This window comes from Urocitellus parryii, chromosome 2, assembly GCF_045843805.1.
Source record: "Urocitellus parryii isolate mUroPar1 chromosome 2, mUroPar1.hap1, whole genome shotgun sequence".
Classification (NCBI taxonomy): domain Eukaryota; kingdom Metazoa; phylum Chordata; class Mammalia; order Rodentia; family Sciuridae; genus Urocitellus; species Urocitellus parryii.
Window position 1 is genome coordinate 154,906,505 of NC_135532.1, and position 72,089 is coordinate 154,978,593.

Consider the following 72,089-nt stretch of genomic DNA (forward strand, 5'->3'; position numbering starts at 1 on the left):
GCAAAAGGAAGTCCAATAAAGTAGAAGGAGAAGCAGAGGCATAGGAGGGAACAGGGGGAATCAGGAACTCAAATTGATTTTCATGCACATATAAGTTTATCAATACGGACTCCACTACTCTGCATAACTATAAAGTACTTTATAATAATTTTTAAAAATAAATAAGGAAATAAAATACAAAATAATTTAATCAATGAAATTTGCCATACTAAGAAAGTGGACGATACAGAAAGTATCTTGGTAGTTATAAGGATGAGATCATTGTAGGAAATAAGAGGAAGCCCTAAGCTGAATATCATAAGGAAGTGAAACATAAACCAAAGCATGACAACAGTTGGTGGGGTATTAAAAGGAGATTTGGAAATGTCTTTGGCATCCAAAGGTCTACACACTTTCTAACCCAGTGACAGCAACTTCTATGGCATATGGGAACTCTTGCTTTTCTCATCACAAAATAAACTCATTTGTATCTCTGTGCCTTTGTCAAAATTATTTCAGCTTTTGGTCCCACTGCCTTCCCCTCTAAATCCTACCCTAAAATGGAAAAATATAGACTTTATGACAAGAGGATGGTAAGTAGATGGACATGGAAACTCTCATGCTGAGTAAAATAAGTCAATCACTTGAACATCTGAGCTATATCCCCAGCCCTGATTTAATTTTTTAATTAAATATATTTAGTTTGGGAGTTAAAAAAAATTTAGTTCTGGACCCACCCCTTATTTACAGGTTTCACTGTTCCCTACCAACATTAGGACAAGAAAGAGAGAGAGAGAGAGAGAGAGAGAGAGAGAGAGAGAGGTGGGGGAGGGGAAGGAAGGAAGGGAGGAAGGAAGGAAGGAAGGAAGGAAGGAAGGAAGGAAGGAAGGAAGGAAGGAAGGAAGGAAGGAAGACATCCTGTATGACCAACTGATGGTGTGAGCCTACCAGGTAACTGTTTTCAAAATGGGACTGAAGAAAACATCCCTAGGGAAAGCAAGTCTAGTAGAATTTTACGGTAGCACAGTCTTAATGGTCAGAATAAAGGAGGCAAAGTTAAGAACTTGCTGTGTTCCTGCCTGAACTCCCTGTTGATCAGACCTTGGAACTTGATATCAAGCTATGATTAAAATCTGACTCCTAAAAAAGTGTGAGATGTTTAGATCTCTTAAAAAACATAATTCAGAGAGATAGAAAATAGCACTCTCTAAGATGTTCCAGAAATGTCTGCTCTCATCAGGCTCCCTGAAGCAGTTCTTTAGAGGCACAGTTCTCCAGTGAACTTGAAATAGCAGGTGAAGTGCTATCCAAGAGACAGCAGAACAGGAGCCTGGAAAACCAGCTAGCTGCAGGCTGGTGGATCAATACATGTAGCATTTTGTTGTTGTTGTTCTAGCATCCTGTGATGGGACATACATGGGGAAGGGGTGCTCTATTATTATGTAAGGCAAGAACTAGGGAAATAAGGTTTACTGATCTCATTTCCCTAGTTCTCGCCTTACATAATTATACAGGACCTCATGTATGTTTAACTTACAAGATTGTTATGAGGATAACATGAGAGATCATATATTTTACACTTAAAAATTCCATGAATGTAAACTCCTCTATAACACATAATAGCTGCGCAGCAAATTGAAGGGGGAAAAAAGGATGGAAATGGGGGAAGAAAGAAGTAAAAATGGAGATTATTTATCTGTATATTTGTTATTATTAAACTTTTTAAAAAAATTTTATTAGAGCTGAAATCTTCCTTCTGCTGTTAGTCTACATTGGATTCTATTCTAATATTTTCCTTATGTGATATTTTATCCTTCAATTAACATCTTAAATTTAACAGTCCTCAACTCTGTTCATCCAAGCAAGTGGTTTCCATTTCTTCCTGTCCTGCATGTCACCATTCTAAGCATTGACAATGCTTAGCAAAGAGGGATAATTAATTCTCAATCACCTGGAAAGAAGACTAGTGGTTAATCTCTGAGTCCATTTAGGCTGCTTAACAAAATGCCTTATCACTGGGTGATGCATAAGTAACAGATATTTATTTATATCAAAGTTCTAGAAGCTAAAAAGTCCAAGATCAAAGTGCTACATAGTTTAGCACTTTGGGATGCAAATCTGTCACTTCCATCAACAAATCAATTCATACAATTGAAAATCTTCTCTTCCAGCATGATGTTATTTATCAGATGGTATGTGAAAGCATTAGATATGAATCTTGCCCACAATAAGCTCATTCTTTCTTTGAGGACACAAAATTCATATACATAACATAAATTTACAAATAAGACATGCTTGTGTTCAATACATATAAAATGCAGGCAGGCCCTCTTTTCACTGTGTTTGCAGAGATCTAATAACCTGGGAAAGCCTATACCTCTTAATACCATTGCATTGGGGCTTACATTGTTTTTTAAATTTTACTGGTTCTTTTTATACATGACAGTAGAATTCATTTTGATATAATTATACAAGCATGGGATATATCTTATTCTAATCAAGACCCCATTCTTATGGATGTACACCATGGTGGATCACTATGGTTTATTCATATTTGTACATAGGAAAAGTATTTCAGATTCATTCTACTGTCTTTCTTTATCCTATGCTCCCTCCCTTCCCTTCATTCCCCCCTTTTTTAATCTACTAAATGTCTATTCTTCCCCTCTCTCCCCTAATTGTGGGTTAGCTTCCCCATATCATTGAAAACATTCACCTTTGGCTTTTGGGGACTGTCTTGTTTCACTTAGCATGATAGTCTCCTGATTCATCCACTTACTTGCAAATGTCAAAGTCATTCTACATTATGGTTGAGTAATACTCTTTTAATGTATGAATTTTGAGTGAATACAAACATTGAGAGACCAGTAGTTAGATAGTAAAAATACTACTAAAGTTGGAATGAGAAAAATTGATTTTTAAATCTCAGCATTGACAGTTAATAGTTGTATATCCTTGGTGACATTACCTAAATTCTCTAAGCCAACTCTTATCTGAAAATAAGGACAATATACTGTGCTGAAATTGTGTGAAGAATAAATGAGATAACATATAAAAACACATGACATATAAAGGGTTACACATGCTAGGTAAGTTTGAACTTAAAGGTTTTCTTTAACACATATTCTTTGACTAGTATGTAATGCAGATATGTCTCAGAAGGCAGAATAATTTGAGAATGAAATGATTCCCTCTTGAGAATTTACCTAAAGCTAATATATTTTAAAATGGGATCTCTGCAAACACAGTGAAAAGTGCTGTCTACAAATGATACATAAATATGTCTTATTTGTGAATTCTTTTATGTCTGTGTTTGTGTTCTCAAATAAATGATGAGCTTATTGTGGGCAAGTTTCATATCTAATACTTTCAAATATCATCCAATAAATGATATCTTGTTGGGAAGAGAAGATTTTCAATAGTATGAATTGATTTGTTGATGCATAGAAAGCAAATATCTTGGAAGTGATAAATTGACTTCCAAACGTGCTAAACTCTGCAACTGGAAGAATCAGCCTGTTTAGAATCAATTTTCTTGATTATGTTGTCATTGGTCTTTTTTCTACTTAAAGGAGAGGACTATGTAATAAAATAATGCTCAATGACCCTTTTTTTTTAATAGAGGAGAAATATAAGCTCACAACCATCTCAAAGTAAAAAGTGCAAAAGAGTCACAAGGTGTGTGTGTGTGTGTGTGTGTGTGTGTGTGTGCACGTGCGCACATGAGTAATTTTTTGCTTAAATTTAAGTGATATTGTCTCCCTAAAAGCTAAGACTTTTGGCAAGTTCAATATTCTAAAATATCCCCTTACCACAAAAGGTAATAGGGAAAAAGGTTGTTTTTAAAATTGATTTTCAGCACTTTAATTTGCATATGGGGCAGCTATATTTACTGAACTACTGTTTGAAAATGAAATGATTTGAGAATCATTCCATCGTATTTTGAGAGCAGCTTCTTCTAGTTTACCCCCTATCTAGCCAGATATACTTCTACAACACTGCTCTGCACATGCTTTCTCCCCAGGTAGCAGGTGCTATCTCTAAGCTGTAAAATCAATTGTTTTCATATGAGTCTTCTCTAAACATCCCTTCAATATTGATCATTTTCTTTTCAACTTTACAAAATATGATGTCAGCACATTATTTCATTTCAGGGGAAACATTATGGCCCATGGCTCTTGTTGAAAGGAGAGGCCTAGTGAGCAAGTCTAAGTGTGATGTGCAATGGCTTCCAACCCAAAGGCTCACAAAGGACCTGTGACATGACCTGGTATGCAAATAAGTAGGGATAAGCAGAACTTCCTTCATCAGAATTTGAATTAAGACATGTAAGAAGACTCTAAGAAACAGGAAATGAAAGAAAACAAATAGAATCAGGAGATTGAATCCCAGCTTTGACGCACACAACGCTATGGAGGAATTATAAGGAAGAAAAAACTTAGATGTAATGAACAACACACAAAACAAAAACAGAGAGAAACAGTAGGCTGATGGAGTACTTGTGTTGGGACGAGTGGACACTAACAGGGGCTGGGCTATGCTGATATGGGTCACCAGTGTTAACAGACAAGAGAACCTTCCATTTAACTCCTAACTCTGGGTGCTTAGGCTCAACCATGATGTGTGCCTCCTCTTTTTTTTTTTTTTTTTAAGAGAGACAGAGAGAGAGAGAGTTTTTTTAATATCTATTTTTTAGCTCTTGGAGGACAGAACATCTTTGTATGTGGTGCTGAGGATGGAACCCAGGCGGCATGCCAGGCGAGCGCGCTATTGCTTGAGCCACATCCCCAGCTCATGTGTGCCTCCCTTGATACTACACATGTGGTATTGCTCACCATCATATAATCCATGAGCTCTGTGGTCATGTCTTTTTACTCTTTTACTCAAATACCTAAACAAAACTTGATACTTCCTAAATGTTTCCTGATCAACTCAAAACAATCGAGAGAGGTCCTATAAATTCATTTTCATCCAGAAATACACAAATTCCAATTTATAAAATTGTTATTTTATAAATTTTAATTTTTAATTTATAAAATAACAAGAATTACAATCTAACTTGGAACATGTTTATTTCCCCCTTTTGTCATTATTATTAGGGCTTGGCAATAATAATTCAGCATAACTGGAGACAAGTATCAAAAGAGTTTAATCTGTACGTAGTTGAATTTACTAAATGTCAAGAACTTATCAAAGATTGTTTCTACTAAAAAACAAACAAAAAATTATTGAGATATAAGAATAAGCAAGAGTGTATAATATTTTTTTCATTTGATTATTGCTTCCCACCACCTGCTTTTCAAATGGAAAAAAGCCAAATACAAATTCACAATTTTTAAATGAAAAACACAAAAATTAGTATTAAAAGAGTCAAATATGCAAGTCACAGGAAAATGCCACAATAATTTCTTGGTAATTTCAAACTCTATACAAATGGATAAAACAGAAGTACTAGTCTTATTGAAATTAAAGACAGTTATTAAGTTATAATGCATTATCTTCTTTTGACTAAATAATTTTAGCTTCCTTAGCATTTTTAGACAAGTCCTTTTCCTCCCTTGAGTCATTTGGTCAGATTTTTCTGAACCAGCCAATCTCTCCACATCCTTCTCACGTAATTTCTATGACTTTACAATAACTCGTGTTTAATGGCAGAGGGGACCCAAAGGATCAAAGATTTATTTGGCTCTTGTTGGCTTGTATCACAATAGCGACAGAATGTTCTGGCTTATAGACAAGGAGGAAGCAATAAATATAGCATGTCTGACCTTCAGAAAAGTTTTGGATTCTATTATAAATGCTACTTTACTCAGAAAGCCAGAAACCTAATTGTCTTCATTACACAACAGACGGGGGTGGGGCAGGGCCAGGAGGCCTCAACTTTCCCTTCCAATTCTCATAACCCTGAACCAAATAGTTGAGCCCTTCTGAATATTTGGGGCAGGGACATTTCTTTCGGTGCTCTCTTTACACTGTGGCCTTTCTGGCTTATCTGTGAATGATCCAGGTGTACTTTTCAGCACCGCACCCCTGCTGTTTTTCCAGATACTAGCATTCATTTTTTATAAGTTTCATATAAGTTTTGCCCACAAAATATGGGTACAGGGCGGTGGCAGAGGATAAAATAAATAGGAAAATTTTAAGACTATTAAGAAATTAACTCAGTGATTTAAATTTACAACCTGATAATCAGAAAATTTGTCATTATCTTGATCTGCACCTAAAATGGTCCCCTTTGATATCATTGCTGGTTCAAGACAGACTACTGAGGAGAAATAGAGTTAAGGTATTGAATGGAGACTTAATACACCAAGGTTATAATACTTACTTTGAATTGGTAATTAGGCAACTTTTCAGTTTTCAAAGTTTCATTCATTTGAACAACATACATGGAATAATACATGCACCATATAACTTCCTAAGCAGTTGACCTCAACAAATAAAGAATTTGACTTTGAAGACTCCAAAGTTCTTTCTCTCTTGAAAAGTGCATGCTTTTTGGCCTTACTGATATCCAAGGCTAAAGAAATTGCTTGGTATCTGCCGCGCTAACCGAAACCGAGTCCGGCGAGAGACGTGGAGGTTAAAAAATAAAAAAAAAATCACAGGACACCAAGGTTCTTCATCCAGGAGGAGGCATGTGTGCCGTTTATTATCCAAGTTATTTCCCTTATGTACTTTCTATAACTGTAGTGGAAATTTAGCCAAAACAGGGGAGGAATAACACCTGCTACTCTTGGGTTACCGTGACCGTCCCTTATCAGAAAGCTCCGAGAAGGCCAAGATGTTCCCAAAAAGGCACATATGTCTGAGGCAGATAAACATGAAACCGCAAGCCTGCTTCACGACCCTGTGAGCTGGCCACTTTGACATGCAGAACAAGAAATTCGGGGCTGAGCCCCAGGGGCCAGGGAAGGCCTGCCACCAGCAGGTATCTTCATTTCTTTTTTGGATATTTATTTCACTTTGCTCCTATTCTGAGGTGTTTCATTCTACAATAATCACAGATTCTTAACTGAACACATACTTTTAAAAGCTTACTCAATTTACATAGGTTCTATTCAACTAAAAACAGATATGTGGCCTTTACCATATCCCAATACACCTTGCATTTTTATATTCGTTATATTTTATGATCATGGGTGTTATGGTTTGGATGTGAGGTGTCCCCAAATCTCACGTATAAGACAATGCAAGAAGGTTCAGAGAAGAAATGATTGGGTTAGTAGAGGAGAGCCTTAACCAATCAGTGATTCAACCCCCTGATAGGGATTAAGTGAGTGGTAAATAAAGTGGTAGGTGTAGCTGGAGGAAGGGGAAATTGAGACAGGGCATTGGGGTATATATTTGTATCTGGTGATTGGACTGTCTCTGCTTCCTCATTATGTGAGCCATGTCCTTCTGCCACACTCTTCTGCCATGATGTCCTGCCTCACCTTGAACCCAAGAAGTGAAGGTGACCTTCTATGTACTAAGACCCATGAAACCATGAACCCCTAATAAACTTTTCCTGTTCTACAGTGGTTCTGGTTGGGATTTTAAGTCACAGCAACAAAAAAAGGCTGACTAAAACAAGTGTAACCCAAAAGCTCATGAGAAAAATTATTATATCTTACGTTATTTGACAGTTTGCCTATATACAGTCTATTTTGTATTGGTCCTATTCAATAATCTAGGGTACAAACCAAGGCTGCCAGGATAAGATTTCACAGCTTCTAGGGTGAGGGGTTAACCTGGGTTTTCACAAGTTAGTCTAGGCAATGAATGTTCCCCATCTATAGGTACAGTAAAATTTTTTTGCCCTATTATGTGCTGATGAATGAATTGAAACTTTTTCAAAATTAGTTTAGATGCTTTGTGCCACTTATATTACATGTAATTTGCAAGAAAAAGAACTTTTGGAGCCACGAAAGTACAAATGTGATGGCAGAGATTGTTTGGTAAGTTTAGATTAGAGGCTGTTTGCTATACCACTTGTCATTTTACTTAAGGATATATTTAATATCATGCAAAAAATGCGCATCTCACCTTTTTGATGTAATAATATTTCACAAAAATTTGATTTGCATGTAAATAAAACATGGATATTCTGCTTCATTTTTTAAAAAAGAGTAATGAATAGCTTTTCTTGAGCTTACTTAAGTTTCTTGAATTTAAAACTTATATAGCAGGATGAACTAGCATGATGGCAGATGCCAGAGAAAATTAAGATTTTATGGGCATAAAAGAGAACTCTACATATAGCATGGAAATAAGACAAACCACAGATTTTCAAATAAGTTGCTAATCTTATTCTCTGTTCATATCCACTCTCTCTGTTTATCCTGATCTGAAGTGTTTATGAGGTTCCAGTTTTATGCTTCACTAAAACAAAGACTGGCAGTAATGCTGAATCTTATCATATTGTATTATATTTCATTCAGGTAGAAAAATGGTCATAAGGGACTAAAATAAGAAAAATTCATATCTTAGAAAGCTACTATGAATAGGATTTCTAACCTAAAGGCCCAGAATGGAAAAGCCAAACATAAATAAGTTTGTGTGTGTATGTATGTGAAAGAGAGAGAGAGAGAGAGAGAGAGAGAGAGAGAGAGAGAGAGAGAAAAGAGGAAGAGAGGGTGGGGGAAGACTGAGAGACAAAATAGGGCAGGGTGAATGTAGAGAAGGATGCTTCAAATATACTTGATCTAGAGGTTCATAATGAGAGCACAATTAGTGATAGACAATAACTGCAGTCATGAACCTCATTTCCTTACTAGTTAAGCAAATTGTTTAAAAACACATGTGCTAGAAAAAAATTACAAAAGCTAATAAGTTTACAATTTGTGCCTATTAAGAAATATAGACATATACAAACACTTTGTTTCAAAAAAATTAGAGAAAAATAAGTTATGAAGTATATAAAGATAATAAAAATGTAAAACCAGTGATTAAATAAGATGACTTTGTGAATCAAACAAAAAGAACTTTTATGTCTCTCTGTCTCTCTCATATATTCATAACCAATCCTCTCTGACAAAGACACAAGCTAGTATAATTGTCAAAATGTCAATGATTACTTTAAACCAAGAAACAATATGTTTCATTCATTCTAGCTAAGAAAATAAATTATTATACTTAAAAATATAGCAACACCATGTGCAGTGGTGCACTTCTGTAATCCCAGCAAATTGGGATGCTGAGACAGGAGGATCACAAGTTTAAGGTCAGCCTCAGCAACTTAGTGAGGTCCTCAGCCACTTAATGACACCCTATCTCAAAATAGAACATAAAAAGAACAAATAACAAAAATAAAAACTAAGGGGATATAGCTCAGTGTTAAAGAACTCCTGGGTTCAATCCCCAGTAACCCTCCAAAAAAGTATAATGACAGAATGGATTAAATTCCCTTCAATACTTCATTTAATTGCTGAGGTAATTAAAGCTGGAATCTTGAGTAACTTATCAACTCACATAGTTAGTAAGTGACTGGTGTAAGATACCAATTAGTGTTCTGTTGTTCTGGAATTAGAGTGGCAAAGTGGTCAATCTGAGCAATTTGGTGAGAAAAAAAGCTCAAGTTGCCATTCAAATGTTTTAAAAGAATGAAGGCAGGTCAGTAAATACACTTTGCTGAATCCCTTCCAATTATTGATCACTACATTAAAAATTACTTCAAAATGAAATGTCTTGAAATCATTGAACATTTTCTTTTGCTCACTCTTTTACAGATCAGAAGATCAGGAAGTGCTCATGTGGGTGGTCACCTCTTTTCCATTTGGCATCAACTGGGGTCACCTGATGATGGAAGATCAACTTCTGAGAAGGCATTTTCATTCTTATGCACCTTAGTTTTTCTTGGCTTTTATATCCCTAATGTGGCCTCCTATCCTCCAGGTCCCTCCACTTAAGCTTGGGTATGGGTAGCTGCACTTAATATATGGTGACTACTTTATGACAGCCACTTAAGGGTTGTGTTCACCACTGTCAGTCCTGCATATTCTACCGGTTCAATAGACACTAGGCCATCAGAATCAAATAAGTATAAAAATAACTTCTGCCTCTTGATGGGAGAATTGTAAGGACTAATTTGCAGATGGAGATATTTTGTGGTGACTTTGGAAGACAAGCTGTCACAGGCCTCAAGCCCTGACATTCCAGATTGTTTTAATTCTAGCTTCTTGAGACATTTAATACACTTGCTATCCACAAAAGGACTTAAGCTTCTGGTTATCCACAAAAGCTTATTTTAACATTTACTACTAATACATCTACTTCTAATTTTAAATGCTAACTATGTTTGGATAAGTCAACCTTGAAAATATAAATGATAAAATATGCACAAAATTACAAAACATGAAAATTGCATTAAAAGATTACAACATGAAATATTAACAAATCATTAGAAGTAAAAATAATTAAAGTTTTGGATACAGGCATAACAACAGATTAAGAATTGTAATCAGAAAAACCAAGAATTTTGATTTCTAAATGGTACTACTAGAAGTTTGAACTTGAATAGTGTCAGACTTTACTATGATGAGGACCCATGAAGGAGATAGTACATACAAAGTTCTCATAGAGTGTCTAGCACAAAGTTAAGTTAGGGCCCAACAAATTTTAATTATATTTACTTTTTAACTTGGAGAATGGTCTGATACTTTCCAGTTTTTTATGCAATATTTTATATTTGTATATATAAACTTGTTATCACCTAATTTTTAAAAATTTGTTCTAATTAGTTATATGTGACAGTGAAATGTATTTTGACATATAAACTTAAATGGAGTATAATTTCTCATTCTTCTGGTTGTACATGATGCAGAATCACATAGGTTGTATAGTCATATATGTATAGTGGGTAATAATATCAGATTAATTCTACTATTTTTTCTACCTCCATACCCATCTCTCCCTTCACTCCTCTCTACCTAATCCAGAGTGATGCTATTCTTCCCCTGACTTGTGAATTAGCATCTTCATATCATACAGCCTTTGATTTTTTGGTCTTCAACAACCAGCAAGCCAGTTCTACAATTCTTTAAGTAGAAGTACTGGGTTTTAAATTTCATGTCTACCTTTGTACTTACTTTACCCCTTATATTTAATTGGGCTCAGTATTAGTACTGAGAGTCAGACTTACATCTTCTCTGTCCTATCAATGAAGGTCTAGCATCTCAAATTAACTCAGGTTGTTATATTGAAGGTTGTACTTGAGTAAGGCATCAACAGAAAATATTATGAAGTTTACAAGAAAAATATAAAATGATATTAGCAAGAGTAAAACCATATAGAGTTTGTATACTAGCTACAATGCAAGAAGCATGAACCAAATCTTTACTTCAAACTTCAGTTTGAAGAACAACAGCTTGGTGATATACTCTTCTAAACCTTATATTTAAAAGATTGTATACTTGAGAGAAATAAATACATCTAGTATACCAAGAAGCAAGTAATAGCACCATAATTACACTAATGTTCTTATATTAACCAAGTTTAGACTTAAAGAAAAATTCAGAAAATTTAATGTACTGTAATCCTCCAAACTAACAGTTGTTCTTTAACCACAGTTGTAGAAAATAAAATTCTTAAGACTACTTTTTTTAAGTAATAAAACTTAACACAATAAATTATCTTGATAGATAAGAGCAGATTAATGTTTTAAGAAATCCTTGTTACTTTGACAAATAGAAAATTAAACATTGGTTTATATCAGGTCATTAATATTGGACCTTAGTCATTAGCCTTAAAGAACGTAAACTGATTGTGTTAATTATATATAACCAACTTAGTTGCACACAGACTTTTTGAAATTTACCTTCACAAACTTTCTGCAACTCACTTAGACAGTATATAACATTTCACTTTACCAAAAAAAGATTTGCTGATCCAGAAACATTCTTTTCTTGTACTTTCCATACTAAAATATTTTCCATACATAGAATCTATCTATATCTCTTCCTTAGTTTTTGCTCTCTTAAAATTCATATTCTTAAATAATATTTGTGAAATTTATGAATTTAGACAAATTACTTGATGGGATTTAAGAAGTCAAGAGAACTTGATTTTATATTTAGCAGTTGCTGTTTTAGCACTATAACTATACAAGTTAATTAGATGTCTCAGCTAACCAGTACATTTATGACTAATCCCATTGATGTTAAATCTAATTTACTCATTTTTAACTGTAAAAACCAAGATATTAGACAAGTGTACTTAACAATATTAGCCTTCTCTTCCCGTGTTGAGAAAAAAAAAGCTAGAAGCAATGGATATTATATTCTAGACATTTTATTGAAAGCAACATTCTGTTAATTGTCTGACCACCTAGGAACTTGTGAGTTAGTAATTTTTTTTTCTTTTTCTTTTTTTAGTCATAGATGGGCACAATAAATTTATTTTATTTGAAAATTGACAGTGATAGTGAAGAGGCAGGGAAGTGGAGAAAGAGGGTCAGGAGTGGGAAGAAGGATATATAGTTAGAAGCACAGAGATCTAGAGAGCCTGATGCATTTAGGAAACTATGGGTAATGCTAGTGACATTTGGTGGAATGTCTGTGATGTGTCTCTAGCCTAGATATTTAAATCTGTCCTTAAGGTGTGTGAGTCCTATCTCAGGCAGGCCAGGCCTCATGGGGCACTCTGGGTTGCCCCAGACTAGAACTGAGTCTGGCTCTGTTTTCAGCTGCTGAACCCTGGCCCAGAATGGAGAGTGGACCTTTCCAGTGGCCACTGGGCTCCTCTGTCTCCTCTCTTTCTACAACCTCATTTCCATGAATATATTGGATCCAGGCATTTTGCACAGAGGTAAGGCCTCAGAAACTGGGAGGAGGAGGTGGCACCCCAAGAGCTGAGGCCTATAGGGGTGATTTCTAAAGTGTTAATTCCACCTATGGCCTCAAATTCCCTTCTCTCCATGTCATCATTAATTAGGCCCTAGAACTTCATTTCCCAAGCCACTGAGGTATGATAAAATACAATACTGAAAGTTTTCCAGTTGCTTTAGAAGCAAGGACTGGGAAGGCTGGCAAGAGAGGCCAGCAGGCTCTTCCAAACCACACAGTTGACTCTTCCTCCTTCCCATTTCACATGTGACTACAACCACTGATCACTATTCCAAAGGGTTGAGCTCCATACAGAACTCTTCTGGCTGGAAACCCCCTTCTCTTTTACTGTCAGTCCATGTGAATGGTCAGCTTGCTCAACAGGGAGCAGGATTCCTGTCCACCTCCTCCCCACCCTCTAATTGCCCAGTGATGCTATGGGACTTCCTCAAGCAGCAGAGTTCTGGAAGGGCCTCCTGCCACTGCCCAAATGTTTTACCATGTCAGGCTCTGTCCAGCAGGACCCAGAGGCACCCTATATGGCACAAGTGAACAACAAATCTTTCCCAATGCCATAGTGTACCAAATGTAATTTCTACTGCCTTCCATGAATCTACCACTGTAAAACTTCTGACATCTGTGTGGAAGTGAGTACTCTTCCTCACTGTCCACTCACCAACCCATCTATAGGTATCTGGCCAGGACTAGGAATCCTCCCATAATAAGGGGGCCATCTTCCCACACTGATAAAAGTAGCACTTAGACATTGTTGGTCACTTATATATGTCATCAGCTCTGTGTCTACACCTGTCCTGAGAGGCTGGCCATGCTTGTATAGGTGCTGACATACAAAGGGCATCCCATCCGTGCTGACCTGGTGGAGTCAGGGGGAGGAAAGGCAGTGACTGTCCCATCCCCTGGTTTGCTGATACTATAGACCCAGACCTTTAGGCCAGATGATGGGTGCGTGCACCTCTGGGTTTCTTTGTGTGTCCACCTCTGTGTGTCCAAGCTGAAGGATTTCCTGGATTCTAAGTGCTTTTCTCTCGTGTACACACCCTGCACAGGTTTACAAGTGCCCAAGGCTGGCCAGACAAGAGTTTTCTTTCATCCTTATCCAGTATCTGCGAAAATAGAGGCCCAGATTTATTCTACATCCTGTTCCAAGTGACACGGGCAGGTCTTGTCTCTAAAGACCTCAGTCATGACAGGTGACCTGATGAGCCATGGAGTCCTAACTGTTCTCTAGCAATGGAAATGCCGCTTTCTCCCTGGAGATGGGAGCTCAAGTGTAGGCCCAAGAGCAGGTGGCCTAGAGGGCTGGGTTGTGGGAGGCCTCAGGATTTGGGGGTTGTGGAGCTCAGGCCAGATAGACCCTCAGTGCTGCCTCCTCTCCCCTAGGAATTCTACCACCACTGCAGGTGGGTAAACAACTGTGTGGGGCACCGCAGCATCAGGCTCTACATGCTGCTCCTCCTCTCATTGTGCCTCTACTCGGGTGCTGTGCTGGCTAGCTGTGTGGTATTCCTGGTACACAGAAGGAACATACCCTTCATGGACCGAGCCCTAACTTATCCACACAGTCCCAAGGGCCCACACTAGGACCAGCTCTGGTGGAGGGGAGAGAGAGGCTGACAGCCAAAGGGCTGGGTAACCGAAGGTGGGGATGACTAGGCTGGGCTAGAGGGAGAAGACAGTTGAGAGGACCCTTGAAGGATACGTTGAAGTCCAGTGAGATTGGAGCAGGATGGCCTGTGGAGTTGAGAATCCAGGGGGGCACTGAGTTGGGTAATGAAGGTTGAAAAGGGACAGGAGGGACCACAGTGTGGTGCCGTGAGGTTCAGCTTGCGTGTACTGGACTAAATGTCCAGTCCAGGGAGGAAGAGCAGGTGGGCTTGGCTAGGTGGGGTGCGACAGGGAGGGATGAGTTGGTGGCAAGGCGGGGCCAGGGAGGAAGTGTCCCCTGGCTTGTCTTCTTAGCCTGTGCACAGCTTCATTGTGGCTGTATTTTCCACTGGCTTCCTGCTGCCATTCATCCTGCAGCTGCTCATCAAGACCAGGGCACTGAGCACTGCAAGGTGCCCCTATGAGGACCAGGTAAGTTGGATCAGTGTGTGTGCGCTGATATCTGGCTAGGAAGTGACATCTTGCACCTCTGCCACTAGGCACTATCTGTACTTTCTCCACTGCCCTTGGCCCTGATGGTTCCCCTGAGTCCTTCCAGACCCACCTTGTAAGATGCAGCTCAGATCTCTCCTCCCCATGGAGCTGGGTGGCCATGCTCCCTCTTAGGTGCATTGCATTGAAAACCTACTGTGAGCTAGGCTGTGTGTTATTTGAGAGATGGGTATAGAGGTGAGTAAGTACATCCTGCCCTTGTGTGGATAAGCAGCTTGCAATCAGAATGACACCAGCTGACACTCAGGAACACTCGAAGAGATGGTGTTGGTCCTGAGTGTTGTAGCAGACAGGAAGAAACTGGGAGTTTGGCGAGGCATGTGCTGAGAATGTGCTAGAACATGCCACTCTGTGTGACCTAGGTGTGATTTTGGATTGGCAGAAGGCCAGATGGCATTGCCTGTGAGAGGCACACCTATGCAAAAAAGTTATGGAAACAGGGAAGTAGGATGTTAATAGAATGATGAAGAAATGGATCTAATTGAAGCATAAGGTGGCATGGGCAATGAGGTTAACCCATAGGGTCAAAATTAGAAAGGCCCAGAAAATAAATCTTGGAATTTAGTTTTGATGAAGTACAAACCTGGAAGCCATGGTAAAATTTTGTAAAGATGTCATTTATTGAGGAATAATTTGCAAACAAATTTCCTTTTTAGACTATAGTTTGGGAATTTGACAAATGCATACCATTGAGTACTCCTCACCATGATCAAGGTTAAACCAGTTTCATTATCCAGAAAACCCTTTCATCTCTTGTCAATTTCTCTCCCTACATCCTTGTGGGTTTTCGCTTTCCAGAATCATGTATAAGTGGAGTTGTGGCTTTTTAAATCTGGTTTCATTCATTTAACACAACACATTTGAAATTCATCTATGTTGTTGGTCATTTTCTTCATAGCATCTCCAAAGAGCAGGAGTTCTTAGTGGTGTTGTTTTTCCAGTAATGGGGATTGATTCAGGGGTGCCCGACCACGGAGTTTCTTCCCCAGCAGTTGTTATTGTTGTTTTTCACTCTACATGGAACATCATGTCACCTGTGAGGAGCAGTTTCATTAAGTTCTTTCCAATCTCTGAGTCTTTATTGCTTTATCTTTTGAGTGTGGAACAGGAATGAGAAGGGTGGTCATGACGGCCTCGGGACAACTTTAGTATGACAACAACTCCTCTAAAGGCTCCTTAAGGAAGACAGGTGGGCAGTACCAATAGGGAAAGGGGAAAGCTGCAGACCCAGTGACAGCTGAGAAGACAGAGGAGCCTGTGGGCTCAGCACTTCCCATCCTTAGTCACCCTTTCACCACAGCCATATCTGGTCCCCTCCCCCCTGTGACTCCTCTGCTTAGCCCTTACTCCTCAGCCCTGTGGCCTGCCCTCCTCCTCCTCTCTCCAGCTTCAGTTCATCATTTAGTTTCCCTGGCGGCATTTTCCCTTCCCCCATCCTGTGGTTCTTCTAGCTCTAGGTCAGGCCTTAGGCCATTGCCCTTCCTCCTCTGCTCTGCTCATAATGAGGCCCTCCATGTCCAGATTGCCTAGTCTCAAGGGACCTAAATGTGGCCTGCACTCTGGGATTCACCAGACAGGGCTCCTTTCCATTACCTGCAGCACCTGAAATAGGCACTAATTCCATGCTCCAACTTCCAGTCCCTTCCCTACTCCATTCCCTGACCAGAGCTCCTCCTAGAGCTGTGAGCTGGGTTGCCTACATGGGTCCCATGATACCCTCTTGCTGCATTACCTTGGCCACTCCCCAAGGTGCCCAGGGCCTCATGTTGAAGCTGCTGTTAGCACCCTGAGAGTAGGGTGGCCATGCTGTTTAGTGTGTTTTCAACACCTGCTGTAGTAACTGGAGTTTATTTTTTTGCACCCAGGGGCACTATACCTCTGAGCTACATCCTCAGTCGCTTCCATTTTTTATTTTGAAAAGGGGTCTCACTAAATTACTGAGGCTGGTCTCGAACTTGTGATCCTTCTGCCTCAGCGTCCTGAGTCACTGGGATTGCAGGCATATACTAAGATGTCTGGTTTGACTGAGGCATTTTTGATGCCCTGAAATATTTCTGGCTGGAGTTTATCTGAGTGTAGAGCATGTACTTTGGATGCACAAGGCCCTGGACTCTTCAATTCCCAGCATACAAAGAAAATATTTAAATAAATGAGTGAACCAACAAACAAAAGAATCAACATTTGAGATGGAAGAAAAGAGATAAAGGAAGAGAGAATCCTGATGCCCTGAGCCCCCAACTTCAGGGGAAGAAGCAGAAGGAGCACAAAGTTGGGCAGAAGATAAACAACTAGAAGATACCACTTGATTTTGGTCCTGTTGATTGTGAGGTCTTTTGAGACACAGAATGTGATCAGGAGCTCAGGAGTGGAACCAGCATGAGAGACTGCTCTGCCTGCCTCAGAATTGTTTGATTCTCTTCATGTCTGATAGTATTCCCTGGGGTGGTGGTGGGGGGCAGTAATTGAAATTTAGTGCTCAGTTCTTAAAAATGTATTATCATTCCTTTCAACATTTTTCTATACATTTTGTGCAATCCACTTTTTCTATATTTTATCCATATTTAATTAAACTTTTTTCTCTAAATTTAAAAACTTGGTATTTTTTAATACTCTGCCTTTTTTTCCAGCAAGAAATATTACTTTAATGCAAAGGATTTATTCTTTCCTACATGGTGGGTATTATAACATTCCCTGGGAATACAGATATGAATAAAGTATGTTCACTCCTCTCAAAAAATGAATAGACTGGTGGTGGGAAGTAGATGTTTAATTACAATAATAACTACAAAGAGAAAGCCTTTTTTATAAGGCTTGTCTTAATTGATTCTTATAGTCCCTCACCCTCTTATCTGCTATATGTCTTTTTTCTCTTCTTTTAAATTTTATTACATGAGTATTATTATTATTATTATTATTATTATTATTGCCTTACATTTCTTAATACACCTTTATACCACAATTTACCATATATCTGTATACAGATTATGTTGACACCAAATTCACGTCTTCATACATGTATTTTGTATAACAATGAGGGTCTCATTCCACCATCCATGCAATTCCCCTTCTCCCTCCCTTTCCCTTCCACCCCTCTTCCCTATCTAGAGGTAATCTTCTTCCCATGCTCTTCCTCCCTACCCCATTTTCCCATTTTGAGTCACCCCCTTATATCAGAGAAGACATTCAGCATTTGTTTTTTTGGGGATTGGCTAACTTCACTTAGCATAATCTGCTGTAATGCCATCCATTAATTAATTTATTTTTTCTGGTAGTACAGTTTGAACTCAGGAGTGCTTTACAACTGAAGTTACATCCACAATTCTTGATATATCGTGTTTGAGATAGGGTCTCACTAAGTTACTGTGGGCCTTGCTAAGTTGTTGAGGCTGGCCTTGAACTTGTGATCCTCCTGCTTCAGCCTCCCAAGTAACTGGGATTACAGGGATGCACCACTAGGCCTGGCAGGATATTAATTTCTTTAGTGCTGTGACCACCTTAAAGGAGGCAGAACTTCATAAAGCATGATGGTTCGTGTTGCTGTTTGGACGCATTCCAGAGGTGTTCTGATGTGGAATCCTTTTTCCTTCTTGAGCAGAATAGTGTTGAAAACCACTGTTTTCATGTGTGAGCAATGGAAAGTTGGGGGTGGACAGAGGTGCTGCTGGGCCATTTCCCATTGTTCCAGAATATTTGCTAGCTAAAGCTCTTGAGGTAGGGGTGAGACTCAACCAGGTCTTGGAGCAGGAGGGGATGAGGCTGATAGATAAAGTCAAGGGAAAGAGAAAATAGAATAAGGGAGAGTAGAATCCAGTCCAGGGGAGGACTTGACTTTGAGCTTGCTGTTTTCTGCTTTGAGTATTGAAGGCCTTCAGCCCAGGTTTTCCTGGACCATCTAATTTGTGACTAGGAAAATATGATTGGGTTTTCCTGCTAATACTGCCTTTTCAAATAGTGAGATTCAATGAAGGTACATTTTTAGAAAAAATCAAGAGGTGAGAAAGCAAAGTGGGAGCAGGATGGAGACACCATCTTTGCATCAGTTGAGCAGAGCATCACTAGAAATGTCTTGAAAGGTATCTGGAAGGACATGGCGGGAGGACATGTATGGCCAATGGACATAAAGCAAGGATGTGGCAAAGGGAGGTAAAAGGTGATGAGGGAGCCCTGAGAAGGCAGGAGATGTGGGTGCAGTGTCAGCACTGGTCTGAAGAGAGCTGCTCACAAGTGGGTCAAGGGAAATCACTCTTCCTATGAGCCTGGGAAAGTGGGAGGCCCTGGGTCACTCTTGGGCTCCCCTGCTGTTGAAGTCTTGCCACAGGCCTGGGTTGAGTCCTGGATTAACTGACCACCTTAGGGAGGGTCACTGGGAGATGGCCTTGCCCAGTCTTGCTGATTCTGAGCTCCTCTTTCCATCCCCATCTCCCTCCAGCATGACAACCCCTTTGACAAGGGCTGTGCCACTATCTGTTACATTATGATGTGTATGCCACTGGGACCCAAGTAAGTTGCTAAACCAGGGGCTCAAATGGTCGATCCTGGGGTTGGTATGGTGGGTGAAGCTGGGTCATTTTCCTGTAGTCCTTTACCCCAGCTCCCAGGCCATGACACTCATGTTCCTTTCCTTTGGGGTTTCTACAGGGAACTCTGGGAGCTTCTGGGAGTTTTACTCTTCATTGCCTTTAGAGGTTCTTGCCCCCCCAAATGGAGGGGAACTGCAGCCTAGATGAGGCCAAGGTGGACAGTGACCCCTTACATTTGGCCTCTTGTTCCACAGGTACATGTCAGAAACTGTGAGTCTCCAGATAGAGCTGGGGACTGAATTGGAGCCAACAGAGGTGTCCTCCCCAGCACAACATTCCATAGAGATCCCTGGGCCCAGGTCTCCAACCCAGGGTCCCCCAAGGGGTGTTGAGGCTGCACCTTTACAGGAGGTAAGGAGTAGTGGGTGTGCATTGAAACAGAGGGTGCCTGTGGGCTGTGCATGTATTAGAAGAAGCCATTCAGATTGGGCTGTCCCTGAAGCTGATGCCCTTGGAGCATAAGGAGTGGGATTGTGGACCTGGTACCTGGTCAAGATCACAGGGCTTCAGAGCATAGGAACGTGTCCCTGGATAGACAAACAGAAAAAAATGGAAGCACTTTCTGATTGGCTTTGGGCCAGTCCCTTACCTTTCTAGACCCTATTTTTCTAAGCTATTACTGAGGACTGAGACTAGGGTAATAGTTGATGCTTTAAAGAAGATTCTAATTTTTTAATGGAAATATTTACTTGATGTACCATGTGAAACATTGGAGTGAAGCATTAGGAGTGCAGTGGGGTGGGTAATATATAGTGCCCTCCCCCCCATGGGCCCTGGTGTTGACTTGTGTTCCAGCCGTTTCTTTGTTTTGCGTCCAGACACCCAGGGACATGACTCTGAACCATGAGGTGGACATTATGGAGAACCCCTATGTTCTGACACTGTGTTTAACTTCCCATCAGTTCAGTGCTGTAGTGGGAGGCCCTAGGAGAGGCTTGGCCTCCCATTCATGCTTAACACCCCGCAATGCAAGGATGTGCACCAGAAGTTCATCTCCTGAGCCTCACATGGGGGCCTCTCGTGCCTGAGTCCTCATTCACTCTCCTGGTGAGAATGCCAAGACCCCATGACTGTTATATACTCAGGATTTTTCTTGTCCCTAGGGCTACTCTGCCTGTCTGTCCTAGATTCAGAGAAGCATGTTTCCTGGGAGTGGGGGAAATGTCTGGGGGGATGGAACAAATCCCTCCTGGAAGGGAAGGTCATTGCTTCCTGGAGACCCAAGCTCCTGAACCAATACTGCCTGACTCTTTGACCTTGGACCAGACATTTAGCATTTATCTGATCCTAAAAATGTGGCAACAGTAATAATTGCAGTGACTGACCATTTTGCCTTCCTGGCAAGGGCTGGAGAGGAGAGGAGCGAACACCCAACAGCCTGAATAATACCAAGTGCACCTGAAACTATTCATAAAATAGAAAGGGAACTTACTTATTAATTAGTTCTAATAGGCTAGTATATTAGTCATAAATTACAAAGTTTCAGTTAAACATGAGTAAGCTTTAGAGAGATGATGGTCAGTATGGTAGCTGCAATGAATGTAAGGCATATTTGAAAACTGACAATAGAGTTGGGTGCAGGGGTGCACATCTACAAGCCCAGCTACACAGGAGGCTGAAGCAGAAGGATCACAAGTTGAGGATCATTAACTTAAAAGAGAATTGTTTTGTTTCTCCAAATGAAAACTAAAGCAAACCTTAAAAGTCCTGGGGATGTAAGTCAATGGGAAAACACCCTTCGATTCAATCCTCTGCAGTGAAAAAGAAAAGATAAATTGACAATCAGTTTTGTAGGATTTTTGTTTGTTTGAGATGGGGATCCACTATGTTGACCAGGCTAGTCTTGAGCACTTATGATCACGCAATCCTCATATATAAATGTCCTACGTGCTGGAAGGCAGGTGTGTGCTACTGTACTAGCTAGAAAGTAGATTTTAAACTAGGTTTGGTTAATTCCAGCACCTCAGGAAACTGAGGCAGGAGGAGCACAAGTTTTAAACTAACCTCGGCAATTTAGCAAGACTCAGTCTCAAAATAAAAAAGGGCTGGGGTTATAGATCAGTGGTAGAATGTCCTTGGGTCAACCACTCAGTACTGTAAAATATACGTACACATATACGTATACATATTCCATATATATATATATATATATATATATATATATATATATACCATTGTGTAATGGATTTGGACAGTTGTTTAGATTTCTGCTTTGGGGCTACTAATATGAATAAGGATAAAAACTTGTAGCTTTGAGCATGCTAGGCAAGAGCTCAAACCATTGAGCCCCACGAACATCCCTATGTATAAATTTGGGAAATTTTCTCACTATTGGTTATCAGAGTACAGCACTTCCCACCCCCCCCCCCTTTTGTTTTGAGCCTTTGGTGGGGATTCCTGTGATGCTCAGACTGGTCCCATATTTTTTGGCTGAAGTGTTTCTCCTGCTTCTGCCTTGTGAGCAGGTGGGAGTACAGGTACATGCCACCACACTTGGCTGTAAAATCTCATATTGATAAGACACTTTACATATTACAGGACATCCAGAATAAAAAAACAGCAATTTAAGATGACTGAGCATAGTGACATGCCTATCATCCCAGCAGCTCAGGAAGCAGAGACAGAAGGATCATAAGTTTGAGACCAACCTAGGCAGTTCAGTAAAACAGTATCTCAAAATAAAAAGGGTTGAGAATGTATCTCCGTTTTATAATATTCCTGCCTTCAATTCCCACTAATGCAAAAAAATGATATTAATAAAATTAAAAATTGGAACATAAAAGCTTGATTTGGTGACACATGCCTGCAGTTTCAACTATTCTGCACACTGATGCACAAGGATCTCCTTGAGTTTGAGTTTGAGACAAGCCTGGATAAAATGGTGAGACATTATGTCTCAAAAAACAATAAAATAATAATAAAAATAGTAACAATTGGTGAAGCCAGGCACTGTGGCTCACACCTGTAATCCCAATGACTTAGGAGGTTGAGGTAGGATGATCACAGTTTTGAGGCAGGCATTGGGATCTTAACAAGGCTCCTGTCTCTAAATTTACAAAAGAATCAGGGGACAGGGATGAAGCTCGGTGATAAAGCACCTCTGGACCTCTGGATTCAATCCCTGTTACAGAGGATGGGGGATGAAACAAACTAATTTGACTCCATAACATTAAAATCTTGGGACTGGAGGTATAACTTATGGTAGTGCTTAGCATGTACCTAGAGTGCTTGTGGACCTAGGTTCAATCCCAAACAACAACAACAACAAAAATAAAAACCAAATAAATTAAAATAAAATCTTTATGTATATATCCCAAGTCACAAATGAATTTGCTAGTTGAACCTTTATGTCTTTTGACTCCAAAATGCAATTTTTAACAAGTGTGTAGAACAGCATAGATTAAGGATTTTGTCTCATTATTTAGATAGCAAAAAGTAGCAAAATATCAACTTAAATGTCATTAGCAGTAAATTGGTTAAAATATGGCATGACCATGTAATGGACTACTAGACCATTTTGAATGGATTTAGGGGGAAAATACTGTAATGTGTTGCTAGGCACAATGGAGCATGACTATAATCCCAGCAGTTTGGGAGGCTCAAATAGGAGGATATCATGTTCAAAGCCAGACTCAGCAACTGAGCTAGACCCTAAGCAATTTAGTGAGATCCTGTCTTAAAAATTAAAAAGGGCTGGGGATGTGTCTTAGTGGTTGAGTGCCCCTGAGTTCAATCCTTGGTTTCTCACTCCTCAAAAAGCTATGAAACAGAAAACACTGTATAAGTTAGGTTCCTAGTTTAGAAGCCCTACCTACATTTTTTTATTTCCTGAAATGATGAAGTTGGAATGGGACTGCCTTCCTGTGTTCTGTATTTGTCTAAAGCCTAGATCAGACCCAGACATAAGCAAGCATCCTTTTTCCTGGGTACTGTACCCTGACTTTTGCTCTTGGATTAAGCCATTTAAATTAGGAGCCACTGTGATGGGTGAATAACAGGAAGACATACAGGTTTTATATTTGTCCCTCTCTTCTGCAAAAACCTAGCGCTCCATTCCCAGTACTCTGTTTTGTTTTTTCCTGCTCATTTGCAAAATAGATACAGAAAAGTAGACCGTTTAAAATATAGTCAAATCTAAAATTACGTATATTGGTTTGTTTCTTGTATTTTGGTATTTATCTCTGAAAATTTATTTTAATAGAGCAATTCAAACCATAATACATTTATTAATTTCTCTTTATTTTAGGGTATGCCAGAGCAACGGGCTCAATTGGTACAGATCTCCAGTATCACCAAACTAGAGCAAAAGGAGAATCCTCAAGCTCTTCTGGATGTCTTAAAGTTCTATGACTCCAACACAATACAGCAGAATAATCTAAGTTTTACTTCTCCTGGTAAGACATCAGATAGTGGTAAAAGACTGAATCACATGGAAAATTGTGAAGGACTGCAAAAGAAAAAGATTATTTCTGAAAAAATAAAAGGCTAAGCTACATTTTTGATTCCTACTTTCTCCTACATAGATTCTGCTTTTTGTAAACTGGTTGATCTTGAACATCATTTGAAGTCTAAGAATTACATTGATCTCATAGTTTTGTTAGAAATGGAATTGGATGTTTTAAATTTTTTCCATAATTTTTATACATTATAATTAAAATGATAGTGGGATTTACACTTGTAATATGTTGTTACCTTTATTTGGAGTTTTTTTCTTCCTCATTTCTTTAAATGATTTCAGTTCAGTAGGAAAAAGTCTGGATTTATAGGCATGTTTATGCTAGAGATATGTTTATTGTCAGTGGTGTAAAATGAAGTTTTGCTATATAAATGCATTCACCTTGGAGTAAAAAAAAGTTTTTCTACTCAAAAATGAACTAAAAGGATCTATACCTCAGAATTGGAATATCTTTGGGTAAGAATTGGAAAATAATGGATTTTCTTTAAAAAAAAATAGCTTGTTTAAATCAGCATCAGAATCAAATTCATGTGTTTCAGTTACTTTAGCAATCTCTGGGATGTCTTTTGAGATATAGATTCCCCTTCTCCACACTGGTTCTCATGCTTTCTCTTCCTTGCATTGTGCTTTAAAGATGCAAGATCCTTTGTCCTGTTTATCTCAGTGTAGATTTTGCCAATTACATCTCCCAGTGTTTCTTTTATTTAATGTGTTTCTCTGTCTCTAAAGTCATATGTCTAGTTTCTAAAAATAATATAATGAAGGGATGGGGTTTTAGCTCAGTGGTAGAGCACTTACCTGGCATATGTGAGTTTGATTCTCAGAACCACATAAAAATAAAGTAAAATACAGCTCTTGTATCCACCTACAACTTAAAAATATGAATATGTGTCTTGAATTAATTGTATTTTATATGTTTCCATCATCACAGAATCAAAGGTTGTGTTCAAAGAAGAAGTAGACTTCTTTGCCAAGTAATACTGATCCTGACCTTTTTTACTTTAATCTGGTATCCTTAGGAAATCAATTCAGGTTTTATCCTTAGACTTTTACCTAAAACGTTTGGTGTCAACTAATAAGTAATTTACATTTTAGAAAAAAAACTTATGTTAAAAATAATGCTTTTTATATATGCCATGTTTGGTGACTTTATATCCCCTTGTTCCTTGGTAGGCAATTCACTGGAGAGAGTATCTTAAACAATGAATGTTTTATTTTAATACAGATTTATGGGTATAGTTTCCATTACATTTTGGGGGGTGGGGTGGGGTAGGCCCTGGAGATTAAACTCAGTGGCACTCAACCACTGAGCCACATCTCCAGCCCCATTTTGTATTTTATTTAGAGACAAGATCTCACTGAGTGGCTTAGTACCTCACTAAATTGCTGAGGCTGCCTTTGAACTCAAGATTCCCCTGCCTCAGCTTGCTGAGCCAATGAGATTACAGGGGTGTGCCACCACACCAGGCCTCCTTTACATTTTATTAACTTTATTGAGGTAAATTCTGCAGACCATAAAATTCAGCCATTTTAAGGATCAATTCAGGTTTTATAAAATGTATTTTTAAGGTTTCATTATGATTATAGCGTTAATAGCTGAGTTTCTTTTGAATGATATCAAGGCTTTCAGAGAAATGTAGAAATGAGAAATAAAATAAGTAATCTGAACAAGAGAAAAGATCCAAGTTTTGGGTGGGGTTTGTACTGGAGATTGAACTCAGTGGCACACAATCACTGAGCCACATCAGGCAGGGGATCTTGAGTTCAAAGCCAGCCTCAGCAATTTAGTGAGGTGCTAAGCCACTCAGTGAGATCTTGTCTCTAAATAAAATACAAAATGGGGCTAGAGATGTGGCTCAGTGGTTGAGTACAATCTCCATTGCTCACCCTACCCATTCAAAATAGATAGTCTTAAACTATCATTTATATTACTCTTACTGTCTTTTTGTAAAGAGGATTTAAAGTGAAATCAGTTTAAGAAATTTCATTGCTCCTCTTTTATGATATTTTTCTTTCTTTCATGAATTATTATCATTCTTTTTTTTCATATTCAGAGAAGGATGCCTTCCTTTCTGGAGCACCAGTAGTAAGTTAAAAATGGATTTCTTATACTTTTTGCTCTAATTTAGGTTCCTGAAAACAAATCTGTTTTTATCTTGCTTTCTAAAATAAATTCAGCCATCAGAGGTAAGTACTTATTTAATATATTTCTAAAGAGTATTTATCAAATACATTTGATAAATATCAAGAAGAGTTATCAAATACATTTATTTCATGTATTTACTTTTCCATATTTTATAAAATCACCTTTATTTTTAATTTTATATTGGATCCAGTGAGGTTTAATCATTTAAAAATTAGCTGTTAAAAAATAGCTTCTTAAAGTATGTTTATAAATAGAGAGCTGTTCACATTTTAACCTTTTAATTTTACTGGCTTCTCTTCTTTTGCTCCTGTGATGAATGCGGCTGAATACCAATGGCTCAGAAACATTAGCAGTAATAACAGAGGAAGTTTATAGTGATGAAGAGGCCACCCCTCCTGTCATTGGCCCAAAACCAGATCATACAAAATCAGTGAGTGATTGGTTAATGACCCATGTGCTTATCTGTGCATGTGTGTTTCTGAAAACAGCTGTTTGTTTTTGACTTTCAGTGGTAATTTCAAATAGCCTTCAAATTTAAAATATTTTAGTATGAGAAAATTAATTCAAGATGAAATTAAGATTTTTACCTAAAGATGGCTCATCAAAAACTTACTCTTTTCAAAAATAAAAATCTAATGGTCTCTTTAAAAGTTAGAATACTTAACTTACTAGGTTTTTGCTTTCTGTATTTTTCCCTCTTTTCCAGAAAAGTGATCTCTTTCTCTGGTTTTTCTGTTTCATAATGTGGATAACTATTATACCTACAACTTGGATCTTTCCTCTTGTCCAGATTACATATTTTATTTCTCATTTCTACATTTCTCTGAAAGCCTTGATGTCATTCAAAAGACAGATGAGCATGAAATTTCTCACCAGCTAAAGAGAATTTTGATAGTAATGACCTCAGATGGAGCCAGGAAGGAAGAACTACTAAAGAAACTTGCAGGGGACTGTGATGTGGTGGCACACAGTGCATTGCACAGGCAGAACTTTGAGGACTGCTATGGGATCCTCATCTCATGATGGATGGCTATGTTTTTTTTTCATTCCTTACAATTGGCTTGTTTAGGTGAAAGGGAGGGTAGGCATTATATTTGTGTAAAATGTTTTGTGAAAATTAGTAACAGTTATCTCAACATCAAGGTTTCTCATTTTTGCATTTTATCTTTTTGAATTAAAAAATTATTTTTGAAGTGTGCTACTGTTTTACTATGTTGTTATACTATTTTTTTAAATTTTCTTACATTTAAAAAATGTTTTTAGTTGTAGATGGACACAATTATTTTACCTATTTATTTGTTTTGTTCTGTGGTGTTGAGGATCAACCTAGTACCTCACATGTGCTAGGCAAGCACTCTACCCTGTTATACTATTTTGGACCTGGGCACACATAAATTTTATTTATGGGCCTGCGATTTTGGCAGTTAAACTTTTTTTTTTTAGCATTGTGAATTGAAGCCATGGGCACTTAACCACTGAGCCACATTCTTATTTCCGACCCCTACCTTTTTTTTTTTTTTTTTTTTTAATTTTCAGACAAGACCTCACTAAATTGCTTTGGGCCTCATTAAAAGCCACTGAGGCTGGCTTTGAACTTGGAATCCTCCTATCTCACTCTCTCAAGCCACTGGGATTACAGGCACACACCACTGTATGCAGCTGCTAGTTACACTTTTAAATTCATTCATGCTATGGCAAAAAAAAAAAAAAAAGGTCTCACATTTTCTTTTAATACATGTTTTTTAGTACTGTGTGTCCTTTAGAACAATAAGTGAGATAACTTAGTTTTGGTTAAAAATTAAGGAACTGAATAGTGTGTCAGTAAGAATATCTGAAAATAATGAACTATATCTCTGTAGATTTCCACACAGTCTGTAACTGACCCTATTCCTGCACCTCTTGGTGATTCAAATGTTGACAATGGTGCCAAGTCTTCAGAAAAACAGAAAAAGAAGACAAATTTGACTGACTAAGAGATTATGGAGCAATTAAGTATGTTACCTTCATTTCATATTATTCATGAATTAATATTTCTTAAAACAATTGGCCCAAGTCTGGGGATATGGTTCAGTAGTAGAGCACTTACCTAGTGTGTACGAGGCCCTTGGTTCTATCTCCTGCACTGCAAAAAAGAAAAGAAAATATCCAGTTGGATTGTAATATATGCCTTTTATTTTACCTTAAGTCAGAAAAAAATCGTTTCCCTATAGGAGTAATTACTTCCATTAAAATGTAGTGAGCTGGGCATGGTGGCACATGGCTATAAGCCCAGTAATTTAGAAAATTGAGGCAGAGGATTTCAAGTTCAAGGTCAGTCTTGGTAACTTAGTGAGACCTTGCCTGAAAATAAAATATAAAATGGGCTGGGGATATAGCTCAGGGGTAAAGTGCCCCTGGATTTAACCCCCAGTACCACCCCAAAACAGTAATATTTATTTTGTTTGTCACGGCATTTGAAATGTAGTATGTATTCATAGTGAAGTCAGTCTCTTTGGGAGCAAAACTTCTTTCCTATGAACCAAATTTCAAGTATATGTACATGGGTGTAGTTGGAAATCTTATCAAAGAGGTTTGTATATATTTGTCCAAACTGACAGCTTTTCAAAATAGAAATTGGTAGTAACCGGATATATCCCAAGGAAAAACATGTTTTCCTTGTCTCTTTTAATTCATTTACTGTCAGTGGCCTGAATCCAGGATTATAAATAATGTAAACAGTTCCATGAAGGGGTAACAATAAGGTCTGTTTACAAGGCTCCAGTAAGTATAAAGAACAATGTGAGGGCTGGGGATGTGGCTCAAGCGGTAGCGCACTCACCTGGCATGCGTGCGGCCCGGGTTCAATCCACAGCACCACACACAAAACAAAGATGTTGTTTCCGCCAATAACTAAAAAATAAATATTAAAAAAAGAGAACAATGTGACCTAGAAGGCTCAAGGAAAAATACTTTATACGTGGGCTCCTACAAGCACCTACATGCTCAACATTTAATTGTTCTTAATTCCTCGGTGCTTTCCAATATGAAACTGCTTTGACTGTGGTATCCTATATATATTTGTATATAATATTCCTTCTCTTAGGAGGGCTGCTGCTATAAAAAACCCTGAATATTATTTTGACTATTCATTTGTTACCATAGTTATCACATCCCATATCTTTATGCCCTTAGGTTCTTGGCTGGCACCTTAGTAGCTAATTTGAGATTAAGAACCTACATAAGATTATTCATGGGAGTTTCCTTGATATTGTCCATGTCTTCTTTGGTCTTGAGTAAGTAAAAATTTAATGTGATTTTCTTATGTTCTGACTTACTGGTCATAAGAATTTACATTATGTTTTTATATCCAGCCTCCTAATTTTAGCATTTCTTGGCCTTGATGTTGAACATTCCTAAAATAGGTACAGGATTAATTCTTATTAGAGTAATCTCTACAGTAGGAGGTGGTTTACTAAATATATTGAAAGGAGATATACTGAAATAGTCAGAAAACCAATTAGAGTTATTCATTTGGCTATCATTTATTACTACTGATCCAGTTTCATAGCTTATCACTAGTGTTAAGACAGGCACTAGAGAAGAAAAATAGGGTGAGGAATTTCCCATGAATTGCCAAGTTTTTGTTTATTCCTATTCTTGGGGTTGAACCCAGGATTACTTTACCACTGAGCTATACCCCAACCCTTTTTATTTTTTGGTTTGAGACAGGATCTCACTGAGTTTCCAAGACTGGTCTCCAGCTTGTGATTCTTTTGCCTCAGCTCCTGAATAACTGGAATTACAGGCACATGCCACCACATCCTGCTGGAATTGCCATTTCTTCAGTGTTTTGTTTGAAACAAATTATTGTTGAAACTTGATGTGTTTGAAAACCACTGTTTTAAAATCAGTAGAGTTTATTAAGAAGGTTTAATGATACCAAAATTAATTTGTCTTTAAAATGCTTGAGTGAGCTTTTAATGTTTTGTTGTTATTGTTCTTTAAAATAGGAACTATTGTGAGCATTGGTGACCCTAATACAAAATATACAAAATATGAAAAAATTGGACAAGGGTAAGTATTTCTGATTGTATTGTCATATTGTTCACTATTTACTAGGTATTCAGCATGAGCTCTCTTTTTCCCCCTGACACTGAGCGCTCACTGTATTCTATGAGTGGTACCTTATTGGATTTGTGTAAATACATAATGCAGTTATTAAAAACTCAAAACTCCTACTTGTTAGCAATGACTTTATATCATTGCTTCTTCTTGAATGTTATTTCTCATAGATGGCAAAGGATTATGAGATGGAAAAATTGCTCATGATATATTTAAGAAACAATTTTATTGCAGGGTGATAGGCCATAAGTCATTGATTTGGGGCTGGTATGTAGTTCAGTGTAGAGCATTTGCCTAGGATACATGAGGTCCGCGGTTCCATCCCTTGAGTTGCAAACAACAAAAGCAAAGCAAAAACCCATGCATTTAGCTTGTATGGTGGTACACACCTATTATCCCAGCAACTCAGAAGGCTGAGTTAGGAGAATTGCAAGTTTTCAGCCAGTCTCAAGAATTTAATTAGATCCTGAGGTAAATAGGACTAAGGAGTTAGCTCAGTGGTAAGGCACCCTGGGATCAATCCTTACTACTAAAAAATAGATAAATACATAAAATGGTCTTGAATACTATCATTGAGTATTGATCTTTGAGTCTGCCTTTCTGATTTTGTTCAACAATTTTTTTAAAGTATACTAAGCTCTTTCCTCTATTGCTTGAGAGCAATGTTATTAATCTCTAGAAAGCATTCTGTGAATTTAGAATGAATTAGTAGAATGTAGAATGAGAACTTTTGGAAACTTGCTTATAAATTTCCACCACTGAGCTGCCTCCCCAGCCCTTGTATAGGCATGGGCCACCATACTCAGCCAGATCAATTTTAAAAAGCAAATTGCAGAGAAATACATAAACAGAAACTTCATGGTTTAAAGTATAGAAAAGTCCATGGAAATGATGCACATCAAATACAGGATAAACACCAAATACAGGTTGCCTTTGAGTGGAGGGGGAATGCCATAAGATAGGACATACCAAGAACCTTCAAGTTTATTTGTAGTTTCTTGTTTCTTTATCAGGGAACTGTATTCATGAGTGTGTTGCATTCATTCTTTACCTTTTACTCCTATATTTTTGTAGGTCTGAAATATTTCAAATAAAAGTTCTGGCTACAAGGATTGCCTACTCCTTTCCCTTTCTTTCTTTCTTTCTTTCTTTCTTTCTTTCTTTCTTTCTTTTTTATTGTTGTTTTTAAGATGCTAAACCTTAAGTGTTCTTTGATCCTTTTTCAATTGTGAGAAGGGCAAAGTCTTTGGATATTATAAATGGCTATGATTTAGACATCATAATTCTGACTGTGTCTTTTTCCCCTAGGTTTTCTGGCACAGTTTTTATTGCGATTCATGTGGCTCTGGGTCAAAAGGTAGCAACGTTTTTCATACTTCTAGATGTGTATATTAGATTTTTGTTTAGGAGAAAAACTAGATAAAGCTAAGCAAAATCAATAAGAATATATTTTTAAGTTGGATATGTTGTAAGAATTAAGCTAGGTAATTTTATAACCATTCTCACATTAGGGGGAACAAATAAGGAATCATGTCATGAATATGCAAGTATTTAAAAAATATTTTTCCAGGTTGGAGTGAAAAGAGGATGAATTCCTGGCACTGGGCTGAGCTTAGGTTGGCTAATCAACTTCAAGAAAAATTAGAAAATATTTAGGTCTGGGTAGTATAAAACACTGTATATAGTCAGTGTGCAAGTAAAAATATTACTTTGTCAGTTATAATCTCATAATTTCACTATATAATAAATATCATGTGGTACTATAAATTCTTAACTGGTTGGTGTTTGTTACTTCCTGAGAGATGAGGAAAATCATTGATTTGTTTTTCAATTCCGTTTCCATTATAGGTTGCTATTAAACAGATTAATTTACAGAAACACCCACAGAAGGAACTGATCCTTAATGAGCTTTTGGTGATGAAAGAATTAAAGAATCCTAACATAATTCACTTCTTAGACAGGTAAATATGTTTGAGATTCTTATCACTGGGATAAAAACATGGAAATTTGTATTCTGGTGGTTCAATGGAGGCTAGCCACTTTGAACTGAGAAGTTAACTTAAAAGAGAAAGAGAAGAGGTGAAAATAGAATATTCCAAATCAGAAGGTCCTTTTGCTACAAGGATATTATTTGGCTGCTGAGAGAAGGCAGGCTAAATGAAGGACATTGTTGATGGTGTGTATATTCATGCAAATGATCAGAAGCAGAAACATTAAAGAATGATTAGCTGAGATTCATGTCTTAACCCACAGAAGTGACTACACACAATTCTTAAATGTTTAGATCAGTTTTTATATCAAATGCTGTTCTTTGTAGGCAAATTGTACATGTTTATAAGACACTCCTGTAGGCCAGGTATGATAGTGTAAGCCTGTAACCCAAGTGACTAGAGAGGCTGGGGCAGGAGGATCATGAGTTCAAAGTCAGCCTCCATAATTTAGCAAGGGCCTAAGCAACTCAGTGAGACCCTGTCACTAAATAAAATACAAAATAGGGCTGGGAATGTAGTTCAGTGTCTGAGTGTCCCTGAGTTCAATCCATGGTACAACTCATGAAGTTTACAAATTGATTTAAAAAAAAAATGATAGAATGAAAAATCAAGTATAAAATTCAATATTCTACAAAAGTGGTTACACACATGAATGAAAAAATGATACTAGTGGTTATGTTATAGGGTTACAGGTTATTTTCTCCCATATATAAATTTGTTTAGAGTGAGGAATTGGTAATATATTTTGAGATTTTTAGACCTATTATTGGATATGCATTCATGGAAATACATTTTCAGGTACATTTATTTGCTTTTTAAAATAATATTTCAAGTCAGCATGGAATGCTGGTTAAAATAAGCCATAGGCCTTGGAATCATTAGAACTTGACTTTAGAAGCTGATCTGTCACTTATTATGTGATCTTAGATTAATTACTACTTAATCTCTCCAGCCTCTGTCTCTATATTTGCAAAACAAGACCAATAATCTCTGCATTATAGGGTTACTTTGGTTGGAAAACTTCAAAATATACGCCTAGACTACTGTTATGGGCAATCCATGAAGTAAAAATCATAATGAATATCATAATGACCCTCATCATTTTTTGTGATGTTACATATTAACTTTCCAGTTTTCTTGTTTATTCTCAAAACTACCATCTCTGTCATTTTATTATTATGGTGCTTAACATTTGCACTCTTGAACATAGAGTGTCATATGTTCAAAGAAATAGAATGTCAGTTTTGTATGTTCTATTTTTAGTTACCTGGTAGGAGATGACTTGTTTATAGTTACAGAATACCTGGTCAACAACTGACTGATGTTGTTACAGCAACTTGCATGAATGAGGCACAGATTGCTGCTGTGTGCAGAGAGATGAGTTTGTTTCATCAGGATAAAGTAGGATGATGTGGGGTTAGCAAGAGATGCCTAAAAGGAAGGTTTTCCTACAAGGGGAATTGTACACATTCTCTGCGAGTTATCCCATATTATTTCACCTCAGATGAGAGTGCCAGTCTTTCATATATAGGATACCTTTGGAATGAGTTATGGCACTTTTAAAATTTTTTTTGTAGTATTGGGGATTGAGTCTAGTTTGCTGTACCACCGAGTTACATCCTTAGCCCTTTTTATTATTATTATTATTATTATTATTATTATTATTTATTTTGAGACAGACTTAAAAGATGTCTAGGATGGCCTGGAACATATGATCCTCCTATTTTTGCCTCTGGTATAGCTGGGGTTACACACATTGCTGGTTAAGACTTTGAAGAATGAAATTCACCAGCAAATCTCCTCATAGTCATCATAATAGTTTATCATCTAGATAGGGCACTTCTGAGAATAGATTGGGGCACTTTAAAAATATTCCACTCAGCCAGGTGTGGTGGTGCATGTCTGTAATCCCAGTGACTCAGAAGGCTGAGACAGGAGGACTGAAAGTTCAAGGTCAGCCTCAGCAACTTAGCAAGGCCCTAAGCAACTTAATGAGACTCTATCTTAAAATTAAAAATAAAACCTGCTGGAGATTTAGCTCAGAAGTAAAGTTTCTTCATCCTAAAACCCCAGTATCTTTCCTCTTGCACCCTCCCCTGCCTCCTGAAAATTGGGAACTAAAATTATCACAGAAAAAGCAAGACACGTGTCTAACTTTAATATCAGTAAGTCTGCTTCTAGATTCATTGAAGGTGAAGAAATTGATCGTTTCTTTATATTTTTAAATGGATTTCCAGATGTTCTGTTTCCTATGGCTAGTAGAATTTTCCAAATTACCTAAGTCTGAATCAAAAACAAGTGTTCCACCTGTCCATCTGTAACTTTTTCTAAAGAGGAGACTTAGGTTACTAGTTTGCTCATTATCATTGAAACTGATATTATGCTCTCCTGATGTCACAGGGATCATTGTCATAATGAGGAACTATTGTATAATACACAGTGAATTATAAACTTGTATACTACATAGTGAATTATTTTTATTCAGGTAAAATTCTTGAAAATTTAATTCTAAGTTGTGTTCCACCTAAGAAGGAAGGAAATAAGAACTTTTCATAGTTCTGAATATTATGTCCATTAACAAAGTAGGTTTGTTCATCTAAAAACTAATCAAAACTTAACAAGAATTTATCTATTTAGACTTAATTTATTTTTTTCATAGTTGATATAAAATCAGTTTCAGGAATTATTCTAACTGCATTCACTTGGGTCTTTTCTGTGCCAAAATTTTTAAATTGTGACAAGTTAATTTCTACTTATTTGTACAATACTTTTCTATCTATTCTTCTCAACAATCTGATTAAATGCCTCTAAATAAAATATGATCATAATATATATATATATATATGTATATATATCAGGTTTTTCTTTGTATAATAGTAGAATATTTTGAATAATAATTTTAGTAGTTACAAATAATGTGCAGACTTTGTTGTTCTATTCTGATGGGAATAGGAATAAAAATACTACAACTTTTCCCAAGTGTATGACTTATCCTTTCAGTTTATATTAAAAAACCATGGGGCAAAGAATTTTTTAAAATCTCGTTCTTGTTTTTAAGGAAGGGAGGAATTTATTTTTATTTTTCTCTTTGAAATATTTTTAGTTGTAGATGGACATAATAACTATATTTATTTTTAATTGTGGTGGCTTTGTTTGTTTCAGTTCTGGGGAACAGACTTAGGGCCTCGCACATGCTAGACAAGTGCTCTACCACTGAACTCTACCAGTAGCAATATTCTTTCATTTTTGATGTCTGATTGTGGATAGAGCTTGACATAAAATTTACCAGAGAAGAAACGAAGAAGACATAGTACATTACATTGACAAACCCCTGGATGCAACCAGACCACCCTCAGTTCTACCTGCTTTTCTCAGTGGCTCACATTGATTAGACTTCTGGGTACCTGAGGTTTCAACTGCAAATAACCACAAGTTTATTCTCTACTATTGAAATAATCTCTAAATAACTTATGCTTATTTACCTGCTGTGTACTATTAAGCATTTAAGCCTGAAAAGGCCTAGAAGTATATGGATTTATCTAGTATTTTATAAGAAAGACCATTGAAGTCAAAGTTTTAAAAATCCATGGCAGAGACTGGGGATGTAACTCAGTGGTAGATGGTTTGTGTAGCTTGCAGAGTGCCCTGGGTTTGAGGCCCAGCACTGCAAGAAAAGAAAGAAAGAAAGAAAGAAAGAAAGAAAGAAAGAAAGAAAGAAAGAAAGAAAGAAAGAAAGAAGGAAGGAAGGAAGGGAGGAAAGAAAGAGAAAGGAAGAAAGAAAGAGAAAGGAAGGAAGGAAGGAAGGAAGGAAGAAAGGAAGAAAGAAAGAAAGAAAGAAAGAAAGAAAGAAAGAAAGAGAGAGAAGGAAGGAAGGAAGGAAGGAAGGGAGGAAAGAAAGAGAAAGGAAGAAAGAAAGAGAAAGGAAGGAAGGAAGGAAGGAAGGAAGGAAGGAAGAAAGAAAGAAAGAAAGAAAGAAAGAAAGAAAGAAAGAAAGAGAGAAGGAAGGAAGGAAGGAAGGAAGGGAGGGAGGGAGGGAGGAAAGGAAGAGAAAGGAAGAAAGAAAGAGAAAGGAAGGAAGGAAGGAAGGAAGGAAGGAAGGAAGAAAGAAAGAAAGAAAGAAAGAAAGAAAGAAAGAAAGAAAGAAAGAAAGAAAGAAAAATAAAACAAGCAAGCAAGGAAAGAAGAGAGAGAGGGAGAAAAGCAGAAAGGAATCAGTGATAGATGAGCTGGACATGTGGCAGATGTCTGTAGTCTTAGCAGCTCAAGAAGCTGAGGCAGGTGGATCAAGTGAGGCCAGCCTGGGCAACATTGAAAGGTGCTGTCTAAAAATAATAATAATAATAATAATAATAATAATAAGAAGAAGAAGAAGAAGAAGAAGAAGAAGAAGAAGAAGAAATAAAGGATTTAATAAGACATTATTTAATGATGTCTCTAGATGAGATCAGTGTGTGGGAGGAGATCTTTTTACTAATTAAGGTATTATATTTTCATAATATTGCATATGACATTGTTTTTTTAATAAATGTTAAGTATTGCAGGGTCTTTGGCTGAATACTACAGGCTGTGCTCAAGCCACAGCTACTATTATAATGATCCTGTGAACTAGTGAATGGCACTTTCAGGGACTGCTTCATTGATACCCGTTTTCTTTTGTTCAGTGTTTACAGGAATTAGAGTTTTCACATGCCAATCATATCATTCACCAGGACATAAAAAGTGACAATGTGCTTTTGGAAATGAAAGAAGTTAAACTTAGTGAGTAACAAGTGAAGAAAAAAAAATTCATTATTTTTTTACTATATTTTCCTACCTTTTATATATTAAAAAACCGTCATCTGTTTATATTTTTGAAAATTAATATATAGAAGGGGAAAGAATCTATTCTAGAGGCAAAAACTACAAACTGGGAACTAGAGTGGGTTTGAATAACAAACCTGCTATTACTTACTAAGTACTTTGGGTGATTTAATCTCTTTGTGTCTCTTTTCTCATTTATTCACTGAGGAAGATAATAGTACTGATCTCAGGATTCATTTGGGAGGTTAAAAATGTAAAGGACTAAGAAGCAGTATATAGGACTGTCCTAGTGTTGATGCTGTCTTAAAGGGATCAAGTTGAATTTGTTTATGCCATCTGTTAACACTGTTTTTTTTTTTTCATTGTACTCTTCAGAATTCTCTGAGTTTTATAGAGTATAGCCTAATAAGGAGAAGGTTATATGACCCTGACCTCAGAGATGACAAGAAAAATATCCCACTTTTCTAATGTTCTTCTGTATGAGACACAGTAAGGTCATAAAAAAACATCCTGAACTTCTTTCCTTTGTGCCCATAATCTTCGAATACCTTCCTACCCTCTGGAGAAGTCAGGCAGAGCTATTAAACTACATACTGTAAAGGTTACTCAATCAGGTCATCAGGCAATTGGAAATAGATAATCACATACATTTTTGGTGGAGACATATGAAAATGGAATTAGACATATTGGTTAATGTTTTGTGGTGACTCTGACACTAGATGAATGCTCTTAGGTAAATTAACTACAAATATATATGCCTTGGATACCCATTTGTAAATGAGAATAATCTTAAGAGTAAGCATACCTGGGGCTCAGCTTAGTGGGGCATGCCTGTAATCCCAGTTGTTTGGGAGGCTGAGGCAGGAAGATTACAAATTCAGAGCCAGCCTAAGCAATTTAGCCAGGCCCAAAGTAATTTAGGAAGACCCTGTCTCTAGCCTAAGAATGTGGCTCAGTGTTGAAGCACCAAGGTAAATTACCAGAACCAAGTTTTAAAAAACTACCTATCTCATAGGGTTATCATGAGGATTAGATGTTTTTACAAGGTACTTGGAAACAGTACCTGGCTTTTATAAACACTGATTTTCATTATAAATATTATTTTACCCAACAGTTCCTCTTTTCTGTATTCACTCCTATAGAATCACTCAATTTTATCTGCAATATGGTAAAGAAAAACTAAATTATCTTAAATGTCAAAGAGTAAAGGAATGGAAATTAGGTGTGTTTATACACTATAATATTTATAGTTTTTAAAATGAAGCAGATAATGTATTAATATGAAAGAATATCTTCAATAAACAGTTTAAAAAATCTCCTAGTTTATTAAAACAAACAGGAGTTCATAGCTATTATTCATTCTTCTGTAAATACAAAAGAGTCTAAAGCTTACAGACCTGAAACCAGTAGTAACATAAGTAGTTGAATGGCTTTAACAATAGAAGAGAAGAAAAGATTGTAAGTTCTCATCCTGACCTTTCAACAAAATTACCATTAAATACTAAAGTAGGTTTTCTATTCTTCAGTTACAATAGAGACAGGGTGGGTAGATTAATGCTAGTGAGTACCTTGTCAGTACAATTGCACTCAACTGTGTTCTTTTTCTAAGCTCTCTGCTCAGTTGTATGCTTAGGGATTCTAGCTTCTCTTTATTCTATTCTAAAGTAGTTTCAGTGTCTTAATCTTTGCCTGATTCACTGCATTTAGATTTGGTGTCCAACTTTGGTGATTTCCTCCCTTTCTGGTAAAACTTCTTTCAGTTTTACTAAAACTTGAAGAATAAAATGTATTATTAAGAATGAAAGTCCTTCTACTAATTTGTACTCTGTTGTGGGAAGAAAACGCAAAAAGTGGCAGTATGTAATCTTTTCTAAATATTTTAATCCCAGTCTGGATTACTTTATTGTTAAATTCTTTTTTTAAGAAAAGAAAAGAGCCTGAACAGTCAAAATATAATTATGGCATCTGAGGTGAACTCTTTTAAAAAACCTTCCCTAGAAACTATTAACTCTAAATGTTTTGTTTTTGTTTCTTAGCTAACTTCAGTTTTTGTGCTCAGATCACCCCTGAGCAGAACAAATGCACTACCATGGTTGGAACACCTTATTGGATGGCACCAGAAATGGTTACGGGGAAAGCTTATGGTCCTAAAATTGACATTTGGTCTCTAGGTATCATGGGTATTGAGATGCTTGAAGGAGAGCCTCCATACCTGAAGAAAGATCCCTCAAAGGTAAGACCAGTTTAGCAACAGCTTTATTTTTTCTCCTTACAGCATAGTTCAAACTTCCTTGTATTGTTCAAGGAAAATGAAAATGTTAGCTGAAGACTGTAGATTTTTACTGGTCAGCAGTGTAGTTTCTTGTTTTGGGTATAAGTAAGAACATACTCAGCTTTATACATAGTTGAAGTACCCTAGTTAGTTAGATGCCTTTTTTCTATAGAGTTAGGGTATTTTTCTTACACATTTAAGTACCCTGGATATAGACATCAGGTTATCCACTTTGAATGTCAGCCTCTGAACCCCAAAGTCCAGAAAAGAGAAAAGCAAGGTCACACCTCTGAGAAAGGTATATAACTGATAGTGTTCAAGCCCATTTTTAAACAAAGTAGACTTTGAACAGGTAAATATTCTTGCATTTGAGGTGAAGAATTTCAACCATCCTCCCATCTCTATTTATATTCCCATATGTGACACAACATCATTAGTAATTAAAGACATACACATCAAAACCACAGGATATCACTTTCTACCTCATTTCAGACAATAATCAGCACTGATGAGAATGTGGTAATATTGGAATTGTTGTTCAGGCACAGTGGTGCACATCTGTAATCCAGGGACTTGGGAGGCTAAGGTTGGAGTATTAGAAGTCTGAGGCTAGCCTGAGCAACTTTGTAAACTCCATCTCAAAATAAAAAAGGCTATGGATGTAGCTTAGATGAAGCACACTAATGAATTCAATTCCTAGTACTATAAAAATGAAAATGAAAAAAAGTTTGGAATTCTCATATATTGCTAGTGGGAATGTATTACGTTGCACTGCTTTAGAAACAAATTTGACAGTTCCTCAGAAAGTTACTATTAAGTTACCATATGACCTAGCAATTCTACTATTAGGTATATATCAAGAGAATTAAAAACATATGTCCATGTGTAAAGGTAAAATTTCCAAGCTGATTTTAAGCTGCAGAGCCTGAGTTAAAGTGTAAAAGACCAGGCATCCTAAAGTTTCCAAAGTGCAGAGATTGGGTTAAAAAGTAAAAGACTAGGTATTGTTAGAGTCCCTCTGCTACCCACAAAACCTGTAATCCCTGTAGCTGTTAGGACAATACTGGAACTGCCCAGTAAATATTTCCACTGACTTTCTGGTTGTTTAATAGCTAAGGGTTCCGAGTTGCTTGGCACGTAGGCATTGCAGGACCTAAACCAATCAGTTTGAATGTGTACCCCACTTAGGAGCACCAATCACCCCTGTCCAATCTGTTCCCGCCAATGTATGCACTAATCCTGACTCAGGGTTGTTGTTCAATTTTCCCGCTCCTCATGATGATTTGTTCTGATGTATGCAAAGCCCCCCACCCTCTCCAAAAAGTGTATTTAAGCTCGCTTGAACTCTGCTCTGGGCTCTGGGCTGCTCTCCCTTCTTGAGTGAGTACAGAGTCCCAGCGCGCTGGAATGGATCCTCAATAAATCCCCTTTTGCCAATTGCATGGAGTCAGTCTCTTGGGTGGTCTCTCCCTCCGACGTTTCGCCTGACCCTCCTTACACATGGAATGGAAAATATAGATCAATGGTAGAGTGCCTATCATGCACAGGCCCTGGGATCCGTCCACAGATCTGCCAAAAGGAAAAAGGCAACATGCCAACAAAAAACTTGCACCAAGTGTTCATAGCAATATCATTTAGGCTAGAGAGAACTAGAAACAACCCAATTATCTGTCACCTGATGAATAGTGGAATATTATTTGGCCATAAAAGAGAAGGAAGTGCTAATACATGTGCAATATTGACCATTGAAAGTATTATACTAAGTAAAAAAAGCCAGACAATAGAGAGGATTGGATTTAGATATTCTTTGCTGAATGCTTTTTCAGAACCCTCTACTTTCATATATTTATTTAGCCAATATTGAGTTTAATACCAGCCTTGTGCTAGGCAGTGTTTAAGTTGCTAACTAGAGAATCAACAAAAAGTCCTGCCCTTGTAGAACCTACATTCAGATGAGAGGAAAGAAAAAATAAGGTAAATCAGAATAATAAATTAAGCAATGGACTCTTTAAGTGCTAGATTGGCAAGGAGAGAGAGAGAGGCAGGAGAGTCAAGGATTTGCTTTTAAAAACAGTGCTTTTGGAGGGCTTCACTGAGGTGATATTTGGACACAGATGGAAGAGAGTGATGCTTATTTACCTAGGGAAAGGCATGACAAGCTATTACAAAGCCCCAAAGCAGGAATATTCCTGGTGCATTCAAAGACCTTGAAAGAATTTAGAGTGCATTGAGCAAACAATTGGCAATAAGGTAGTCAATGAAATGAGGCCCTGTGTAGTGCTCTGTGGGGATTCTGAATTTTTATCTGGGATGAGAATTCTGGCTTGTGTTCTAAGATGGGGAAACCATTGGAAAGTTTTGATCAGAGGCATAAAATAGTCTTACTTAAATTTTAATAGGCTCACTCTGGTCACTTTGTTAAGAGGAGATTCTCAAGGAAGGCAAAGGCAGAAGCAGGAAGACCAATTAGGAAGCTGTTGCAATAATTCAGGTAAGAAATGACAGTACTGTAGACCAGGATGTTATAAGAGGTGGTGATAAAACAAATAGCTAGATCCTGGGTATATTATGAAAGGAGAGTCTATGTGAAAAAAAAAAAAAAAGAGTTTAGTCAAAGCAAAGGGAAAGATGTTATTGAAGTTTACTTTAGTTGAGATGGGAAAGACTGCAAGATGAGTAGAGGGGTTAGGATGGTATGTGGGAATTTAGCTGACAACATTCTAACATTTTAGGCATTTTAAGGTTACAACACCTACTAAGATGTTCAAGTGGATATATTGATGAGGCTGTTGGGAATGCAAGTCTGGAACCTAGGTTAGAGAGATCAAACTGAGGCTTCTTAGCTACAGATGTTTTCTAAAGCTATAAGGCAAAATGACATCACAAGGTCCAAAAGGATATAGACTGACAAAAATTCAGCTAGTACCCTGACACAGTCCATAAATAAGAGTTGATCAGGCAGAACTGCAAGGAGACTAAAAAGGAATGGCAGGAAAGATAGGGAAAACTAGATAAAGATATGCCCTGAAATCTACATGCAAGAAGTGAGGGAGAGATCAGCTTGGCAAAAACTGCAGTCATTTCAATTAAGATGAAGACTGAGACTTGATAAATTTAGATGTAATGTTGGTGAAAACTTGAGGAATGGGAACATCTTCTTTCTGTCAAAATGAAGTAACACAGACCAGATTAACCTACCTTGCCTGAATCAACCCTCCAAAACAAGATTCTGTGAACCAGTACTTTTCAAGACACTGCATCAGACAATGAATGAAGGACAGTAAGGAACAACTGAAGTTAAACTTATGGCTGCCCCAGTTGCCAGGCCATGTTCAGAGAGGGATGACTGTGATGGGACATTGCTGGAAAAGCTGTGAGAGAAGAAAAGATGAAGACTCTCAAGATCTGTGTGGAGAAGCCCCCCTTAAGCATTCAAAGGAGATTGGTGTGAAGAGCCAATGTAAGTAAGACTAAGATGTAATTATCTGACAAGATTGGAAAGGAATGGGTTGGGGTATAGTTTAGTGGTGGAGTGTTTGCCTAGCATTTGCAGGAACTCGTTTCAGTCTCCATCACTAGGAACAAACATTGGGGCTGGGTGTGATGGTGCACACCCATAGTCCCCGATAGTTGAAGGTTGAGGACTACTTGTATGAGGAACATAGTGAGATCTCCAGCTCAGAAAAACAAGATTGGAAAGAGCAGTTCATGCCACATTTGAAAGCTTGGAGTAGTGCCTGTTTCTCTCAGCCACTGTGGAAAACCTTATCATTCACAAGATGATGAGTAGAAGACATTGAATCTAATCTCAGTGACTGGGAAATAACTACCATTAAGTTAAATGCTACTTCAGTTCCACCTAACAAATCTTAAAAATGAGACCCAAATAGCTTAAAACTGCATCCCAGAACAAAGCCTAAGAATATTTACAGGGCCATAACTGCAACCATGTTTATACTCAGGCCCCAGAAGTGACTGTCTTCATCCTCCTCTGCCTTGGATCTGGTTGGACCCAGTGAAATCAGTCATTTCCCAAATGTCATCAACTATCAGCAGATCCAGAAGATGATCAAAGGAGGGATTTTCATCTATGAGCTTGAGACTGTCCATTCCCAGGCTAAATCTGGAAAAACACCATGGCCTGAAAGAAGGGGAGTCATATGGGCATATGTTAGAAAAGGTAACCTGGATGAGAAGGGTAAGAATTGTGCAGTGGCTGCTCAAAAGATATCACGAATCTGAAAAGATTGACATTTGTACCAGAGCCTGTACCTTCAGGTAAGGTAACATGGCCAAAATCAAAGCAGATTCTCATGGAACATACCCCCAAGCTGAAGGCAGACAAGACCTGTGAGAATCTTGACTGACCTGGCTGAGGTCCATGGGTCTGAAACAAGGGAAGACCACTAGTTTTGTGCAAAGCACCACCAGGCCAAGAAAGACTGTCAAAGGATGAAGTTACTCAGAAATAAATAAGGCTCTACCTCCTGTGTGGCCTCCATAGTTACATAGATCAGTTGTTCAAATAAAAGAAGCCTTGATCTACCTGGAGAAAAGTAAACAAATATTGATACAAATCCAGATGTGACCAGACCCAACAAGTATCAAGACATCCCATAAACATTTTACCAGAGAGACAAAGGAGAGAAAAATCTTGTCCATAATGAGGTAAAAATATTCAGCTGAATCCAACCTAGAACTAACACCAATCAAAGAATTAGCACAGAAGAATTCATCATTAAAATAATATTTATAATTGTGTTCAAGGTATTTAAAAGTCAGATATATCTTTAAAAGACCCAAATGAAACTTAATCATGTGTTATGGTTTGGATATGAAGTGTCCCTGAAAATCTCCTGTGTTAAGATTTATTAAGTGAAATGATAGGATTATGACAGCTGTAACCCAATCAGTCTATCCTAGTTTGAATGGTATAGGTAGAAACTGTAGGAGTGTGGCTGGATGAGATGGGTCACTATAGGCTGCCCTTGAAGCATTTGTTTTCCTCGTATCCCATTCTTCCTCTCTCTGCTTCCTGGCCACCTTGAGCAGAGCAGCATGCCTCCATCATGCTCTTCTGCCATGACGTTGTGCTTCACCTTGAGCCCAGAGTATTGCAGTCAGTGCACCATGGATTAGCAAAATGCATGTTCCTCTAAGGTTTTCTTGTCAGGTGTTTTGGTCACAGTGACACAAAACTGATGAACACATTATGGAAACTAACATCTGAGATTGGGTTAATAGTAGATTATTATAGAGATAGAGAACTAGCCACAGTGAAACATAAAGATAGAAATGAAATAAAATCAGTGAGCTGTGAGACCATTTCAAGTGTTTTAGTAATATATAAAGAAGTTCTGAAAGAAAAAAATCAACCCAGAAATCTATCTTTCAAAAGCTAAATAACAGCTTTCTCAAAAACATTCCAGTTGAAAGTACTTGTATCTATTTGGGTAAACATGTAGATTTTTGTTATATAAATATCTTTAAAAAACAAAACTGTTTTAAAAAAATAATAACAGTAGAGGCAGGAGATATGCATATGTAAAATGACAATAAAAGACTCAGGGCCAAGGGGAAGAACCCTCAGAAATTTGTCCTATGTTGCATGTTGTGTCACTTGATGGTAGAATGTGTTCATTTAAAAAATGCAAACATGAAATAATAAAAGACAGAGGGTACCTAATAAGTAAGGAATCATTAAAAAAAAGGGTTGGGTGGGGTGGGGTGGGGATATAGCAGAGTTGGTAGAGTGCTTGCCTCACAGGCATAAGGCCCTGGATTCAATCCCCAGGACCATAATAAAAAAAAAAAAAAGAAGAAAAGAAAAAAAGAAACAGAAAAAGAAGAAAAAAAAGAGACTGGAGATGTAGCAGTGGTAGAGTACTTGTGTGTTAGTGTGTGTAAGGCTCTGAGTTCAATCTCTAGCACTAGAAAAATAAATAATTAAGTAAAAGGCATCCAGCAATGTGTACAAATATTAAAACATCATATTGTAACCTATGAATACATATAATGACTATTATTTAATTTAAAAAAACATTAATTTTATTAAAGGCCACATTGAAGGAGATATATAGTAAGGGGCAACTGAAAGAGTTCTCAATAACCAAAACTGGGACAATTGGAACAACAAAATAAAGTAGGAAGGAATTAAAACTTGAAATTTAAAATAAATATTTATGAATCTTTGCTGACATAAATGATTGAATAAATAAATTTGAGAGACGAGACCTATGCAGAAGAATTCTAAGTTTATGTGGGTACTCCACCTGCAGGAAGTAGAGCATAACTCCAGTATGGACTGCACATAGTGACTTCCAGAGAATACAGTATGGGGAGGGAAGAGGAACTGCACAGTGGGCAAAGAACAAGCCCTTGGCCAGGTGATTAGGTCAACATCAGCAGTCATGAACCATGTTGCTAATAGGTACCTTTAATATGATGTAATGAAAACAGTACTGTTGCCAGGCATGGTGGCCCAGCTATTTGGGAGGCTGAGTCAAGGGGGTCATAGGTTGGAGGCCAGCCTCAGCAACGTACTAAGACTCTATCTTAAAACTGAAAATAAAAAGAACTAGAGCTGTAACTTGGTGGTAGAGCAATTCTGGGTTCAATCCCCAGTACTGCAAAAGAAGAAACAGAAAGAAAAATTTGTGATCTTCTCCCAAAAACCCATTATTTTGATATAGCCTTAAAAAAAAGTCAGACACATTTCATTAAAGGGGTAATCCTACAAAGTATGATATCTTCCCTGACCAGTACTCCTCAAATTGTCACAGCCAAGAGTCATCTTGGAGACCTGACAACTAAATATATATGTCTTAGAACAGGAAAGGATAGTGGGAGAGTAAATGGAATAGGGAAATCTAGTATGCTGCTGAAAGCACTAAGAGCCCATATAAGGTTAGTGGATCTCAATCTCGAGTGGTGCCAGTCATTGTAGATGAGTGGGGTTCATCCCTCTACATTCGGCTGCATGGATACAGGAAAGGAATACACAGTTTTAACCACATTTAGCTGGATAAATACTGTAAAGTGAGTGGGAGAGGGTCATGGAAGTGACATGTGAAAAGAAAGATGGACACTAAAAGACCTATGGGATTTTCAGTCCCAGTGGAGTCATAGGATTACTGACTTTGTAGTGCTAGGAGTACAAAAGTACAACAACTTAAGAATTACAGTCGCTGGTATCTGTCCTGGCAGAGGGCAGGACATGGTGTATATGGTGAGAAAGGCTAGTGCATAAGTACATCAGAGAAGAAGGCAAGGAACCATAACATGCCTCTGTGTAGCTATTAAAATAGCCATGAATTATGACAGGAGTAATGGTAGAGATGACAGTGCAAAGAGCTATGATCTAAAGGAGTGAGGGAAGAATAAATAAAATAAAGGGCAAAAGATCTAAATAAACAACTCAAGAAGATACACAGGTGGCAAACAAGTATACATAACAATGAGATACCACTGCACACCTATTAGAATGCTTAAGTTAAAAAAATCTGACAATACAAAATACTGAGTGAGGATGTGGAGCAACAGGAATACACATTCTTTGGTAGGGATGCTCCACTCCTGAAGACAATTTTTCAGTTTCCCACAAAACTAAACATAACCTTATCACATAACCCAGCAATGTGTTCCTAGGAATTTACCCAAATGCATGAACATGTCCAAAAAAGCCTGTACACAATTTTTATAGTATCTTTATTCACATTTTGGTGTTTTATATCCACACACACACATATATCCACACACACACACACACACACACACACACACACACACACACACATATATATATATATATATATATATATATATATATAATTTAGATTAATAGAAGTATATCCATATCTTTTTATTTGTGGTGGAGTGCTTGCCTAGAATGTACAAGTCCCCAAGGCTTAAGCTCCAGGACCACCAAAAAACAATATATATATATATATATATATACACATACATACACACACACACACACATACACATTTTGGTAGTGTATATGTGTGTGTGTATATATATATGTGTGTGTGTATAGCATATATATAGTGTATATGCATATATATATATATATAGACACACACACATATATATGTCATTTATAATAAGTACACTGTCCTATAAATGCAAAATATTAATAATTAGAAAACAAGGGGCTAATATGGGAAATTTTAGGATCCACATTTTGAGATCAGATATGAATTTGGAAAATGCATTTGCAAGGCTATATAGTTGTCTTTTAAAAGAAGGTCAGCAAGATCCATTATTTCCTTCTGTCTCAGAAGGCAACTCAGAGATGGTCTCTATAGTCTGCTTAATTTTAAAATCTAAAACTTCTATAAAAATCACTAATTAGAAATAATTTCTTTTCTACAAATTTAAGTGTAATAATCAAAACTTAAAAAATATAAGATTTTCTAAGTGGTATTTGTTAAATTATGAAAACACCCATATTATAAGGTACTATTTAATTTAGAATAATTTGTAGGAATTATGAAGCTGACATATAACTAGTTAAGGAAAAGAGTTACAGTAGATCCAATTGTTTTGAGATGTGACTTTTAAAAAACTTGTGGATGTTTAACAGGATTGTACACATTGATACTAGAATTATCATCATTTTTCTTTGTACTTATATGTCACTCAGGTGGGGTTTTTGTTGTTGTTGTTGCTTTTGTTTTCTTTAAGCAAATGTATTGTTGTTATACTTCAAAACAGAAAAAATAAAGCTGTCAGGCCTGGTGGCACACACCTGAAATCTCAGATTTGGAGAGACTAAGGCTTCAAGTTTGAAGCCTTCCTGGGCAACTTAGAGATACCCTGTCTCAAAATAAAATGAAAAGAGGGCTGGGGTATAGCTCAGTGGTAGAGCACTTATTTGCCTATCATATGCTGCCTGGGTTTAATTCCTACAGCACCATTCCTCAAAAATAAAAGAGAGAGAGAGAGAGAGAGAGAGAGAGAGAGAGAGAGAGAGAGAGAGAGAGAGAGAAGAAGAAGAAGAAGAAGAAGAAGAGGAGGAGGAGGAGGAGGAGGAGGAGGAGGAGGAGGAGGAGGAGGAGGAGGAGGAGGAGGAGGAGGAGGAGGAGGAAAGAGAGAAGAAAAAATAAAGGAAGAAAGGAGGAGGATTCAAAATCCAAACAGGTAGAGATAATGATAACTTCATTTTACTCACTTTAGTATTCATGGTGAATGCCTTTGAAGTATTAATAGGGGCAGGAGATGTTGTTCAGTGGAAGAGTGCTTTCCCAGCATGCACAAGGCTCTGGGTTTGATCCGACCACCACAAACACAAACAAACAAACCACCAAAAAACAAAAAAAGAGTTCTATAAACTTGATAAAGCAATAAAGTACATTATAACTTTGCTGAGCTACCTTAAGAATGTCATAAATATTGTATCAAATTGTTGCACACGTATAATCCCAGTGACTCAGGAGGCTAAAAAAAAAAAACATAACAAGTTTGAGGACAGCCTCAACAATTTGTGGAGACCTAGTCTCAAAAATAAAAAAGGAAGCTTTAGGGATGTAGTTCACTGGTAAAGCAACCCTGAGTTCAATCCTTGGTAGCAACAAAAATGTCACAGATATTATTCAATTTTTAGGCCTTATACCTGATTGCAACAAATGGAACTCCAGAACTTCCAAATCCAGAGAAACTTTCCCCAGTATTTCAAGATTTCTTAAATCAATGTTTGGAAGTGGATGTTGAGAAAGAGGGTTCAGCCAAGGAATTGATACAGGTAAATTTGGAAATGATGCCATTTTTGAAAAAGATTGACTCTGTTTGAATAATCAAGAGAAAATTTTCATAGTGTTAATAATATTTCACTATTCATTGATCACTACCAGTAAGGCAGCTGCTACATTTTCGAGTTTTATCTGTCAAAAATAAAAATTTAATATTGTTATTGTACATTCTAGTATATTATTGAATATTGTATTCATTGAATGCTGGCATGAGTATATTTATGGACTGCCTAACTGTAGGTATTTGGAAAGTAGAAAAACTAAAACAAAAACAACTCTGTTTTCAACTATGAAAGTTACATACTGATTATGAAGGGTTTGTGCAGATATTAAAGTATGTGTTGTTTAAGAAATTGTATTCTTAAGTAGTCTTCAGAGCTTAGTTGAAAGAAAATGTTTTGCTTCTAAATTATGCACTTCTCTGTTCCCTCTTTTTGGTAGCACCCATTTCTAAAACTGGCAAAACCATTATCTACTTCATACCACATATCCTGGAAGCTAAAGAAGTATGAATAGAAACTGTTGACTTCATTGAAGAGGCTTCATAGTCTTCTTCCATTTTCTGAAAAGAAAAAAATAATGAAATGTAATAAAGTGTTTGTTGTTTCAAAAGTTGTGTAACATAAAATTTGCCATTTTAACCATGTTAAGTAGACAGCTCAATGGCATTAATTACATTCACAAGATTGTATAACCTTCTGTTTCCAGAACAATTTTGTTGCTCCATACAGAAACTCTGCCACCATTAAGTAATAATTCTTATTTCTTCTCCTCCACCCACTGGCAGAAACCATTCTTTTTTTCTTTTTTTTTCTGTTTTATTGGTTCTAATTGCACTTTTTATTGATTCTAAATGCACTTTGTAACAGCATACATAAATTAAAAAAAATATTTTTCTGATTGTACATGATGTGGAATCATTTAGTCATTCATGCACATAGAATAATGATGTCCAATTCATTCTTTATACTACTATAGTTTCTACTATTCTTCCTACCTCATACTCCCTCCCCTCCCATCACTTCCCTCTGCCTAATTTAAAGTAATTTTATTCTTCCACTCCTCCCCTTTATTGTGAATTAATGTCCACATATCACTGACAATATTTGACCTTTTTGGGATTGACTTATTTCACTTAGAATGATATTCTCCAGCTCTATCCATTTACCCAAACAAATGCCATCATGTTATTCCTCTTTAAGGCTGAGAAATATTCTATCCTGTATATAAACCACATTTGCTTTATTCATTCATCTGTTGAAGGATACATACATTGGTTCCATGTTTAAACTATTGTGAGTTGAGCTGCTATAAACAGTGATGTGGCCCCTCACTGTGGTATGCTAATTTTAAGTCCTTTGGGAATAGACCAAGGAATGGAATAACTGGGTCAAATGGTGATTTATTTCCAAGTTTTCTTAGCAATCTCCATACTGCTTTCCATAATGGCTGCAACAATTTTCATTCCCATCAGCAATATATTAGTGTTTCTTTTCCCCTACATTCTTACCAACATTTATTGTTGCTTGTCTTCTTGATAATTGCCATTCTGACTGAAGTGAGATGAAACCTTAGTTTGGATTTTCATTTCTCTAATTGCTAGAAATGTTGAATATTTTTTCATATATTTTTTGATCAGTTGGATTTCTTTTTCTGTGAAGTGTCTGTTTAGTTTCTTAGCCCATTTATTGATTGGGTAATTTGATTTTTGGTATTAAATTTTTTGAATTCTTTATATATCTTGGAGATTAATGCTCTATCTGAGGTGCGCAGGGCAAAAATTTTTCTCTCATTCTGTAACCTTTCTTTTCACATTGGTGATGTTTCTCTTTGCTGAGAAGATTTTTAGTTTGAATCTATCACATTTATTCTTGATTTTTATTCAAGAGCTTCAGGAGTTTTTTTTTTTGTTTTTTTTTTTTTTTTTTTTTTAAGGAAGACAGATCCTAAGCTGACATGATGAAGATTTCGGCCTACTTTTTCATCTATTAGATGCAGTGTTCTAGTTCCTACGTACTTAATCCACTTTGAGTTTTGTGCAGGGAGAGAGACAGGGGTTTAATTTCATTTTGTTACATATGGATTTCCAATTTTTCCAGCACCATTTGTTGAATAGGCTATCTTTTCTCTTGTGAAAGTTTTGTTTGCATTTCTCTATTATGAAATAACTGTATTGGTGTAGATTTGTCTCTGTCTTCTATTCCATACAATTCATCTACAAGTCTATTTTGGTGCCCATACTATGCTGTTTTGTTACTATGGTTCTGTAGTATAGTTTAAGGTCTGATATTTTGATGCCTCCTGCTTCACTCAATTCTTGATAAGAATTACTTTGGCTATTCTGGGTTTCTTGTTTTTCCAAATGAATTTAATGATAGCTTTTTCTAGTTATATGAAGATGGTCATTGCTATTTTAATAGGAGTCACATTAAATCTCTATAATGCTTTTGGTACTATGGCAGTTTTGGCAATATTAATTGTGCCTATTCAGGATCAGGGTAGGTCTTTCCATCAGGTCTTTTTTTCTTTAGTGTTCTGGAGTTTACGTTGTAGAGTTATTTCACCTCTTTTGTTAGATTGATACCTCCCCTTTTTTGTGGCTTCTCAGTGGGGTAGTTTTCCTAATTTATCTTTCACTGGGTTCATCACTAATTTATAGAAATGTGTTTGATTTATATGTATTGATATGATGTATTGTTACTTTGCTGAATTCATTTATTAGTTCTAGAAATTTTTTAGTGAAATTTTGTATCTTCTAAATATAGAATCATGTCATTGGCAAATAGTGATAGTTTGAGTTCTTTTCCTATACATATTACTTTAATTTCTTCCTCCTGTCTTATTGCTCTGGCTAAATTTTCAAGGACAGTGTTGAATAGAATTAGTGAAAGAAGATATCCTTTACTTGTTCCAGTTCTTGGAGGGAATGCTTTCAATTTTTTTTTCCATTTAGAATAATGTTGACCTTGTGTTTAACACAGATAGCCTTTACAATGTTGACGTAAGTTCCTACATTTCTAGTTTTTCTAGTATTGTAAACATGAAGGGGTGCTGTATTTTGTCAGATGCTTTTTTTCTGTATCTATTGAGATGATCATATTATCCTTGTTTTAAAGTCTATTGATGTGATAAATTACATTTGTTGATTTCTGTTTTTTGAACCAAACTTGCATCCCTGGGTTGAACCCACTTGATTGTGGTGCACTATCTTTTCAATATGTTTTTGTATTTGATTTGCCAAGATTTTATTGAGAATTTTTGTATCTATACTCATCAGGATATTGGTCTGAAATTTTCTTTCCTTGATATGTCTTTGGTTTTGGTATCAGGGTGATATTAGCCTCATAGAATGAGTATGGAAGGGTTTCCTCATTTTGTATGTCATGGAATAATTTGAGGAGTATTGATATTAATTCTTCTTTGAGGGTCTTGTAAAGCTCATCTAAAAATACATCTGTTCCTGAGCTTTTCTTGATTGGTAGGTTTTTGATGGTGTCTTGTATTCATTGCTTGAAAATGATCTGTTTAAATCATGTACATCCTGATTCAGTTTAATAGGCCATATATCTCTAGAAATTTGTCAATCACTTTTCAATTTTATTGGAGTATAAATTTTCAACATAGTTTCTTATGATCTTCTGTATTTAGTAGTATCAATTGAGATGTTTTCTTTTTTTATCACATATTTTAATAATTTGAATTTTCTCTCTCTTAATTAGAGTAGCCAGAAGATTACCAATTTTATTTATGTTTTCAAATAACCAACTTTTTTGTTTTGTCAATTTTTTGAATTCTTTCAATTTAATTGAGTTCAGATTTGATTTTAATTATTTCCTGTCTTCTACTGCTTTTGGTGTTGATTCATTACTCTTTTTCTATAGCTTTGAGATATAATATTAGGTCACCTACAGGAAAAGTACCTGTTTTAGGTAAACTTTGTCTTAAATCTCCTTTGTTCAGGGATGAATTTTAATGCTATCATCTGTGAATCCAATGTTAATAAGCCCACAGTATACAGTTTTAAATGTGTATGTAAACAGTAAGACACATAAAACAAAAGTCATATTATATATATATTGATCAGTAGGGAAAAGGGAACAAAGATTCACAGGAATCTATTCCTAAGAGTTAATGGTTTAATATTCACTCATTCAGTGTTTGTGGTAAATGTATAGAATGTGACTCCTGTAAATAATAATAATTGGCTGTATCTGTTCTTTAGATACACAGTTTATCAGGGGTGACTTACATAATATATAATATCCAGTGCAAAATACAATACAATGTAAACAAGAGCCCTAAGAAGGATTGATTGGTAGGCATAGTTACAAAATAATACATCTCAAGCCAATTTTCCAGGACTCAAATATCCTGTAATTATCTGGAGCATGGCCTTGAGGCCAAAATTAAGAGAAAAGAAGTTTGAACAGCAGAGCTTTGTTGACTCCCCTCTTTGCCCAGCCTGTGCCAGCTCACCAACCAGGGCTCTGCTTCACACATATTGTGGTTTCTAGGACATTAGAATAAAGGCTTTGAGGCTGTAGGATTGTGAATGAAGAGGCACCGAAAAGCAACAACTGAGTAAGTGTGAGTTTGTTCTCTGAAGTGAGGTTAGAAATAAGTCAGAGCTAACTTGTTATGTCTAAGCCTGGAAAAGTTCATGGTTACAAATGTGATTTTTAAACCATTTTATCATACAGTGCACAAAAATCATTATTACTTTCTCATTATAGACATTAATGCAGAATAAGATAAAAATCAGAATGGTCATCATTAACCTACTGAAAAAAAATTCATTTTTCTTTCGTTTTTGAAGTGAGTGTCTCCCCCAAGCTGAAAGTAGTTTCCAGTTATTGGTGTGACATGAACTAAGTGCTTATTTTGTGTAAGCATTATCCTGGAGGTGAAGGATGAAAAGGAACTGCTATTGCTCATCCCTGGGAGAAGGGATGGCAAACAGATACTCTCTCCCACCTTAGTTTTAGAAGGAAGTAGCAGTTTGGGAATGTGTCTTAATAACAGAAATTGGAAAACACATCCTTAGGCATGTTAATCAGTCTGAAATTTAACATAGTATTTTATATGTGAAAGCCTGTGAGAAATAAAAAAGGAAAGAAAAGGGACTTCATGAAAATAGAAGAGAGACCAGCAGAGTAGGGGAAGGGAATTGGGAGAGAGAGGAGGGGAAGGAAAGAAATGAAAATGACCAAATTATGCCACATGTATGAATATATCAATGAGTGCCACTTTTACATACAATTACAATGTACCAATAAAACATTAATAAAAAAGGAAATGTAAAAAGTGATTCACAATTCTAAAGGACCTTGTTTAAATGCAGATTCTGATTAATAGCTCTGAAATAGGGCCTGAGGCTGTATATTTGCAACACTTAGGTATTGTTGATGCTGATTATCTATAAACCACTCATTGAAAATTAATTGATTCCTGAGCCCTATCCCCAGATAATCTGATTCAATATTCCCAAACTGGATGTGGCTATCTTGTTTTGACCAGCAATGCAAGTTGTTCCAATACAGATGGCATTCAGACAATACTTTTATACAGTACTGATTTATGAGCTCATGAAGATTTGTTCATTAACAGTCTCTCCTTTTAAGATTAACACATGTTTTCTAATTTCTGCCACCTGGACCTTTTTGTAATATGCCTTGTAATCTTAGGAAAATGAAAAATAAGTATTAAAAAATAACACGTTATTCTCAAAATTAAAATGGAATTCAGGAAAAATAGCCAAATTTGCTTATTTGGAAAAAAAAACATATTTAGTAAAAATTCATTATTAATTAATGCCTCGGGTGTTAAATGCTAGGGTTACAAAGCTTAAGAAGAAAGTATCCCCTTTCTTTTACATAGCTATTTCAAATGAACAAATATGTACTGAATGTTGTGGAAGCCACAGAGGCATCTTAATTTTCTGGAAACTATTGCCTTGACAACTGAAATTTACTTGTGGATCTCCTATTTCTAAATTTTATGTGTGCCAGACATTACTCTTTTTGTCCCTTTGAACTGTGACCACCTATATGCAAAATACAAAGCATATATTCAACAAATCTTAGTTACATTTAATAGAACTGAATTTCTAAATTCCCAGAAATTATTACTGAATTGCTTTTCAAAGATAAAATAACATTTTACTGTGTGTATGCAATTTGCTTCATTCCTGATAATCAAATTTCTATAATAATGCTGGTATTTTTCTCTTTTATAGTAATAGAAGAATTAAGAATCAATTAATAAAGGAATTCAAATCCATGACGGTATTCTTCCCTTCCTATCTCTTATTTTATTTCTAACTCTATAAAATTAGAGAACCAGAGACTCTAGATTTAAGATTGCAGCAGTCATCTGTAATGAGGCTTTGCCCAGACAATAAGTTGTTTTTTGTTTTTTTTTGTCAGATAGCCACATCAAATAATGGGAACAGAGAAAACAATTCCAATAAAAATCATTTTAGTTGCAAATAAAGAACATAGTTTCTCCTGGGCAAAGTCTATGATCTGTAATATTGCTAGCTCAAGAAAGATGAAAACTATTCTCTTGTTTTTCGTTTATGTTTCAAACATGATCAGTTAACCTTAAAAATACCAAGTAAATGCCACAGAAAAAAGCAACAACCCCAAAATTCTTAGTGAAAACATTTTCAGGTCTATTTCTGCAGTTCCAAAAAAAAAAAAATGGATGTGGTGGGTTTGGGGTAATAAGTCACTGAAAGATGCTGGACTAATGAGAATTTAAAAGAAATAAAGCACAGGAAGAGAGCTGCAGCCATCCAAAGAAGCATAATTTGTAAATGTCGTTCCAGGCAGCAAATCACCCTTTGTTTTTATCCTGACATCTGCCTTACAGTCTGGAAATCCCCAGGCTGCAGGAGCTCAGATCCAGAAGGATTTTTCAGTCTCTGATTAGAGAAAAAAAGTTTTCTCCTTAAACAAGGTCATATAACAGTGCAAGTTTTAATTTTTGTTCAAACCTGATACATTATTGTTCAGCTCTAATCCAGGAAATAATCATGGGTTTGGAGAGGCATGCTCTTTACATGTTCTCATCCTAACTCACTTGGGGGTAGCCAACAATTATTTCCACTTCAGGACCAATACTTGGACAAAGTAAGACCTATATACAAAATTTCATTCCATAAATAAATGTAAATGTGTATTTTACCTTATTTGGTCTTTAGTTGTCAAAGTACAGGAGGATCATTTTGGTAATATAGCAAACCAAGTAGTAGCTATTTCAATGCATATGTAAAAAACCTACAAAAGAATGGAAAATAATGTCTTAAAAATGATGATTCATTTCCATGTAGATATGTCAAAATATCAATTTAAACATTCTAAATTTCAGTTCATATTTTAAGCAGAATAATTTTGTGACTTCTATTACACCCCCTATTTGTAGTAACAATTAGTGCTTCTGATATGTTTATTGTTTTGTTCAGTGCATATTATGATAAATTATAGCTATTAAAATCTTGAGGTTTTTAAAACTTGTAACTATTTTCAATATGTAGAAACTATTTCATAGGACATTAATTCTTTCCCACATTTTAAGGGCAAAAATGGAAACTTTTAAAACTGCTTACATTTTGATGTGAAAATACATTTAAAAGTAAAATTTGAAATATGGTAATATAATTATACTGACATCTTTTGTAAGTGATAACACATGATAACACATAATTAAATGGCTCCCGTACCAGAAGAATCACAACTAAGGAAAAAGACAAAGAGCCTAATTTATTCTGACTAATCAGGATTGATGTTAATTAAAGAAGAGTGCAAGATAATGACTTCTCATTACTACCTGATAGATGGAAATAGATTATTCTTCTTCTAGGTAAAATAGCAATTAAATAACTTTTTAAGCAGGATTTATTTTCAGAAGGCTTTCTCCTATAATTGGTGAAGCATTTGTACAAAGGTATTTTTGAAAAATTATCAGGAAAAAAATGGATTTCATCTAAGGCTGTTTTTTCTTTAGTATTTTGTCACATTTTGGTGGGTATGCACAAGAAAAAGACAGTACCTGAGCAAGTGGTAATCAGAACAAAATTGACTTGCATTATTCTGTGGAATGTTTTGCATTGAAGTACATAGTCTAGTAAAGCGATTAAAGTACAAGTACAAATCCTAATTCTTCTATCAACCAGTTCTGTGACTTGCACCAAGTGTTTGAACTTCTGTAAGGTTTAATTTTCTCATCTTTAAAATTTTAAAAATAATAGATTCTGCTTCATAGGGTGGTGTATCGTCCACAGCATGGAGCTTAATACATACAAGGAGCTATATAAATGTTAACAACCATATGAGAATCTTATTGCCATGTAAAAACTCACCACAATCTTGGTGGCTTAAAAGAACAAAATTTTATTTTATCACCAGTTCTATGGGTGAGTAGTCTGGGTATAAATTAGATGTGTCCTTTGCTCAGGTCTTCACTGGAGAAAATCAAGGTGTTATCCAGGGCTTCAGTCAACTGGAGCTCAGGTCTTGTTACAGAACCCAGGGCCTTGCAGGTTGAACACTGAAAGTCACACACCCATTCCCTGACACATGGCCCTTCTGTGACATGATGGTTTCTTGAAAGCCAACAGCAATGCATCTAATGCTGCTTCTCTCTCCCTGACCTCTTCATCTCTTACTTTGAAATTATTGATGAAGAGCTCTTACCTCCTCAAATAATTTTTATTAATTTAAAAGTATCTGATAATAGACCCTGATTACATCTGACAATTGCCATCATCTTCACAATATTTTAATTTCTTGAGGATTCAGCACTTCCTTTTAGAAAAAAAAATAGTAACACTAAAAAGAAGCCACAACATTTCTAAATATCCAAATACAGGCTTAGAAGACATTGTTTCTGATATAGTTATGAACTAAGCTGCAGAAGGTTCTCTGAAAACTGAGATTTATTTTTCTCCAGAGAGTTAAATAAAATGAATATGAACTCTCCTAGATTGCCAAAGGAAATTATTACCTACAAAATAATTTTGTCTCACATGTACACACATATACAAATGGGCTTGCAAAAAAATAATGCTATCTTCAAAATGAAAATAAAACATGAAAAAATATTGGGGAATTACCTTTGGGAAAGTAATGTGAAAGCTTCAAAATAAAAATGGATTTGCTTATGTGAACCCCATAAAAAGTAAATAACAAGAAAGCTGGAGGCGATGAAGGAAGGGTTTGTGTGCATAATTGCCTGATAGTAACTATCACAAAAGATTCCACCAGCTGGGGGTGCTGTGGTGCAGGCCCATAATCCCAGTGGCTCAGGAGGCTGAGGCAGGAGGATCAGGAGTTCAAAGCCAGCCTCAGCAATTTAGTGAAGGCAAAAACAACCCATAGAAACCCTATCTCTCTTTAAATAAATTATAAAAAAAGGGCTGGGGATGTGGCTCAGAAGTTAAGTGCCCCTGGGTTTAATCCTCAGTACCAAAAAAAGAAAAAAAATAAAGAAAGAAAAAAAAAAAGACTCCACCAGAATCAGGATCACACAAAACCTACGGAACCCATAGCAGCCTCATATAGAAAGTGCTTCCACAAGCAACTGTCTGTGAGTCTTAACTGATGTCATTCATTATTAATCATTGTGACCAAAGATTATTGTTAGAAAATATCTGAGATGATCCTCCTCTTTGTCTTTAAAAATTTCCCCTTACCTCAACCCTTTGAATGTGCCCATAGATTACCATGCCAGACATATTCCCATTGTAGTGTTATGCTATTGACTTTGTAATGCTCTGCTGTTCCCCAATAAATATCATTATTCCTTGAAGACTCACTTGCTGATTGGCATCAGCTTGGCACCTTTATGAAAATTAGACCTACTAAGAAAGAATGGTTAATTTTTGCTAAATTAACATATAACTGGAGAAAACTCTATAGTAATATTTCGGAGAAAATTTTTAAAATGTATCAAATGGAGCCCATTTATTTGTGATAAGTATGTGATTTGTATCACAATTAGTGCCTTTTATGGAAAAATACTTAGGTCAAGAAAATCATTTCAGAAATTCCTGCAGGAAAAGGTAAATTGTAAATTTGATTGGATGAGGTTTTTGAACTAAATAAGGAAAAAGAATCAAATAGGAGTTAAATGAGTTAAAATAAGAAGTTTAGGGAGGTATATTTGGGTCAAAAAGGCCTTGTAAAAAAATAATAATAATACAGCAAATGAGGAGAGAGAACACCTGCAAATTTTTTTAGATATATTTTTGCTCCTATAAAATAAAGTAGAATGTCACCAAATAGAACTCCACCCTCAATAGCAGCAAGCTGCACATTTACCTTCTCACCTGAACTCAGTGGCAGGGTCTTTATTCCATGGTAATGATTTATATAAAGAGGGAAAAATCTCCTGCAAATGAGCTAGTTCTTAACAACAGGACCTGATCACACCAGGCTCAGGCTGAGAAAAACTTGGAAGGTTTCAGAGGTTTTGTGCAGCAAAAGAATGAGACAAACATGAAACCAAGAAAAGTGATATATGTATAAAATTAAGCTTGCATAGCTGTGAGATTCCAATTACTGAGGGGACTTAGTGATAGAGGCTTGGTCAGTACTATTGACTCAAATATTCTGCCACACAATGTTTTCCTTGTCTTCATGTGAACTTGGCTTCCTTAAGGAACTCTGTCTGGGGAAGGGTGAGAGACCATTCTGTTTGTTACCACCATACATAAACTTAGATTGGTCACAAAGGTCCTTAAAAATAGGGAATCTTTTCTTGTGGCCATAGGAAGAGATGTGATGATGGGTTTGAGAGGAATAATATTGTTGGTTCTGAGACAGAGAAAGGGAGCCACCAGCCAAGGAGTCTGTATGGCGCCTTTAAACTGCACAAGGTGAAGAAATATTCTTTTGCAGATGATCCAGAGAAAATCCCAGCTCTGCTGACCCTCTGACATTATTCTAAATAACCCCTGTGTCAGACCTCTCTCCTACAAAACTGTGGGACAATAAACTTCTGTGGCCTTAGGCACTCTCTTTGTGGTCATTTGTAACAGCAGCAACAAAATACTAATGAAAATGTTGAAAAATCTATATAATTTGAGTAAAATATCATTCTTTCAGTAGAGGAACAAAAAATATGGTAGAAGAAAAGGAATAGTGAAAGGTAATTATTGCTCCCATCTGTTCTCCTAGTTTAACCAACACTAACTGCAATACCTCTTTAGGAGTAATTATCCTCTTGGGACACTCAGAAAGTCTAGAGAGGAAAGGTGTTAATAACGGGAAAGGCCTATGCTAAAGAATAAAGAGCAAGCAAGCAAACAAATGAAAAAAAAACATCAATCGAGGTCTGAATTCCAACTTTTTGTCATAGAGGACTTGGGATACTGAAGTGAGTATTTAAAGTTCAATTCTCAGTTGTGCTACCTTCATGATTAAGATAATTACATACATAAGGATTGTAAAAATAAGCAAATGAGTGAATATTTAACTAATATCCAGTGCATAGTATATCATAACTGAAGGAATTTTACCTATTGATTATTAATTTAATTTCTGGTGATATATGTAAACCATAAATAAGTTATATGATATGTCAAAAATTCACATTGAGGAAAACACAGGATAGAACTAAATTTCAAGGTCTCTGACCTCTAATTGCTTTTTCACTATTGACTGCAGCCTCTTTTAGTCAAAAGGTAGGTTATATTACATAAGAAATTTCCTCAAATCATCATTTTAAATATAAAACTTCACAAAACAGTTTGGACACATTTCTATGCTTTAATGAATGAAATATTTTAGTATCATTTATAGAATATGGGTTTACAGAGGCTATAGAAAATGATGTTTAAAATACTCTGTTCATTACTACTGTCAAATGTAAAGCTCACCAGTATTCATAGACCATCTTGAAGTCTATATGAATGATTAATCCTTAAACTGAGCATTTTATCTGGCATCTCTCAGGTATTAGGGTTCCCTAAAAGCAGAGCATAAAATGGGCATTCTTGTGAAAGCAGTTTATTGGTTTATTGGAAATAACTCTCAGGAGAAGGGGAAAATATATATATATATAATTTTGTTTTCCTTTATTTAAAGATGAGGAAACTGAGGATCAAAGATGTTAAATTATCTGACCACTTCTCACTGGTATACTGATAAATGTGTAAAAATCAGCTTTTTGAGTGGAAGAATATTGAGGAAGCCTTGGCTTATATAATATATAATTTGAGTAAAATATCATTCTTTCAGTATATATATATCAGTGGGAAAAAAGCTAAACAGATGTGATCGATCATGGAGACAAGTTTCAACCTGGTTAAATGGGGTTAAATGGGGAGTTATAGAGTAGGAATTGAACCATAGAATGGGCTCACCCTCGGACACGGGGACATTTTGTACCCCAATTTCACTTGGTCAAAATGAGGACATGTGAACTATTAAACATCAACAGGTTTAGTCATCCCTGGGATGAAAACATTGGGACAGTCATACAGCATCTACTACAGTCACAACAGCAACCATTCATCCAGCATCAAAAAATCTGGATAAGAATAAGGTCTTAAATTCAAGTTAAAGCACAATCTCTAGAGCAAAACATTAACTTTTAAATCATACCCTTCCTGGGAGAACACAAATGCATTGATCTTGTTTATGAACAACTTCAATATCTGGTCGAGACTGTGGGCCGATCTTTGAAGGAGGATGAGTTTATAACAAACCAGTATATCAACTAGTTAACTATCACTAATTGTGATAGAAATCATGCTATGACACATGTTCCTCTAAGATATACCAATACTTTCTAGCATCTTATAAATCATTATATTCTGGTCCCATATGTGTAAGGTTAATTTTAAAATTTCCTTTTAGCAAATATGTATACAAAGAAATTTCTAGAACTATTTGCATTGCTTTTTTTCATTGTGACGCCAAGAATATACATCCAACAGTGAACCAGGAACCCCACATGAAGCCTGAGAGGCGAATCCTTCAAGCACAAAGTAACATAAAACCACATTGACTGCAATAATAAATATAAGAGTTACTAAAATACCTTCTTCTTAATAACAACACACAATTCATACATATATATATATATATATATATATATATATATATATATATATATATATATCTTATTTTATAAAGGGCAATGAGCCTATTTTTGTTCTGCATGCTAACTGATATAAAAGAAACTGTCACCAGCCACTGTTTTTTGGTGGTTTAGGTTTTTTTTTTTTTTTCCTTCTCCTAGCTTAAGAGTCTTTTTTCCAGATTCTCATTGGCGTTTAGTTTATAGGAACAAGACAAGTCTATCTTTATCCATGGACACCTGTTACAATTTCTTTTACTTAATATTATTTTTTTCCATTGGCTCAAAGAATGAAAATAGTTATTTTTTCTAAGACTGTACAAACTTATGGAAATAGTATTGAAATAAGGTGATCTTTCTTTTTAAAATCATTGGTCTTTTCAAATTAATTTAATTAACTTTATTTTAACATAAAAAATAAATGACTCATTGCTAACCTTTGAAAATAAGTACATTTTTACTTATGAATTCATAAGCCACAAAACTTAATTTGCTGACAAAAATATGAATGCAATCTCAGCATGTTGAATATTCTATTTCAAGATAGGACCATGTAATACTCAAGCACATTTTCTACAACACAGCTAGATTCGAAAATCAACCTGAACAGCAACATAGAGGGAGTTGTTTAATAACACCCAGAGTGCAAGACCCATCCTGGGAGTCTTCTTAATGAATCATCTCATCTCATATTCTTTGTCAAAACCTTAAATGAATTAAGTGTTTGGCTTGCTGATAAGTGGGATGCAGCAAAAGTAATTGAATGTGGTAATCAAAGATTTGTTAAACCTGTCACTGCACATCATCATCAGTTTTAAATCCAACACAACACAATTAGCTTACAATAGTTATAGTTGAATCAAGTCCATGATATGGTTGGATGAGTAATGCACACTCTTCATTAAATTAAATTAGACTCCAAGTAGGTGAACAGAATAAAGGTTGCATGTGTGAATAGTAAAAATAAGGTAAAGCACAGGATTTATGGAGTGCTAAGCCTATTTCCTGAAGCAATGTGGGCTAAATAGCCTTCATTACTGCCTCTTAGCCAGCAGACATGCCATAGATCAGGCAAGAGCCTAAAAATTAAAATGTGCTTAACTCTAGCCCCTGGCTTATGATTGATTTACCAAAAGTAAATAATCTGATATTTACCCATTAGTAAGTGCTAGATACTTTCCCTTTTCCATTTTTACCAGTACTAAAAATTATAAGAGTGAAAATTAACAACCTGTTATTTTTGTGGGAAGAAGGTGTCATCCAGTTCTCCCAGCTGATTAGTAGTTAAAACCATTTTTTAATGGCTAAATTTGTGACAAAAACACTACTCAGATTTATTCAATAGTAGAAAATCATTTGAAGTTATTTGTAAAGATATTTGTTTAACATAAAAAAATAAAATTGTAATGGTTATAGGCTATATTCACATATACACTCATAAAAGATTTCAGGGAAATAATGTTTTGGGAGATGACTATTTGGGAAGCACAGAGATAAGAAATGTAGGAAAATTGTGCAAATCCTGGCTATAACTCGGTTACATTCTGTTAGACTAAAGTCTGAAATTTTTTGATATTCAAAGGTTGTCTGAATTTCTTATTGCAGATATGGAATTGCACAAACTTATACTACTACACTGGAGTGAACATTTTGATTAATTTGAAACTAGAGGTAAACCTTATAAGAGGACTAGAATGGTCATAGTTCCTATGAAGGTCATCTACTTCTCAGTATCATGTTATTAGATAAATCAACTTAGTAATGTTTTCTTGGCAGTATATTTATGGTCTTGGTGAATATTTTATTTCATTCATGCTAAGTAAAAATAGGCAGGTACTTTGGAATTTCTAGAGATCAGACTGATTTATCTTAGATAAAATATTTGGGAAATATTAAATATTAACCAATTTTTATTTCTGCCATCCACCCTTACTACCATTTCCTAGCTGTCCCGTATCTCTGACATTTCAGAACATTTTCACCGCTTGTCCATTTTACAGTGTGTTCCATGGTTGCATCTTCATTTGTCATTTCCTATGGCCTTGTAACCAGCCTCCTTAAGCCCTTCAATAATGTGACTGTCTTATTCAGTTTTTTCCCCTGCTATGACTAAAAAAACCTGACCAGTACAATTTTAGAGAAGGAAAAGTTTATTTGGGGGCTCATGGTCCAGGGACAGCTGGATCCATTCCCCAGGGCTCAAGTAAGGCAAAACATCATGGTGGAAGAGCCTGTGGGGTGAGGGAAGCAGCTCACTTAATGATCAGAAAGAGAGAGAGAGAGAGAGAGAGAGAGAGAGAGAGAGAGAGAGAGAGAGAGAGAGAGAGAGAGAGACTCTGACTCCACTAGCCAGATACAAAACATATACCCCCAAAGTTATGCCCCCAATGACCCCACCTTCTGGAGCCACAGATTACTGGCCCTTAGTTACCACTCAGTTAATCTCATAGGGGACTAATTCAAGGATTGGGTTAAGGCTTTCATAACCTCATTACTTGTCCTCTAAACCTTTTTTCAGAATCTCACACATGGGCTTTTGGGGGACATCTCATATCCAAACCATCACAGTTTCCAACCCCAGTACAGACCTCAGCACTTCTGGGAAAAGATGCTGAACACATCTAAACTCATCTTTCTGAGTTTCCATGCTCTGCAATCACAACATGTTGGCTCTTTGGTGAGTGTTCGGGTATTTTTATGATTTGTAATTTAGGCATGTTTGGGGATTTTCAAATTAGAGCTCAGCTAACAACTCTGTGGCTTACTGACTTTCAAATGAATGTATAATTTATTTAATGGTCACTTTTATCTACTGATAAAGGGATCTTTTTTACCTGAGACATGACCCTGAACCGCTTATGCAGAAGGCAGGAAATTGTTCTGATAGTTGGGAAACTGATGCAGAACCTCTCATGCTTGTATATAAAATACTCTCTCTCTCTTACTTATTTTAAGCATTTCTACTAGCATTTTGAAAGGTGATATTTTAAGGGAATATCATCACTTTGAGGCTATGAATCTGCATACACTTTTCTTCATTCATTGGCCATTGATGACAGGTTATCTCATCTCTAGTTGTCCCAGAAGTGCTCAAGTCTGTACTGGGGTTTGAAACTGTGATGGTTTGGATATGAGGTGTCCCCCAAAAGCTAGACTTGGACACTTGGCTTCACCTAGATTTGGACACTTGGCTTCACCTGGATTATGACCCTTCTTTGGAATCATTATGCCAGCCAGGTTAGAAGTGTAGGAGGACCTTACATCTAGTAAACATATTAGTTATTGAAATTTTTCTTCTCTATAAAAATTCAATCAATACTTAATGTAAAACATTTTTTTTGATCTCTACATCACAGATTTGTTTTTAAATTAAAGATTGTGTAGTTGAGGGCAAATACAAAATCTTAGATCTAGTGATTTTGAGTAAATTAGGCATTATTGTATGAGGGTCCTGGCCTCACCTGGGTATTTCAAAATTTTTCAAGTATAAATAATAGACACAATTATCATTTAAGTATTTCCTGAGTTTGTGGCACTGTACCGTATTATCGAGATAGATCATGCAAAATAAATAAAAGGCAGACCCTACCAAGAAAATTACAACTTAATCAAGATGAACATGTATGAAATATAAAGCAAATAAATAAAAAACATATGTACATTAGTTCTAGGTAGTATGGTTCAAGCCAAGCTAAGTTCTGTTGAAGCATGTTTGTTTCATCACACACAGCAAGACACTCAGCCATCACACAGGCCATGATAAACTGCAAGGAAAGAGAAGGGTTATAATAGTAAATCCAAGCCAGTCAGCTTTCCTCAGTTTTTAACACTAGAAATGTACCCATACTATGAGTGAAGCTACATAAGCTCAAAACAGACCCTCAGCTCTCAACATTCACACAAAACTAGAACTTCAAAATGATAGCAGGCCAGGGAATGGTTTGAACAGTTTTAAGAGAAAAGAAGATTTGAAATGGTTGGATAACCTCAAAAATGTTTTCAATTTTTTTAATAAAAATCTCCAAAAAATTAGTAAAGTTGAAAAATAAATTTGTTATCCAGTATCTTATCATTCAACTAATCTTAACAAGTGTATAACTTGTGTAAGCTAAGCCCTTATTTTTAAAGAGTTACTCTTAGAATCTTGGTGTAAAATATCAAATGATAATGTAGAACCTCATGGGGAAATTAGGGGGAAGTATATTCTATTGACTTAAGTGAGGCAGTCCTCAAACCTCCTGTTCCCAAGGACAACCACTGTTATTGTTTTTTAATAGTTTTCCACCAAAAATTAGTTTATCTGCTTTAGAACATAAAAATAAAAAATAGAATTGAATAGTATGAACATTTTATGGTTTCTTTCTCAATGTGAATTTTTGACATTCATCCTGTCATTGTATCCAAATATGTTTTCTTTTTCTTTATCATGAGTGGTGTTCCATCCTATGAATATGCTGTACCTTGTTTATCCATGTACCTACTGATGAACTTTTAATTTGTTTTCACTTTTGGATTATTATTGTTTCTAAGAACATTCCTATACAACCCTTACGATGCTTATATGTTTTGATTTCTCTTGGAGTGGAATTGATGAACCACAGAAAAGGCATATATTTAGTTTTATAAGATCCTAAGAGACTCCTATTTTAAGCTCTCACCATCAATAAATGAGAGTTCCAGGTGCCCTATATACTCTCCACATTTGGCATTTTTCTACACACACACACACACACACACAATTTTAGTCAATCAAATATGTTTGTATAGTTGTATCTCTCTGTAATTTTAATTTACACTAATAAGCATATTAGTCTAGGCTCAAACAAGACTTAGAAACCATAAAGTAGGTTAAACTACAGAATCTTAATAAAATTTTTTTGAACAATTACTGCCCCCCAAAAAAGAATTAAAACTTAAATAAGAATTCTGTAGAGTTCCCTAGGCCTGAGAGAGAGTAGTTCTAGAAGGAAAAACTTGAAAGGGGACCCTCTCACCAAGGATGGAGTTCAGCCCTTGTCAGAGAAGGTTTAGATTAGCCCACATAATAAAAGAAAACTCCTTGGTGTGTCCAGGCTAATGATCTTCAAAATCAGGTCAGATTGGTAATTAATAGACAGCCATGAGTGGTGGGAACATGAGGTTAAGGGGATCATTCTATAAATTGAGTCTATTATGCTGACCCCCATATGTTTTCTTCTAAAAACCAATTTACCTGGGGCTGCACCTGGGTTAAGTCAATAAAATATGCTCAGCAAACCATCTATTGTCTGCAGGGGAAATGCAGGCCCCAAAGGCTGCTCCCTGCTGATACGAACAACACAAGTTACTTTGAAGGGAGTGACTTTGACTTTTACCCAGACTGAGATTTCAGAACTGAGGGAAATAAAATAATCAGAAGCAAATACCCCTAAGCATAAAATCTGTGCCCCATCAGTATGGGCCAAAATGACCCAACTTTGCCTCGGATTTTTAGCCTGTCATTATAACAGTAACATTGTAACAATCCCAGTAGCCTCAGTGGGATACAACAATGCATACTGGGGACTAGCAACTCTGATGCAATCCTGCTGGCTGTCAGTAGTCAAGATAAGGACCTGGATAGCACTCCCTGGAAACTTCCCCTGGTCCCCTAAAAAACTGGAGAGTAGGAGGGGTACACTGTTATTCTCTTTGAGAGGACTCATTCAGTTCCTCTAGAGTGTTCCCCCTTATCCCTTTTCTCCTATGCTTTCTAATAAATCCATCCCTTACAAGGTGTGTCCTATCCCTTCTAATAAATTCATTTCTGAGCATATGCTATAATGTACAAGCACCTGAAATTTTTCCTGTGCAATCGATCACAAGAACCAGTAAACAAGGACTTCCATGGTCACTTCGTCTCCATGGTGAACCCTTACTCTGTAAAAAGCACCCAGCAGCTCACCAGAGTGGGGTGGGGAGCAGACCACCAGTAATCAGCACTGGCCATGCAGAAGGGTGGGAATCCTGCAGGCCCCAAATCATAGACTTTGGACCAGCAGAAGAAACAGAAGCAGGGTAGGAAGTTATGGGTCTCAGAGGACCCACACTGATTCTATAGAGGAAATCAGGGGTTTGTGCCAGCAGAATGTCTTCAGGGCATTGTTTCCCTGTGCAGCCTGGGGAAAGTTACCATCACAGCAGACTGAGGCCAGGCATGGAGGTGCAGGCCTGCAGTCCCAGAGACTTGGGAAGATGAGGCAGAAGGATCACAAGTTTGAGGCTAGCTTTGACAACTTAGTAACAACTTAGCTTTGACAACTGTCTCCAGATAAAAAGTGCTAGAGCAGCGAAGTGGCGCATGCCTAGGCTTGCCTGTAATCCCAGATGCTCTGGCAGCTGAAACAGGAGGATCAGAGACCAAAGACAGCCTCAGCAACAGGAAGTGCTAAGCAACTCAGTGAGACTCTGTCTCCAAATAAAATTTATAATAGGGCTTGGGATATCCTTCAGTGGTTGGATGTCCCTGACTTCAATCCCTGGCACCAAAAAAATAAAAAAATAAAATAAAAAGTGCTGGGGATATAGCTCAATGGAAGAGCACCCCTGGGTTCAATCCCCAGTACCACCAGAAAAAAAGAAAAAAAGAAAATAAACAAAGCATAGTGAGAGAGAACAGCTGAGATTGCCAGTCTAGGTAAAGCTATATACTCCAGGCCTAGAATGTGGTGATGATCCACCTCCTGCCTTTCTAACCACTTTTCAACAACCAGAAATTGCAGAAGGGGCCCTTCTATTTGCAACACTCCAAGAGCGCCCTCTACTGAGAAAGCTTAACATTGAGCTCACTTTAAAGGAGAAATGCTTAAAGGAGTCCTATGGTCCCACAGGGTATACTGAAGGGGGGATTTGGAGCTGAAGGGCAAAATAAATAAATGAATGAATGAATGAATGAATGAATGAATGAATGAATGAATGAATGAATAAATAAATAAATAAATAAATAAAATTGATAACTGGTATAATAACCAATGATATACAATTTTCTGTGGGCAGTGACTGTTCACCCCCCTACACACACACCCCTTTCTCTTTTCAAGAACCCACTCTTTGTGCTTGGTCTTGCTTCAGCTCTATCTGGGTATATGACAGCAGCAGTAGAGCACCACCCCTCGGTGCATTCTTCTGCTTCTTCTAAATGGTTTTGATTTCACAAAGAATTGCTTCAAAAGACTTTGGTATGTAATCTATATATATAAATAATTGTTTTATATATAAATCTATATAAAACAATGCTTACTGTATAAAATACAGAATGTTATGGATTGTGAAAGTTGTCAGAATCCAAATGGTGTCACTTATGTCACGCCTCAACAAAGAAAATGATAATAAGTAAAGCCTGAAGGATATGAAGGAAGGGCTGCCATGCATGAAAGCCTGACGCAAAATGTATCAAAGAAGACTTTTCCAGAGGGCTGGGGGTGTAGCTCCATTGGTAGAGTGCTTCCTGAGCACGCATAAGGCCCTGGGTTGAATCCCCAGCACCACAAAGAAAAAAAAAGAAATCACAAACACCACCTTATAAGAGTGCCACACCTGTACATACAAAAGACTTTTCTGCATGGACATCTGCCCATCTGTTTACTCTTATGCTGACACTACCCTTGTTATTGCTCCTTGCAGCCAGATAATTGTTTCAAAATACTTCATATAATCTCCTCAATATTCCTTGGAAACTTTTTCTTATCTCAACCTCCTTGAATTCACAAGTTGTTTATTATGTCAGGAGTGTTCATTGCAGTGCCACTCCCAAATAAATTGACTAATCTTTGGAGTCTCCCACTCTCCAAAGAGACTAAACTGTCTAAAAGACAATTGACATAAACATTAGAAAAGCAGCATAATGGGCTGAGGTTGTGGCTCAGTGGTAGAGTACTTCCCTAGCACTTGTGAGGCACTGAGTTGGACCCTCAGCACCACATATAAATAAATAAATAAATAAATAAATAAATAAATAAATAAATAAAATAAAGGTATTGTGTCCATCTAGACACACACACACACACCCCAAAAAAAGAAAAGCATAATAATCTGACTTTGGAGCCAGATCTCATGTATAGAAATACTGCTTCTATACTGACTATAAACTTGAGTAAATTGCTTAATGTCACTCTGCCTCAGTTTCTTCCACCATAAAATACAGGTAATGATTAGACCTCATTTGACTCTTATGAGGAATAAATGATGAAATATAACAGTTTCCAACATATAATAGTTTTGTTAAGTGTTTAAATATGTTTTATATATTTCATATTCACATACTTATTTTAACAATTATATTATTAATCTGTACCAGTACAGTACATAAAATATTTTAAATCTGTCAGTAACAGAAATTTGTCCAAAAAATATATCCATACTTTCTTTATAGTCTTATTCTCAGGAAAACATCAACTTATAGAAACTCATATCCTAAAGGATCTAATTTATTTTTCTAGGATTAAATTACAATTTGGACAAGACTGTCACAAAACCAGATGTTATCTACTATGTCTCTTATTATTTTTACAGAAGAGAACTTTAAAGATGTTGTATCAACTTTGTATCAAGAGACTTAAGACAAGATTACAAAATATATTTCTGCAGTAGTTCAGTGTTGAGTTCATAATATGTCTACTAGATTATATGTTGTGTGGATAGTCTCAAATTTCTAATAGTGTTTTTCTTATATTTTACATCCATCTGAACTAATGCTTCTTTGCACGGAGAATGGTATTTCCTTTTTGCCTCATGTAAGGTTAAATTTCGAAGACTTATTGATCTCCTGGGGAGGGATATTGGCCAAATTGTATCGTTATATTATGTTCACGTACTATATATACACCATTATCTAGAACCATAATGCACCAATAAGAAATAAAATAAAAGATTCACTCATATCAAAGATTATTTAAACCATGTCTTTATCTCTAGAGATTATCTCCAAATTAGTGCAGATTGATGACCAATTTTGACATTTATGCTTGAATATATGGAAAATGATGCATACTCTGTATTAGAAATAGATACTTACCTAGAGTTAGTAATGTCAAAGAAAGATTGTATCTGATGGAGTTAAATAGGCAAGAAAGACTTTATTCAAGACTCTTACAATAGGGGAGGAGATAGAACCCAAATCTATTGGAAGAAAGTTGAAGAGTTTTTAAGCTCAGGGATGAGCTAGTGGAAAAATACTGCAGAACTTTAAGGAATAGGTTGATCAACCAATTGGCACATAGTTAGGCTCCCACCCTCCCACAGGGACTGGGAGATAGGGCCTCTATCTTTCTTATGTTTACATTTCCAGGAGATGGCTCCCAGGTCCTTGAGAGAGATCCTCTTGGGTTATAGAAACTGGCCAGTGACAGGAGGAGTTTTACATCTCAAAGAGACAGAGCACAGACTTTGTAATATTAAAAATTTTTTTAAAGTAATTTCTCTTTGAAAAAGAATGTAAGTCACCTACAATTAGGAAGAATCCTGTCTAAAATGTAGTCAAGTCAAAGGAAAATTTAGACCTTCTTAGTTGGTAAAACAATCTAAAATTAATAAGTGATATTAGCTTAAATACATACTTAAATCCATAGAAATGGGTACCTTGGTCTATTTAAAGATGTATCCTAATTTGTAAAGCAAGTATTTTAATGATAGTGTGGAATTTTACAAATCCAGGATTCTCCTACCTTTTCCTGTATGTGTCCTGTTCTCTTCTGTAGTGATTATTTGTCTCCTATTATGAACACTGCTGATATTTTCTGGGCCCATCCTCAATAAACCATGCTCACATTTTGTCTCAGATACCCACTGAATTGTGAAGCTTCAGTTACTAAAGCTACCTAAATTGACAATTTTCTACCCAAGACACTCATGTGTACACCTTTCCGGGCTGTCGTGAGAAATGATGGGGATAATGTATGTAGAAGCACATTGTGCATTCCCTGGAAAGTA

General features: G+C 36.4%; 1 pseudogene; it reads left to right on the plus strand.

The window, feature by feature from the left end:
- Positions 1 to 19,047: 19,047 nt before the first annotated feature.
- Positions 19,048 to 49,570, plus strand: LOC113195064 (serine/threonine-protein kinase PAK 2-like; annotated as a pseudogene).
- The last annotated feature ends 22,519 nt before the right edge of the window (positions 49,571 to 72,089 follow it).